The sequence below is a fragment of the Mesoplodon mirus genome (genome assembly GCF_964341445.2).
Source record: "Mesoplodon mirus genome assembly, chromosome: 5".
Classification (NCBI taxonomy): domain Eukaryota; kingdom Metazoa; phylum Chordata; class Mammalia; order Artiodactyla; family Ziphiidae; genus Mesoplodon; species Mesoplodon mirus.
This window is the reverse complement of record NC_138980.1, coordinates 156,898,248-156,970,336: the sequence shown is the minus strand read 5'-3', so window position 1 is coordinate 156,970,336 and position 72,089 is coordinate 156,898,248. Positions and strand designations below refer to the sequence as shown.

Here is a 72,089-nt window from a genome sequence, read left to right as displayed (position 1 = left end):
AGTGGTTAGGACTTAATAACTATTTGTTGTTTGAATGGACCACATGCCTAACTTTAATCCAGTCACTAGTAAGGAAAGTGGTATTGGCACTTTTCTGTAAAAGACAAAATAATGACAATTTTAAGCTTTTTGGGCCACACACAATCTCTGTAGCATATTTTTCTTCTTTCAACCCTATAAAAATGTAAAAAATATTCTTAGCTCATGGTCCTCCAAAAACAGGCCAGGGACTGGATGGCTTGCAGGCTGTGGTTTGCTGACCCCTAGCTTAGACTAATCATGTGGGGTAAAATGGAGTCAAGCACCATGATCAGTAGAATATGTACAGCACTCAGCAGGGTCCTCAACATGTAAAAAGCACTCAGTAAATATTTCCTGCCATTGTTTTTGATGATGCTATCATTTTCCTTATTCTTGTTATTCTAGGATAGCTGGACTCTAGAGACCTCTGCTCTGTGATAAACCTGCCATGGGGAGTTGAGTGCCTTTAACCTTGGACTAAAGCAGCATCTAGGGTAGGGACCATGTGAGTCACTGCACAGAAAGACATACTATATAAGAATAAGTAGAGATATAGAAAACAGTAAGTTAAGGGTCAAAAACCAAGATCCACAAAATCAGCAGAGAATGTGATAGGTGTTTTATGGTTGAGAAATGAGTTCTATTCCCAAACATTAGAAAATTCAAAGTTAAAAATGTAAAATAAGTTCCTTTACCATATGAGAGTCTTAAATAGACTAATAGGCAGCAATCTCACCAAGGCAAAATCCTATGCGTTATTTTCTGTATAATAGAACCTTTTTCCCCAGAGGTCATTGCTATGACATCTTTAAACGTTGCTTTTAAGGTTTATAGCTGATCTGTCATCTTCAGTGTTTCATATTATCTGATCTTCAACAGCAGCCCACTGAAGTGGGGAAGACTGTTATCATTATTATTGCTAATCATTATTGATATTAAAAACATTTAACAACCAATATGGTTTGGGACCAACCATACCTCCCTGAAATGGAGCAGATCCTTAATGCCCCCAGCTGAGTCCCACATTAACTCTTCTGTTGCTCAATCATGGGAATATGGGGGGGATCTGAAAGGAGGGGGACAAATGGAATGGCTAGTCATCAAATAATACAGAAGGATTTCAATATTTTAATAAGCAGTATGGCTGTACCAGTGTTTCTGAGGTGACTATCAGCCCTGCCTATTTTTGCCAAACAGGAAAAAAAAATTGCTTTTCCAGGACTCTAAATCAATAAATGGCAGAGCTTGGATTCAAAGTTAATCCTCAAAGATTTAAATCCTCTGCTGTTTTCTTTCTGCCATCCACTGTCTTTGCTTCTGCGTTCTTTTTCACATCCTATGGATTACCTAGTCACTAATTCAGACCAGGGAAAATAACACCAAATTTGGAGACAGTAGATTTATGTCCAAGTCCTACTTCTGCTATTTATTAATTGTGAGACCTTAGGGAATTCACCTGATCCTACAAGACTGTTTATTCACTGGGAAAATTATGGTAATCATGTCTGCATAGCAAGGCAGCTGAAGAAAAGCTTCATACAATATTAAGTGCTATTCAGGTGTTAGCCACTCACACAATGTGCAGATTGGCAGTTTTCATCTTAAAAATCAGAATGTTGAACTGGAATTCTTCTTCCAGATGAGGAAACTCAGACTTCTAAGAGATTAAATTACTTGCCCAAGGTCACACAGCTAGTGATGATAGAGCCAGGGCTAATTTCAAAGATCTTGAATTCCAGTTCAGGGCTTTCAGCTGGGCAGTCTCCAAACTCACATCACAGGCTGCCTACAAAGATGGAAATGTGAATGATCTTAACTTACAGTCTCAGCACTGTTGGCAGGCCTTTGTCATCAGCTTCTTCCCGGTCTGCTTCTGGCCCAATATACAACTTCTGTAGTTCAGGAGACACCTTGCCAACTGCTAAGTCACTCTAGCAGCTCTGGGCCTGGAAGAGTAGAAACTGGTGTTAATGACACTATTTCTGCTATAGATACAGCAAGCAGAAGACAGCATGGATAGGGACAGTACCTATCCTACTAGCGTCCGACTTTCAAGCCTCATCTACCATAGGCCAAAGGGGTCATGTTTGCTGGTGTAACAACTGAGAAGGAAGAGTTATTCTCAGCCTAGGAAGATGCAGCATGGATTACCTCAAAAAGACAACCCTCGCTGAAAGTCGAATGGATATTCCCCATTCCCAAAACTCTAGGTAAGTTGAGTAAAGCAATGCAGTTTTGTGATATAAACCTGATTTTGAAGTAGGTAATTTTTGAATTCATAAACCAAGTCGTCCACTTACTAACTCTGGTAGTTATTTGCATCACCCTCAAAATGTCTCACTCTGTCTTCCAGCACATGACAGGGCTACATTTTCCTAGTTTGCCTATATTTGGGTGGAGTCATGTGACTAATCCTGACCAATGCATTTTGAGAAAAAGGGCTGTATGTCACTCACAGGCCAACTTTTATTGCTGGTGTGACACTCTCTAGAGGTATCTTTTCCTCTGGCACAGCAATATTTGTGATGGTTGCTGCTCTGTGGCCTGGATCCCTAAGGACGACAAGTGGGGCCCTCCAGCTGACTCAGTATGAACACATGAGACAAGCAAAAAATAAACCTTTGTGTTTTAAGTCACTGAGATATAAAGATTGTTTATTATCACAGCATAATCTAGCCTACCCAAGTTGATATGCTAGCTATATGATTTTTAGTAAGTTACTTAGCATTTCTGAGCATGAATTTCTGGTGTTTAAAATAAGGATACACACCTTTTCAGGGCTGGGAGGATGACCAAAGGTTCATGTAAAGTACCTCACAGCTCCCAGCACATATCTGGTACTCAAGCAATGTTAGCTATTTCTATTATCAAAATAGTCAGGGAGAAAAGCCAGGTGGAATCAAGATATCCTTAAGCAAACACACAGTTCACAGACTCTACTCAGCCAGTCACCTAGACACAGAGCTTTGGCAGCCAGGTCAGCCAGCTAGAGGGAGGCCCTTGAATGCCTCCAGCCATTCATTCATTCTTTCATTTTATAAATATACAGCAAGTACCTGCAATGTGATAGTCACTGTTCTGTAAACAGAAAAAAAAAAAAAAAGCCCCAGGTCTCATGGACTTTGCCTATACCACCTAATGCATTTGAATGGCTGGTTATCAATCAGGTTACCTAACTGTATCCTCAGAAAGAATAAGAAACCTGGAATTTGACCCTATGCATTTTAGGGATTTTTTTAATTACTTGGAAATATTTTCACGGATATTAACAGATTTAATCCTCACTGCACTCTTACAAATAGGAGAAGAAATTATTACTATATATATATATTCACAAGTAGGGAAACTAAGGTTGGGAAAAGTTATTATTTTGTTTTTATTAGCATCCAGCTACTCAGTGGCACTGCCAGATCTAGAGTCTGCACTCTCAGATTCCTCATTCAGGGTCTTTTTTTTTTTTAATCCCAGATTGACAATAAAAACTTGAATCACTGCTTTGTCCAGGGATACCCCTGGATAACACCTATATTAAAGTGCTGTAGGTAAAATATAATAATGGAGTTGTTCTATGACTATAATAATAATAATAATAATAAACCACAAATAGTATACTAGTCCAATATCAAATTCTGCCTACTAATGGATCAAATTTCAGGAAGTTCCTACTTCACAACTCCATGTGTGGACAGAGACCTAAGCACACATCTAATGTAGGCATTATTGCCACACTGGTGCAGTATATAATAAGGAAAAACCAATGCAAATAGTATCTGGCTTCCCACATTTTTCATTTGAGTAAATGTCCTAGAAACCTAGACGACACCTAGTCCCTCACCAACAGCTCAGTATTTCACTCTAAACCCATGCCTTGAAAATCCAATATATCAAGGATCAGTTCAAATGTCACCTCTTTTATGAAATCTTCCTTGATTGCCCTATCAAAAATTATCTCCTATTAGCTTTGCTTGTATCTTAATCTGGTACCTACTATATCCTGAAGTCATATTCAGGATGGCAGTGAAACAGCCAGATTAAGCTGCTATTCCACATAGGGAAAGGATGGAAAATAAAATAAGAAATATAGATGGAGCGAATTATGGAAGCCACCGCATGCTAGACTAAAAAGCTAAATTTTCCTCTATAGGTAAGAATAGCTGCTGGGAAACTTATAGTATTTACAAAATAGAAATAAAATCATATTATCACTTGTGCTACTAAAGGAAGGAGAGAAAATGGATTAGAAATCAGGGTTTGGATAATGTGAAATGATAATCTGAAGAGTTATTTTTGTCTTGGAGATGTTCTTAGATGTACATTTGACTAGTTAGATTTGGTTCAAATACGATAAACAAGCTTCAGCTAAACACCTGAATCCTAACACTGGAGAAATTGTCTCTGCAGGGCCATAATCTGTGAAATCTTGCAGGGATTCTCCTAGACCACTACTTTCATGGAAAATAGCCTCCACCTTCTCAGCAGATCAGAGAACTCTGGCTTTGGAAAGTGAATCCGTATTTACACAAGATACCATTATAATCGCCAAGAGACCCTGTTTTTTCCTCAGTTGGTAAACACAGCATTCATGGCAACTAACTAACACTTTATACCTTTTCCTAATTGGTGTGTGAAATTCTGAGGCGCTTTTACTTCTGTGTAAGACACACATACTGCTCTACATGAGCTGAGCGATGAGTGGTCAGGAACAGCCTTTCAGCATCTCCTAAGTAAAATCATCAGGACTCCTCTCCACCAGCACTGACTCCAACTCACCAACTGGACTTGGATGGAACCGGTTCAAGTCCCATCTCACAGGAAGCCTGTCCTGACAGTAGCTGTTGTCCCAAACCAACTCGATGCCACTAATCTGGCCAAATCTTTGTGGACCTGAACTTTTTTGACGACAGTCTCCCTTTTGTTTTTTCTGCGCTTGTCCCCAGAATCACTTCCCGCTAAGCCCGGCAAAGGTCTCTCTAGCTCTCAGTCTTCCAGCGCCTCTCTATTGTACATCCACGATACTATACATATGTATAATGAGCGCTACTAATTATCCCTTCTTCACTGCTCTTGATTCTTCCCAACTACTCTTAGTTATTAAGAACTAAGAGTAAGAACTATTAAGAACTTAGTAAGAAAACACCAGCCTTAGCTAAACTGCATTTTGCACGTTCCCTGTAACAGTGCTCTTCAAACTTTTTGGATTACTTACTCCCCAAAAGATTGAAAGCTATCTACCCATTCACACGTTTTTAAGTTGTCCTCTAAAATTTTTCACCCAAAATTTAAATAATTGCAAAGGGTGATATTTCCAGTGTATTGTAAATAATAACATTTAAAAACAAAACTATTGCATCCCTTTATAAATTTGTCCAATGAATTCTAAATACTACAGTGATTTGATACCCATCCATTTGAAAATAGGTAAACGAACACTTCTTCAACATACGTTTACATTGTTGCTTTTTTTTTGTAATCAGAGAATGCCCCCGTAGAATTTATCTAAATGTACTTATCATTATGCTTTATTGATCACCCTATCATAGTTCTCTCTAACAAAAAGATGTATGTTATCTGCAATATGTATTTATGTTTTTAATTCCTTATATCCATAATTCTCTTATGTTTATAATTTCTTCTAGATTGAGTTAGCCATTAAAATTATTAGTAGTACACATCTGTTCCAAATAACATAAATATATTACAAAGTTTGTTAATAATTATTCAACATGAAAAGTAAAATTTTACTAGACACATATCTTTTAATAATATATAAACATAATATATTACATATAATATATTATACAGATATAATATATATTACATATTTTACAAAATACCTCATAGGAAATGTAGGGCTAAAGTTGCAATAGGAAGACCATCAGAACTAAGACAGTCTTTTACAAGATGAAGAAGACAGTACCAACCTCCTTGTTTTCTATAAAAGCTCTTCAGCCAAGCATTTGAAAACCTCTCAGACTGGGCCTAAGCTTTCCTTTCTAGATTTTTCTTTCACAATTTCCTTTACAAAATGCTCCCCTCTGCCAACACATATTTTTCTAATTTCTGCTTTTTGTTTTATATGAGGTACCCTCTCCCCAGGCAACACAGTATAGTAAGATTTGGAAATGGTGAGAGGTATGCCTTTCTCTCGTCAAGCAGTAGAAAGATGATTTTAAAAGGAAATTTTTTTTTTTGCTACAAAGATTTTTATAACTTTTTTATTTTGAATACACTGCAACTGTCAAATCTACCATTTAATACTTGATATAGCCATTTAAATATTGAGTTTAATCAAATGCATACTTATATGTACACATATATCTTTATATTATTGGCTATGCTAAAACAGAAAATAATGGAGAGCAATCTTATTCCATTATTCACAGTCTAATTTTACATCAAATTCAAAGAATAAATTTGCATGTATAAATTCCAACACACTGAATTACATACAGCCTATCCAGAAATAAAGCTCCAAGCACAATGAAAAAGTCACATCCTTCCTATAGGATAGAGAGGGCACAATGAAAAAAAAAATATTGCCCTTGTGTTTCTCCTAAATGACAGATGCTTTTATATGAAAACAAAACAAAATAAAATATTGTTTTACCAAACAATTAGAGCCTGATTACCTTTATTTCTTTATTTATTTTAATCTCAGATGGGGGCTCAAATCCTCTCAAAATAGTGTTTTGAGAAAATTGACAGCTTGAATATACAATACACATCTTTAAGCATTAAACTAATTTTCATAAGCTTTGAATTAGAATGCCTACAAGATGTTTCTGTCTTTTACACTGTAGTAGACAAAAATAAAACATGGGAAGTATCTATGGCATTGAGAAGTCCTCACTTAATCTCTACATTATGGAAAGAGGACTCTGTTATCAGCTTCCTTGGAAAAGCTCAGAATTCAGTTTCAGGTCTTCCAAATAAGATGTCTCAAAAATATTTAGTAAAATGGCTTTAATATATTTTATACAATAGGTCTTTTTCCTGTGGTGTGTTACATACAAATCCCCATTGACTATGTTTATATATGCACATATATATGTTTATGTGTGTGTGTGTGTGTGTGTGTTCCCCCTTTTCAACTACTTACCCATCTCTCCAGCCTATACCTGCTTCCTACTCCTTATATTGACTTTTATTTCCTCTTGGTAAAGTAAGACTATAAAAAAGGAAAATTTGAGAAAGGGAACTAAAATGACATCCACCCCAGACTGATAAATTTTAGAAAAAAGTAAATATGGAGTTTTAGGATCTAGAAACAAATTCCCTAAATCTCTCTAACCCCACTCAACCCCTTAAAGAGTTTCTGGTTTCTGTGCACACTAGGGGTACAAGAAATCCATTTTGCTGATAGCTGGTCTAAAGACTCGATATTTGGATTTCAAATGGCTCAACTGATGGGCATTTTCTGGATACAAAGTACAAATAAACAGGTAGAAAAGAGAAATAGCATTTATTGAGTCTAGACTATGTGTCAGCCACTGGGCTAGGTGATTTCAGGTACACTAACTGATTTCTTTTTTTTAAAAATATTTATTTATTTAGTTGGTTGTGTGGGGTCTTAGTTGCCACAGGCAGGCTCCTTAGTTGAGGCACGTGGACTCCTTAGTTGTGGCATGTGAACTGTTAGTTGTGGCATGCATGTGGGATCTAGTTCCCTGACCAGGGATTAAACCCAGGCCCCCTGCATTGAGAGTGCAGAGTTTATCCACTGTGCCACCAGGGAAGTCCCCACACTAACTGATTTCAGTTCTTACATTAACTCTGATAGAAAGATGGAGTGTGTATGAGCTTCCTCCACAACCTGGCATGCAAATATTATCACACTCTTTTATTTATTTAAAATCAAATCCGGTTCAGCCCCCACCTGAGATGGCTAAAAATCAGCCACCATTTGATTCCCTCTTGACTCTCCACAGCAATCCCCCACTTCCAAACAAAGCTCTGGGTGGTAGTGGCCTTGGGGGAGAGGGATGCCTAATCTAAAAAGAAACTTAATTCCCTTAGGGACCAGGGAACACAGAACACAAAGACCTGGATATAGAGAGTAAGGAGCATGGCAGGGAGAAGGAAAATTACCTTTCAAATTTCCCAACTTTCTATAACATTGAAACAAAGCAAGATAACAGGTACACCTCAGTAAAAATTTCCAGTGGCATAGTTACTCTTATCTATATTTTAGAAGTGAGAAAACTGAAATTCAAGGAGAGTAAACAAGTTGCCTAAGGCAAACAGACAGTGAGGAATGGCTTTTCAGTGGATATTTGTGGCTAGACCTATAAGTGGAACACTGAAGCCTTGGTGGGATTTGTTGCTCAAAGACAGGCTATAAATGAGATTCTTGTGTGTCAGGTGCTATCCACTTTTCTTGCTTCCTCCACTGACATCTGTGCTTTTGATTGGCAGTAAAGTCTCTTGATCCCACTGGGGTAATTCCAGTGGAAAACTTAACAGCTAACTGGCATATTTATTGGGCATCTTTCATGGCAGTCCCTTTTGCCAGCCTACTGAGGGAATCCTGGGAGATTCTGGTCTGCCGTGCTTCCACCAAACAGAGGATATGGAAAAGAGACAGTCCAAAATTTGACATACAGATGATGGAGCCAATAATTAATTGAGATATCTTTAAACCCCAAATCCAGACATTTCCTTTCTGATTCTATCAGTGTTCACACAGTACAAACAACACGAAATGAAAGATCATTTCGTGAAAGATAATTTACCTTTTTACCCTCCTCCTGAACTTAGGGTGCATCCCTCAGAGAATAGTCCAGGTTCAATGTTGAGTCAACACTTGGCTTGACTGTCTTCTAGTCAGCCCCTCACCACGACCAGAGGAAAATATTCTAATGCTGCAGAAGTCAGTCTTTCTAAGATTTAAGACCTTCAGTACATAGTTCTTGAGAGAAAAATCTCATCAGTGACTTCCTTTTTATTATTTCAATTTAAAATGTATTTTTAAACCATTTCTATTTGTTTGATGCCATCAGATATATAAAAATAAAATACTTGCAAGAGAGTTAGGGGTCTAAAATGTGTAAGAGGAGCAACTGAGTTTCTCAGCAGCAGAGACAGAGTTTTCACTCTGTAATCCTGGAGCCTGGCCTGATGATTGGTACTCTGAAAGTGCCTAATGAGTGTGAAATGAACTGAATCAGAGTAAATCTAAATAAGTCAAATATAAGGAGATGAGTGGAACCAAGAAATAAAAGATAGTCTGATGACCAAGTTAGAGAAGGCCTTAGGGATGGGGCAAGCCTGGTCTTGAGGGACAGGTAGGTGCTCAGTACAGAGAGGGTATTTTATATCAAGCAAAAAGCAGAAATTAGAAAAATGTGTGTTTTCAGAAGAGAAGAGAATTTTGTAAAGGAAATTGTGCAAGAAAAATCTAGAAAGAGAAGTTTAGGAAGTTTGGGGAAGTTTTCAAATCCCTGGCTAAAGAGTCAGGCCTTTCTTCTATATGCTGAAGAGTCTTTCTAGAAAGCAGAGATGTTGCTACTACCTCTGCACCTCGTAAAAGACTGTCATACCTCTGATAGCCTTCCCATTGTAACTTCAGCCCTACATTTACTACAAGGTATTTTGTAAAATATGTAATAAAAAACTTTGTCACTAAGGCTAGGAAGCAGATAGGCAGGTGTTTGTGTGTGCGTGTGTTTACTTAGGAGGGAAGTTTCAGAGGTATTGCAAAGAATCAGAGAATCCATATTCACAAACTGTACTATCTGTAAAATAACACCTCACAGATACAAGTATCACTATTTTCAAAATGTATATATATATATATATATATATATATATATATATAAATATTGTTGGTATTAAAAAATATAAATTAGTCTAAACATATGACAATTTAGAATAACTCTTCAGTTATTTCCTCAGTTTGATACAGCTAATATCATGTAAGGCTCTGTGAGTACTTTGTGATCAGAGAGAAGTCTTCAACCTCAGGAATCTTGAGAACCACTGTACTGAGGAAAATTCTTCAACGTGCGATCTCATGGGTCATCATAATCCCAGTATATGAATACACACATTGTAAAGCAGCAAACTCCCCTTCTCTGAAATTGTCAATGCAGGGATTATCTTTGCAAGAAGAGGTAACCAGACCTGTCAGCCCCAAATCTTCTAGTTCAGGATCCATCTTCTACTTAAGGAAAGCAGGTGAAGAATAATTGGGTAATTATTGGATAATTGTCGCACAAGTTAATAGGAGACAGAAAAGTGAGAGGGGAAATGAGCTCCACCACTGTGACAGGTTGACTGCACTAATGGCCCTGATTTTTCACCTGTCCAGGCCCTATAACTCTGGTCATGTGATCTGCTTTGCCAAATAGGATATTAGTAGATATGACATATGTAGAGATTTCAAGATCACTTATATGCTTCTGCTTGTTGCTCTTGCTTTCTGCCATGCCATGAGATGGACATGCCTAGGCTAGCATGCTGTAGGATGAGCAAAAAGTGAAACCAAAAAAAAATTCCCAGTCATTCCAGCAGAGGTCATCCTCTATCAGCCAATAACCAGCCAAACTCCAGACATGTGAGCAAGCCTAACCAAGATGACAGAGCCACATAGCCATCCCAGAGCTGGCCACAAGAGTGAGACCAGCTAAAATAAGCCAAGTCCAGATGACATTAGCTTTACCCCACAGACTCATGTGCAAAAACAAATGTTTACTATTGTATGTCAATGAGGTTTTGTGGTTGTTTATTATGCAGTATTACTGTGGCCACAGATTACTGAAACTACCACTTACCAGTTCTGTAACCATTAACTATAAAGTGAGGTGTAAAGGTACTGACTTCAAGGACTGGCACGAGCATTAATTGAGACAATATGATGAAGTTCTTAACACTGTGTTTGGCACCTAGCCTGTACTCCACAAGTGTTTAACAGTGTATGGAGAGCAAGAAAGTAAGAGTGGGAATGAGAGAGAGAGAGAGAAAGGGAGGCAGGGAGAGAGAATGAATTACTGCTACCCTCATCAATCTGACCTCAAGGGGCATTACTGTTTTTTGACTCAAATGGCATAGCATAGCCAAGATCAAGTTTAAGCATTCAAATAAAACTTTTGCTGCAGGTTCTCAGATCACCAAAGGAAAACAGAGTAATATGACACAAGATAATCTATCTTCCAGAATATCTCCAGCTGTGTCTTCCAAAATATCTTCTGCAGGAGTGTCTCTTGGTGTGTCCCCTCTGAGTCCAGATAAAAGTAAAAATCTTTCCTCAGTACTCGGTAAGGCCCTCAAGCCCATCTCAAAGTCCAGGCTCACAAAGAAGCAGACTTAAAAGAAGCAGGTGTTGTCCCCCTGTCTAAGAGCTGCCTCCAGAAAATTAGGAGAATCAATGTCCGGTCAGAAGAGTGATCCCTTCCACAGATGTTGTACTCAAAGACCCATCCCCCGTTAGAGGGGGACCCCATTATCTAGTCATGGTAGAGTAGCCTTAACAAAACAACCATGTTAGAACACAGTACAATAGTTCATACACCTGTACAAGATGTACAAACAGGCAGGGGGCACTGGGGAGATGAGTCCACAGATAAAAGAGAAAACAATGCTCATGGAGCCTTTGTTCATTACATCTTCTACCTGCAGTGCCAGGTCCCTTCTCTCCCTCCCATTTCCACTGTTCAAATTCCAGCTGGTACTTCAAGGCCATCTCATATGGTCTTGTCTCTGAAGTTTTCTCTGACTGTCATCCCAGTTTAAACTTCTGTAGGCATTTGTCCATAGAATAATCACATAGAAGAGGGGGGAAATATAATTTTGACAGTCAGAATCCCAGCTATGCCGCTGATTCTCAGTAGAACCTTGGGCAAGTTGCTTACTCCATCTGAGTCTCCGTTTCCTCTTCTAAAAATTGAGATGGGGGCTCCCCTGGTAGCACAGTGGCTAAGAATCCACCTGCCAACGCAGGGGACACAGGTTCGAGCCCTGGTCCGGGAAGCTCCCACATGCACGGAGCAACTAAGCCCATGCGCCACAACTACTGAGCCCACACTCTAGAGCCCGTGCTCCACACCAAACAGAAGCCACCACGATGAGAAGCCCATGCACCGCAACTAAGAGTAGCCCCTGCTCACCGCAACTAGAGAAAGCCCGTGCGCAGCAATGAAGACCCAACACAGCCAAAAGTAATAAATAAATAAATAAATTTATTTATTTAAAAAAAAATTGAGATGGTAATAGCACCTACCTTGAACAATGAGGAAGTTTTCTATTAAAGTACTTGGTACAGTCTGGCATATAGTAGATATTATTATTATCATTGAAATAATTATCTTGTAGTATGTGGAGTACTAGCATAATATCTGGCACACAGTAGTGAAATATTATTTTTTTATTATTGAAGCATTTTATAGCTTATATTTTCTACTTTTCCTCTAAGGATTCTTAATTCACACTAAGGACCTCTTCTGTAGTTAGTCACTCACCCATTTTATGAGTCTAAACTCTTGAAGGCACGTTATTCCAAAACATCTTATCTGTGGAGGGCAGAGAAATTTGAGGTATTCATAGTTTAGTGTTATTTGCTCTCTGGTCGGCAATTGCTAACCTCCCTCCTAATGAAAAAAATACCACCCTTAAATGCAAGTCCAGCTGTGCTGCTCTGCAGGGGTAACTGAATTCTTGGAGGGACACGTGGTCTCTTTTTCCCTTAGAAACCAGGAAGAATCTAAATTAATGTATCAAATCTCCAGCATTCCCTAGGCAGCCAGACACACAGACAGCCTAGAGAGAGGGACTGTCATTAAACGAGTTGTGACTAAGAAAACAAGAACTTCTTCCCACATTAATAAATATGGCAAATCCCAGCCTGGGTGCCTAGGTTCTGGGCAGAAATTGCTTTAGAATTTTTTTCCCAGTGAGTCATAATTGTCATGGTCCTAACACCTGTCACTGGGAAAAGAAAAAAATCAGTGTAGTCACCAGAGCAGTTGCCTCAGGAATACATTCTTTTAGTAATTTGGTTGGGGGAAGTTCAAAAATTCAAGTGATGGGTTAGTTTCAAATGTAGAGTGACCGGAGTTGCCCTAAGTGCTGAGCTCTGAATTTAAGGGCAAGGGGGGGAGGAAAGAGAAGTTATAGTATTATTAACAGCACAAAATCAAGTTATTGAAGATTCATTCAGTAATGAGTAAAATCGGCTCTGATACCAATCTTTCTAGTCCACATGAAAATATGAAAAAAAAATTATTAGATTCCCCAACCAAGCAGTTAGTAATGGGTTTGGCCTGATAAAAAGATAAAAATTAATGGCCTAAAGAACGATGGTCTGGGATTACACCCATCTTTTAAAATAAAGCCAGATGAAAAGATGACTAAGCAGGGGAAGGGTGTTTAGGTGGTAGGGTAGAGCTTACAGTTGATAGCACACTGCTGGCAATATTATTTTCTTGCTGTCCATGTTATTAAATTCCTTAAAGTTCCCGTAGGCCATCTAGATGAAACTAAAACCAAAAACCACTGTAGTCATCTTGTTCCTAGATCACCAACAATGAAATTCCTGTTGCTAATGGTCAATTTCCTTGAAATCATTTTAGCAAATCAAATTCTAATAAAGAACCTCCAGTTTTGATGTTGGCCAGCTTTCAAGCCCTACCCCTCCTACTGCCTCTTTTTGTCCCACACCAGAGCAAGCCATAACAGGGTACACACACTCTCTCCCTTGGCACCAACAGACTACTCAAACCACACAAATGTTGGCCAGAGATAACACTTATCCTGGCCCTATCCCCTAACCCTAATAAAAACCAAAGTTACTTATTTCTCTTTTCACTCAAACCATTCCACACACACCTGAGTACCAGACCTATCCTTTCCCAGGAAGAAAAGACATAAAAACATACAGATTTGAAAGGAAACATAAAACTATCTATATTTGAAGATGGCATGATTATAGAAAATCCTAAGGAATCTACATGAAAGGAACAGGAAGTAATATGTGAGTTTAGCAAACTGGCAGCATACAAGATCAGTATAAAAATCAATTGTATTTCTATCGACTACCAGCGATTGTAAATGGAATTTTTTAAAATTATCATTTACAGTAATATCAGAACCATAAAATCCTTAGGTATAAACATAACAAAATATATGTCATGACCTGCACATGGAAAACTATAAAGCATTGCTGAGAAAATTTAAAAGACATAAAGAAATTGAGAGATATACCATGCTCATGGATCTGAATATTCAATAACTCAATGTTAAGATGTCAGTTCTTGGGCCTCCCTGGTGGCGCAGTGGTTGAGAGTCCGCCTGCCGATGCAGGGGATACGGGTTCGTGCCCCGGTCTGGGAGGATCCCATATGCCGCGGAGCGGCTGGGCCCGTGAGCCATGGCCGCTGAGCCTGCGCATCCGGAGCCTGTGCTCCGCAACGGGAGAGGCCACAACAGTGAGAGGCCCGCGTACGGAAAAAAAAAAAAAAAAAAAAAAAAAAGATGTCAGTTCTTTCTAAATTAATTTATAGATTCAATGAAATCCCAATCAAAAATCCCAGTTGACAAGCTGATTCTCAAATGTATATAGACATACAAAGGAACTAAACTAGCCAAAATCATTTTGAAAAAAAGAGAACAAAGTTAATTTCATAACTTACCATAATGCTACAGTAAAAAAGAAAGAATGATACTGGCATACAGTTAAATATATAGATCAAAGGAACAGAATTTAAAATCTATAACAGAAAAATTTATTCTATAAATATAAAGTATATATATACATCCAATTGATTTTCAATTAATTGGATTGAAACAATGTTCCAAGGCAATTCAGTGAGGAAAAGGAAATCTTTCCAACAAATCATGCTGAAATAACTGATTATCAAAAAAGAAAAAAGAAACCTCTCAACTCTTACATTCTCCACTATGTAAAAATTAACTTGAAATGGATCACAGAACCAAATGTAGTTTTAGTAAGAGCTAAAACTATAAAATTTCCAGAAGAAATCATAAAAGAAAAATCTTAGTGACTTTGGTTAGGCAAAGTTTTCTTAAATTGGATACAAAAAGCACAAAATATTGAAAAATTGAAAAATTGAATCCCATCAAAATTTAAAACTTTTGCTCTTCCAAAGACACTGTTAAGAAAATGAAAAGGCAATCCACAGGCTATTATATGAAAATATTTGTAAAACATATATCCATTGAAGGACTTTTTATATTTTTAAAAACCCTTAAAATTCACTAAGAAGGAAACAACAACAACAAAAAGAGCAAATGTTTTGAACAGACACTTCACCAAAGGAGATATATGGATGGCAAAAGAGTCTCAACATCATTAGTCATCAAGGAAATGTAAATTAAAACCATAATCGTATACTACCACTCATAATCTAGAACTCTAGAATTTCTAAAATCAAAAAGACTGACAATGCCCAAGGGTTGGCAAGAATGTGGGACAACTGAAGTGCTCATAAATTTAGATTTCTTAAAGAGTTAAGCATACATTTACCATATGACCCAGAAATTAAAATTCTAAATATTTACTCAAGAAAAAATGAAAATGCATTCTTACACAAAGACTTGTGCTCATACGTTCATAAAAGCTTTCCTCATAATAGCCAAAAACTGGGAGAAAAAACAAATAATCATCATATGGGAAATGAAATAAACATATTGTGATATACTCATGCAATAGAATACTACTCCATAATAAAAAGAAACAGACTATGATAAACCCACAATATGGATGTGAATCTCAAACGCATCATAAGTAAGTAACAGTAATATGCATTTTTTTTTTTTTGTAATTCTAGAAAAGGCAGAACTATAGTGAAAGAAAGCAAGTCAGTGGTTAATGGGAGCCAAGAAACAGGGAGAGGGGATGGACTGCAAATGGACACAAGGGAACTTTTTGAGATGACAGAAATGTTCTACATCATTCTTACAATGATTGTTACACAGCTGTGCATATTTGTCGGATTTCACCAAGTTGTGCATTTTGTCCCATGAATTCTATTCTAAAGACCTGTTCTAAGGAGAAACCTTTGATATGTGGAAAGAGTTTGCCACAGTGGTATTTATTTCATTTTTTAAAATAATAGGGCTTCCCTGGTGGTTCAGTGGTTGAGAGTCCGCCTGCCGATGCAGGGGGCGCAGGTTCGTGCCCCGGTCCGGGAAGATCCCACATGCCGTGGAGCGGCTGGGCCCGTGAGCTGTGGCCGCTGAGCCTGCGCATCCGGAGCCTGTGCTCCGCAATGGGAGAGGCCACGGCAGTGAGAGGCCTGCGTACTGCAAAAATAAATAAATAAAATAATAATAATAATAATAGCAAAAACTTGGGAATAATGTCCAACTCTTAGGAATTTAATTAAATAAATCATGGTATATTTACAAGATGGATTGCTCTGAAGCTATTAAAAATGATGGTGTTGTTGAATATTTAATAACACAAAGATATATGGTTACTTTAAGGTAGATAACAAAGCAGTATATCCATAGTCCATTTTATTATCCATTTATGTGATTTTTACATGGGCATGTGAATATATATGAGCCTATACAGGTATTTAGATCTCTATATATTACTAAAAAGTTATGCAACATTATATTAACTGTTTGTTTTTTTCATTTTGTTTGTTTTTTAAGTGTCTGATAATGAACATATATTTCCTTTGAGGGAAGAGAAAAAACAAAAGTCACTATTTAAAAACATACATGTCTTGCCTTTAAAAGACTTACAGTCTAGATAGAGAAAGAGACATGTAAATAGCATAATACATGGTAGAATGAAATGAGCACCCATGGAAATAAGGGACAATTGGTTGGGTCAAGTATACTTTCTAAGCAAAGCTGGAACCGTTGTTCTCTCCAACATCCAGAAAATGACCATGAGGTTCTATCTGAAGTACTGAGCCCACTTTCTTCACTCATGATGATTTTCTCTCAGGGGATCCATGATTCCTGACTGCCACCCTATCCCCTAGCCCAGTGCATCAGACAAGAGTTTCAGTATTTGAACTTCAGTTGTAGACTGAGTGAAAGTTCCCTCCCACAACAAGCCAAGGATATACTTGGACACTTGCTGCAGTGTCCTTGAACTGCAGGTCAAGGACAGTTTCTAGAGGTCCTCTGGAAATTCCGTGATAAAAGATGACCTGCTTGGGGAAAAAAGCACTTCTGAAAGGCATCATATGCCCCAATGCCTGGCACACAGTAGGTACTTAGTAATATTTGCTAATTGTTTAGTGGATATATTGAGAATAAAAGCATGGGCTCAAGATTTTATCTTGAGGCTGGTTTTTGCCCTGGCTTAATCAGGGAGGGCTTCCTGAAAGAGCTGTAATTCTTTGGTTTGAAGCAATGTCTGCACACTGCCTCCACCCTTGTTATGCTCTTACATTTGGGGTAATTCCAAGACAGAAATGTTTCCTGCTGGCCACTAGGATGCTTTCCATCTCACCAGTTGGTATATTTGTAGACTAAACCTATTTCCAGTGTTTTCTACCAAACTTTCCTAGAGTGCTGAGCAGGGCTGATCAAGTCAAGCAATGAACAGTTTGATCCAAATTCTTCAACTCTTTCTCAATATTCTAGATTCACTAAAACCCAAAACAATCCTACCTGGCAGTTTTGTCTTTCATTTTTAAACCTCAGTGGGTTTTCAAAAAAACTGAATCCCTGTTGCAGACTGATTTACGTTCTAGTCCATCCAAACTCGACTTCACCAGAATTAGACTTTGCCTTCTAATTAGAATTAGCAATTCTAAGTAGAAGCCTCCAAAGCCTCGTGCTGAGGAAAGGATAGCAAGGCATCCCAATTTACATTCAGACAAACTAAAAGTGAAAAAATCAAGTGTGGATAGAGACTGTGTAGTATAATAAAATCCAGATCATGAACCTTAATTTGTGGTGTAGAAAAATGAATGCTTTGTTAGGAGTGAGAGGCTGAGTCCAAAACCTGCTTTTATGGCCTGATTGATTAAGGCAGGTCACTTAAACTTTCTGGGCCTCAGTTTCCCTCTTTCTTGTCTAGGGGAGATGGTTTCTTTAATTTGGGCCACTAAGTTCCCTTTAACTCTAGTATTCTGTGATTTTGTAATGTTCCCTTACAGATGCTTGGGGAAGACAGTCTTTGGCAAAGATGCTTTCGCCGTCCCTGCCTTGTTTCATTACTTGTCAGTGTGTGCAACAACAATAAATAACCCATTGGTTGCAAGAAAAGCATGTATTGGATCAAGCTGGTGTGTCAGCTCTCTGCCTTCTGGAGAGGAAAGAGGAGGCTTTGATGTTGTCAGAATGGGTTCCACATTTTGACCTAGGGACCCCTCAGTTCCAAGTGGGCCCCGTTGCCAAGCAGTATTATGCAAAACTTATTTACAATGAAAGAAGCATTTCGTACATCCTTCAAAACTGCCAGTTATTTTATTTAAAAAAAAAAAGAAAAGTATAATCCCAAAGATTAAATCCCTGATCTGGAAATGGAAAAAACAAAAACAAAAGACCCAGAAACCTGCTCTTCGTATACTGTTCCTGTTTAATAGCAGGCAAAGAACAGGCTCAGTGATGCAGCCAGTCTGTCTGTTAATATGGAGGTAAACAAGATTCTTGGTTTATAATGGAGAAAACAGACATGAAACACTGTGTAATCCTACGTGGCTCCCAAAGGATTGAGGCCTTTCTCTGCTCAACCCTGGTCTCCAGATCAAGGCTTTCTTTGGGCCGGGGCTTTGCGATGGCCTCTGAGATTGGTTACATACAAGATGCAGCACAATTCCTGTCACATGAGAATTGATACTTCTCTTCTCCTTCCCCAAATGTGCTGTTAAAGATATCCAAAGTCCTACCTTCCTCCACATTCACTCAGCTCCATTAAAGTAGAATAGCATTTTCTGGAATGTGTTCTATGGAACCCTAATCTTGATAAATAAATAAAGTGATACATGTAAATACTAATAAATTTGAGATGTGCTGCATAATCTCTCCTTCTCTTGAGGTTCACTTATAATACCAAAGGCTCTAAGAAGTTCCACACACAATAAATGGTAGTTTGTTACTGGCCAGGGAGAACAAAGACTATCGCACCAAAGGAGTACTTCACTTCTCCGTAAAGATTGTCCGTATTTCCTGATCCCAAACTTCCTTCCTGACTTATCTCTCCTGACTGTTCCCTCCACTGGAAATAATCTCTCCTCCTCTGAACTAGATCTTTATTTGCATTTGTCTCATAAACTTTTTTTTTTTTTTTTTTTTTTTGCGGTACGTGGGCCTCTCACTGCTGTGGCCTCTCCCATTGCAGAGCACAGGCTCCGGACGCGCAGGCTCAGCAGCCATGGCTCACGGGCCCAGCCACTCTGCGGCATGTGGGATCTTCCTGGACAGGGGCACGAACCCGCGTCCCCTGCAATGGCAGGCGGGCTCTCAACCACTGCGCCACCAGGGAAGCCCTCTCATAAACTTTTTAAATTACTTTTTATATTATGGATATGGTCTTAGCTGTTCTAATTGCCTGTACAGTACAAAAGAGCAGATTCCTTGTTCTTCGGTGTTTACCATAGAAGACCTTGTACATGAGAGGAATCTATACATGCTTGATTAAATGGATCCATCAGTCTAGGAGTTAGCATCTTCTAAATATTTACACTGTCATTGGCAAATAACAATGGAATGTATGTAAATTCTTAAATCATTAAAAAAAACAGTACTGTACTCAAAGCTAAAGTTGGGAAAATGAAAATATTAACACTAAAGGCAGAAGTGCCAAATGTCTCTCCTCTCTTCACTCACTAATTCAATTACAAAAAAAACTGGATATCATCACTCTTTCATCTTTAGGTCTGGAAATATGCTTCATATGCATGAAATTTATTTACCATAATTGAACATGACTTCAGGGGGAAATATAAATTTCAGGAAATTCCCTATAAAGGGATTATATTATTATTTGTGAACAGTATTATGTAGGTTCAATATACAGAGAACTATGGTACTAAAGGCTCTGATGCCAAACTTTGTTAGAATGGTGTTTGTTTTACTTTTATATTCTTGTTATTTAAAAAATACCAAATAAAAGATCCACATAGATGATCAATGTTGAAACAATTTTAGTTCCATAAAATATGCCTAATATTAAAACCAGATTGACAGAATTAGGTCAGTTTTTGAAGGATGAGAGAAATAAGTATTGAGCACTATGGAACAAATATGAATAAGATAAGATCTTTACCCTCATTAGGCCTACCATACAGTAGGGTTTCTCAACCTCAGCACTATTTATATTTTGGGCCAAAAAATTCTTTGTTGTAAGAAGCTGTTTTGTGCATTGTGGAATCTTTAATGGTAACCCTTAACCACATCTACTAATGCCAGTAGCACTTTCCTAATTTTGACAATCAAAAATGTCTATTCATTGTTACATATATCTCATAGGGGATAAAATTGCCCCAGTGGAGAAATATTGCCATGCAGGAAGAGATCCTTAAAATTGTACAGGGTTTCAGAGTCACCTTTTAACCACCAATTCCCATTTAACAATCCTATTGGATGTAGGAAATGTAGAAAACCTTGGGCTAATTGTAGACTGAGTCCAAAACACAATAGTAAGTGTTTGATATTAATTCCCCTATTCAAAGATGAATAGAATAAAAAGTAAAATATTTGTTCTTTCCGGGGGTTTGAATCAGCCATTAACTATTCATTTAATGAGTTCTTCTTTGCATACAGCACTTAGCTAGGCATGAGGAAGATAGAAGGGTCTGATATGGTTCTGCATGCAATTAAAATCTCCTTGAGCTGCAGGAGTAATAGAATTAAATTAAAAGCCATCTTAGAGATGATCTACCTACTCCCCTGTTTTTTATATGAGAAAAATAAGACCCAGAAAAGTCAGAAAGGCATTATGACCTAAGGACATCTACCTAGTAAATGAATTGGGCTAAAACATTAAGTGTCTTGACTTCCTGGCTTCAGGGAAGGGCCAATCGTATCTTTTCCATGGACTTGGTGTCAATCTGGGAATGACATGAGAGGAGACAGAGAGGCAAGACAGCATCTGATATGAGCCAGAAACTGAGTTCACACAGGGAAAAATAAAAATAAGATTTGGGATCATTTTCAAAATTATTCTGAGGCATCCCAGACTACCTTCTTTTCTGGGGATCATCCTCACATTTGTTCTTCAATCTTCAACTGTGAATACCCTACTGGCCCAGAGAGGGCCTTTGGGAGCAGCTTAACTAGAGATGGAAGGCATCCCCAAGTTTTAAGCACCCTTGGAGCTGCCCAGCCCTAAAAGGCATCATCTTTATGATTCAAATTATGAACTCAAAAAATTCTCACACACCAAAGCACTAGCAACAGAAACAATCATTGTGCTTCTAAAACCGCAACTTTCATCACCTCCTTCCCTTAAGTATTTGATCTTGAACACTGAAATGGACTTGATTCTTTTTGTCTTACACAAGCTAAATTTACCCCTTGTATCAAGGGATGAGTCTGGCATCAGTGAACAGATTATGTAAATCATAAGAAAAGTGAATCTGACTGTATGGTTTTATAAAGTTGAATTAATCCAATAACATAAATAAATAAATAAACAAACCTAAAGCATGAAAATTTCATCAAAACATGAAAAAGATCCATTGACAAGACTTCATCAGGAAAGAGCTGAGGGAAGTCAGCTCACTAATATTGTCAGCTTCTCAGGAAGATTACTGGGAGAAAAGAAAAAAAGAGAGAAGCCACACCTCACTCTTGTAGTCCATTAAGCCTAGAGGTGATCCTTCTAATGTGTGTGTGCACACATACATGTGGAAAGTGAGAGAGACAGAGAGAGAGAGATTCTGGGATAAAGGAGCAGCATGGATTTCAGAAGGAAAAAATGAAGAAGGTAGCTGGTCTAGCTCAGGTTAAAAAACAAAAATGCAGAGAGGCAAGCACAGCTCCAAATAACCAAGGTACATAAGGTAGTATCATCTTTCTCCCACTTTCTCAGGCAAAACAGGCCACTAAGGCATTGAGGTGATTTTGCCCACTCTTCAAGCCTTTTAAACATATTGGCTGAGTCCCAACTGTGTAATTCCTTTTCTCTCTTGTGACCAAATTTCACTTGTGTGAAAAATTTTGGAGAGGAGAAATCAGGACACACAAATCCAGAGAAGATATCATCGTGCCTGTTTCAGGTATTATTCCCAACCTTATGACTGAGTCCAGTGAAGAGGGGACTACAGGCAAAAGCTGTAGGAAATGTTTGTAAAGGGACTCCATGAGGTGTGGAGACCTGCTCAGTAAGACATTGATGTTCTGGGTGACAAAGTGTGGCACAGAGCTAGGAGGCAGGGCTTTCTCTACACCTTTGTGTGAAGCATCCCTCCAGTACTGTGACAACTTTGGGAAGCATAAGGAGACTGCACTCTTTGTGGGTCAACAGCTTCCTCAGAAAGAGTACCAACAGTTGGGACACTGTTGGGGCATGTCTCTCAAGGAGACTTTGTATTTATTGAACACCTCAATAAATGCTTATGAGCAGCCTCTGTGCCAATAATTCTTCTACATTCTGAGGATACTGCAAGAAGCAAGGGCAGAAGAAAACAATCAGAGAAATAGAACAGCCCATGAGAAATTATTGGAGCTCTTTTGGAATATCCCAGAGGCTCCCAGAGTTGACTAGGGTGAAGTGGAGACGGAGGGCTACAGTTGAAGGCTGAACTATGCAGATGGGGCACAATCCAGTTAAATTTTGGTTCATATTCTTACTGTGACCCCACTGGTATGTGCACACTAGTGTGTATGCACTGCGTATCCATGCATGGATAAGGGCTGGAAGGAAATATACCAAAATGGTAACAGTTGTTATTTATGGGCAGTAGGATTATGAATATTTTTATATAATTTCATATAATATTATCTTTTCCAAATGTTCTATGGTGGTTATATATATATTTATTATTATTATAAGCAGAAAAAGAATTTTTTTCTTTTGTAAAGGAGGAGGTGGTACTATCCTGTCATTAATTTAATTTGCTTTGGATAGCATGATTCTCTAAGGTAAATTTGGACCATGCTATAAATTTAAAAGACGTGTCTTTCATGATAAACTTATGAAAACAAGAATCGACAAATTTCTCTGCTTCTCTGTAAATTTTTTTTCGTATAAACTCTGGTTTAATCTGTGTCAGACGTTCCCTGGGATGGTGCTAGCTAATGAGACCTGCCATGCCCCCATGCAGGGGCCTTACAGCCATCCCCTGGGACTGTCCCCTCGGAGTCTTTCCTTCTGTGAACTCCTTCAGCCAGTAATAATAGTAATAACAGTAACAGTGATGGTTACTGAGCATTTCTGGGGTTGGGGCCTGTACCTACATCCATGAAAACCCTATGACAGTGGGGTTGGGGGGGACCATGCACTGCAGGGAAGCCGCTTTTAAATTCTCTGATGATGCTCTCAGGCGGACGGGTGTAGGGATGCTGGTTTTGGTTTTTAATTGTCCTTTCTTTTTAAAAAAAATTTTATTAGAGTTGATTTACAACACTGTGTTCATTTCAGGTGTACAGCAAAGTGAATCAGTCATACATATACCTGTATCCACTCTTTTTCCCCCCCATATAGGCCATTACAGAGTATTGAGTAGAGTTCCCTGTGCTATACAGCAGGTTCTGATTAGTTATCTATTTTATATAGAGTAGTATGTCTATGTCAATCCCAAATCTCTCCATTTATCCCTTCCCCTCATATCCTCTGGTTAAGATAAGTTTTTTCTACATCCATGACTCTACTTCTGTTTTGTAAATATGTTCATTTGTACACCTTTTTTTAGATTCCACAAATAAGCGATATCATATGATATTTGTCTTTCTGTGTCTGACTTACTTCACTCAATATGACAATCTCTAGATCCATCCACATTGCTGCAAATGGCATTATTTTATTCTTTTTTATGGCTGAGTAATATTGCATTGTATATATGTACCACATCTTCTTTATCCATTTGTCTGTTGATGGACATTTAGGTTGCTTCCACGGCCTGGCTATTGTAAATAGTGCTGCAATGAACACTGGGGTGCGTGTTCTTTTCAAATTATGGTTTTCTCAGGGTATATGCCCAGGAGTGGGACTTGTAACGAAATGTTTAATCTTACTTCATCTTTTACTCCTTCCAGAAAAGTAAATTTTACCAGAAATGAAAAAGAAGAGGGTAATTACCTTTCTCTGGGAACAATCATAAAAATAAGCTCTGTAATTCCTTGGAAGATATATTCTACATGAATAAGTAGATAATTAATTGAACTCTTCAGATAATTCAAGAATTTAAATGCCACATCTTTGCCCTGGTGTCTCTATAAAGAGATGAAACGGTTTACATGTGTGCCTTGTTTTATATTCTGTTACCATAAACATGGCAGTTCTAATTCATTTGTAAGTAGTTCCCCTCGAAACATCTGGTCTTCAAAAGTTTAATGTTACCTCTAATGTAACCATGTACCTTAATGTTTTATATACATAAATGTTTTATTCTCCTGGAGAACTTTAATTCAATCTAATACCTGATACAATTGATATTCCTTTGTTAGAAAAAAAAAGCAATGAGAAATTTTATCTAGTTTTTCCCCCTTCAGATCTAATTGCAATTTTTTAAAAAATGGCAGATTTTCTTAAAAACAATGCAATGAGATTTTATGTCAACACAAGAAACATGTCTGTGCCAGGATTAGAGAAATGAATATGAAATAGAGACACATAGCAAGCCTGGAAAGGCCAGGCTTGAGTGGGGCACAGAAATGAGGGTTCAGCATGGGGACCCCAAAATGTGGAGATTCCTGGAAGTGAGAGACTCTGGAAAGAGAGGTCATGGTGCTGATGTACATTGTTGTCCAAACGAATCACTAATTACTGCTTGGTGATGGTTTTAGTGGCAGCTATGCACCTGAAGCACTACTCCCAGAAAATAAACTATAAACGCTGATTTGGTCGAATCCAACCTTCAACAGAGTTCATCCAAGAAGACCTTCAGAGAATTGCCAAGGACGTTTACTGTCCACAAAACATGCATGACTCCAATACAAAGTCCAGGGCAAACTCGCCAAGCTTCAGAAGCCAGAATGTCTCCATCATAAAGAAAGGATGCTCCAGGTGACCTAGCCATGGAAACATACATACATGGATATGTATGTATACTTTGTTGTGGAAGCCCAGATCTTGGGGTCTGTTTGTGCCCTCCAGACCTAATTGGTTAAGAGTAACCTTTGAAGTGAGGAAGTTCACCTTCCTAGGTCAGGTTCATTGGGAATCTTTGATGTACTACAGACCTTCCTTTGAGCCCATGTTTCCTTTCAGAGGCCCTCTGATAAGATCTCCTGGGAAATCTAAAAGAAGAGCTGTGAAGGGCATCACAGATCACAGCCAATGTACAGAAAGTCTTGACAGTTGGTTCTTTCTACTACATTGAAAATATGGGAACTCTCCAGTCAATACTCTGCTGTTTTCTTATTCAGTCCCAGCCTGCCCTGAGAGCCAGGCAGAACCAGTTGGAAGACATGAGGTATTGGGGAGCTCTCTCCTCCCTGATGGAGATGAACCAACTTGGATTCTCTGTATACTTCTAAGTCTTGACAGATGAGCTGTTCTGCCTGAGTAACGGTCCAACAACCTTACTGTAAAAATGCATACACTTTCCACATTACAAATGCCAGACAGCTAAAAACACAAGCCCTTCAATGACTGTCAAATTGCACAAGAGGCTGTGGATGGCATTAATGTTGAATTACAATACAATTCACCATCTTTATGGTATTTGCCAAAGCTTTCTCATTGTTTCCATTTCTTTTCTTTTTTCTCTTGGGGGGAAAACAGAAATAACATGCTTCGGGGTTTTTTCACTTAAAATGAGGAACTCAGATCTAAGTAAACAGTACATCTTAACACTTCTTCTCTTGCTTTCAGGGGAGAAAAACAAGTGGAAAAATGACTAAACACATTTGGAGAGAAGAAGAATCCCTCCCTTGTAAGCTAAAATATGAATGAAACAAGTAGAGTCGTATATCTGAAAAAAAATTATTTTGACCCCTATTACCAAAGCTAAATTACAAGAACCATCTGGAAAATATGTTTGGTGGCAAAATATACTATGGCACTCACCAGTTGGAGTTATTAAGATTTGGGTCACATTTGGGTCACATTTCCCAGTAGCCTAGCAGTTCTGTTATGGAAGCTCTCTTAGGTAGGTAAGTCTGTCTTGAGGCTGAGGCAGGTGGATGTGATGCCAGCACTCAGCTCTGCCATTTACCAGCTACATGTGTCCTTGTGCAAGTGGATTAACCTCTCTAAGCTTTGGCTTCCTCATTCATAGGCTGATGACAATAAGAGTACCTTCCTTGGACTTCCCTTGTGGTGAAGTGGTTAAGAATCCGTCTGCCAATGCAGAGGACACGGGTTTGAGCCCTGGTCCAGGAAGACCCCACATGCCACAGAGCAACTAAGCCTGTGTGCCACAACTACTGAGCCCATGCTCTAGGGCCCGTGAGCCACAACTACTGAGTCCACATGCCACAACTACTGAAGCCCACGCGCCTAGAGCCCGTGCTCAACAAGAGAAGCCACTGCAATCAGAAGCCTGCACACTGAAACGAAGAGTAACCCCAGCTCGCGGCAACTAGAGAAAGCCTGCTCGCAGCAACGAAGACCGTACGCAGCCAAAAATAAATAAATAAATAAATAAATAAGAAAAAATAGTATCTTCCTCATTAGATGTACTAATGTATGTAAAGCAGTCAACACGGTGCCTGGCACATAATAAGTATGCAAGCATGCATTAAACCCAGAGTCAGCGAATTATGGCCTGCAGACCACCAGTTTTTGTAAAGTTTTACTGGAACACATTCACACTCATCATTTACGTATTGTCTATGACTGCTTTCTGTCTACAACAGCACTGAGTAGTTGCAACAGAGACCATGTGGTCTGTAAAGCTGAAAATATTTGCTACTTGGCCCTTTCCAGAAAGAGTTTCCAATTCCTGGATGAACAATAAAAAACAACTATTATGATAGTGATAGCTCAATTTTCTTTTTTCTTTTCTTTCTCTCTCTCTCTCTCTCTGTGTGTGTGTGTGTGTGTGTGTGTACAGAAAGGAACTGACTTTCAAAGAAGTAGAGCAACTTACTGAAAATCACCCAGCAAGGTGGTGACGGGGATTCTCTTATCCCCATTGCACCCCATATTCCTTCCTGCACTTACAGAACCTTAAATGAGGTCATTTCTTTCAGGAAGCATGTTTAGCTTGGGGTCCCATAACACATTTGCTATTTTTTTTAACTGATTGGCTTTCAATTCAAATTGAACTTACTGAAACCAAACATTATCATTTAGGGCTTTGAAGATGATTAAATGTTGTACATAGCTTTGTTCATCCCAAGAACCCTACCCCAAAATATTCTTTTTTTTTTCTACATCTTTATTGGAGTATAATTGCTTTACAATGGTGTGTTAGTTTCTGCTTTATAACAAAGTGAATCAGTTATACATATACATATGTTCCCATATCTCTTCCCTCTTGCATCTCCCTCCCTCCCACCCTTCCTATCCGACCCCTCTAGGTGGTCACAAAGCACCGAGCGGATCTCCCTGTGCTATGCGGCTGCTTCCCATTAGTTATCTATTTTACGTTTGGTAGTGTATATATGTCCATGCCACTCTCTCACTTTGTCACAGCTTACACTTCCCCCTCCCCATATCCTCAAGTCCATTCTCTAGTACGTCTGTGTCTTTATTCCTGTCTTACCCCTAGGTTCTTCATGACATTTTTTTCTTAAATTCCACATATATGTGTTAGCATATGGTATTTGTCTCTCTCTTTCTGACTTACTTCACTCTGTATGACAGACTCTAGGTCCATCCACCTCATTACAAATAGCTCAATTTCATTTCTTTTTATGGCTGAGTAATATTCCATTGTATATATGTGCCACATCTTCTTTATCCATTCATCCGATGATGGACACTTAGGTTGTTTCCATCTCCGGGCTATTGTAAATAGAGCTGCAATGAACATTTTGGTACATGACTCTTTGAATTATGGTTTTCTCAGGATATACGCCCAGTAGTGGGATTGCTGGGTCATATGGTAGTTCTATTTGTAGTTTTTTAAGGAAACTCCATACTGTTCTCCATAGTGGCTGTACCAATTCACATTCCCACCAGCAGTACAAGAGTGTTCCCTTTTCTCCACACCCTCTCCAGCATGTATTGTTTCTAGATTTTTGATGATGGCCATTCTGACTGGTGTGAGATGATATCTCATTGTAGTTTTGATTTGCATTTCTCTAATGATTAATGATGTTGAGCATTCTTTCATGTGTTTGTTGGCAGTCTGTATATCTTCTTTGGAGAAATGTTTGTTTAGGTCTTCTGCCCATTTTTGGATTGGGTTGTTTGTTTTTTTGTCATTGAGCTGCATGAGCTGCTTGTAAATTTTGGAGATTAATCCCTTGTCAGTTGCTTCATTTGCAAATATTTTCTCCCATTTTGAGGGTTGTCTTTTGGTCTTGTTTATGGTTTCCTTTGATAAAAATTTGGCTCAGACATCCCCCCACTCTGCTTATCTCCCTCTGGGCTCAGTTTGCTTTGAAGTCAGTGAATGCAGAAAACGTCCCCGGGGGAGTGTCCCCAACTGGAGGCTTGATCTCTGAAAGTAAGTTCAACAAAAGCCTCAGGGTCACTCCAATTATCATTGAGCCTGTAGGTTAAAAACTGAGGAGTGCAGACAAATTGGCAGTTACAAATTAGGTGTCCAGAAAGACAGTTCAACTGAAAAAAGCATTTTACTTGCACAACACCCGGGCTCACTTACTGATAAGCTCTAAAGAGACACTTTTACAAAGTGAATTTGATGTGTAGCTTTGTTCTCTTCACTTCTATCCCTAGAACACCCTTGCTATTAAAATAAAAAGTAGAATTTGAACTAAATCCTTAAAAAGGGAAAACATATGCAAGTAACTCAAGAGAGAAAAGGTTAATAAACAGGTTTAATAATCCTGCTTATTAAACCCCCTCCATGGGTTTATTACTGAAGTTGAAAAAAGACAGCATCAGAACACACATAAATGGTTTCCCCTGGCCCATTGTGTTGTCTGCCCTTCTACTATGTAACCCTTACAAAGCTACTTTGTTAAAAACAAGAAACTTTTACAAATAGAATTATTTTCTCACCCAGATGTTATGTCGGTTTATTTGCAGAGATACAACGTCTTTCTCTGATGCAAAGATGAACTTCCAAACTATACTAAAAGTCATATAGAATGAAAGAACTTAGTGAATTCAAAAATTATGCTTTAGAGGTTTGGAGTTGATTAAAAAAATAGCAACTAGATTTGAACCTTTGGAGGTTTTGATGTTAATTTTTTTAAAATTTTTATTGGAGTATAGTCGATTTACAATGTTGTATTAGTTTCAGGTATACAGCAAGGTGAACCAGTTATACATATACATATATCCACTATTTTTAGATTATTTTTCCATATAGGCCATTGCAGAGTATTGAGTAGCTGTTAATTATTTTGACTCTTTTAACATTTTATTCAATTTAAGGTAAATTTATTTTCTTCTTTCCTAAATGGCTCTGGGATTAAGAGCAAGTCTCAGACTTGAGGCAGAATTTTACAGCCAAGTTACAAAAGCCTGACAAACAAAGTTTATAATGGGAACACACAACAACATGACCAGCACTACTATGATGGAATCAAAATATGTGGGAAATAAATTTTTTTCCAGTAATATATAGGAGAATATGAAATTCCCACATTGAAATAAAGCATATTTGCTGGTTAGTTACTAGGAATAACCAGTATTTCTATGTTGAGGGAATACAGAAATTCAATCAGCACATGCCTGAAAAATGCAAACACAGGTAATGGCCAACTTGTCTTGCTTCCTCATTGAAACCAATGGAATTTGCCTACAACAAGCAACTTTTATTTTGTGAGTATAAATTCAACAAGCGATTTAAAAAGAGGGAGAAAAAGACTGAAGCCAGACTACATAAAATAGGAAAAACAGCAGAATACCCCAGTTGTCCAACCCAGGGCAGATATAAAATAAAACTGAAAATAGCTTAAGGAAGATGCTATACAGGTCCTGGTGTTCCTTCATGTTGCATTTGAGCAGGAAAAAAAAAATTGGGAGAATACAAGATCTGGTCCCTTAGCTTCACAAAGCTCCATCCCAGCTGGAGAGCCATAGTGTTACATGCATTCATGAACACAGATGGGTCACACCTCAGTACTGGTTCAGAATGTCCCCATTTTCCAATCCCTGTCAGAATCTCTCTGATCATTTCTTATCTTTCAGAAAGTAGAAGATCAGTCCTGTTATTTACCACCACAGAGAAGTTAACCCATGGCCCACCCTCCTTTCTGTTCTTCCGTCTTTTTAAATTCTGAGCTCTTCTGTTTTCTCAGCTCATCTCCCCACAGAGAGCTTTTCTTGGGAGGGCATGTGCATTCACTTTTCTTCATCTTAATAGCTTACAGTTATGTAGCACTTTCCACTTTCCACACTTTTTCAAACATCCCATAGCGCCCCTATGCAGTAGTATTATCATTCTCAATTTACTCAGGAAATGAAACCAGTATTAACAGACTCATTGTTTATATAAATGATCCATTCCCAGCCCCATCCCGAAGAAAGGATTTATTATAACTTCTCATTTATAAGCATTACATAAATGATTTTCTCATATAAACAAAACATTCCTTTTGGACACCAAAGTTCCATTTTAATCATTTTTTTAAACTTATTTATTTATTTTTGGCTGTGTTGGGTCTTTGTTTCTGTGCGAGGGCTTTCTCCAGTTGCAGTGAGCAGAGGCCACTTTTCATCGTGGTGTGCGGGCCTCTCACTGTCACGGCCTCTCCCGTTGTGGAGCACAGGCTCCAGATGCGCAGGCTCAGTAGTTGTGGCTCACGGGCTTAGTTGCTTCGCGGCATGTGGGATCTTCCCAGACCAGGGCTCGAACCCGTGTCCCCTGTATTGGCAGGCAGATTCTTAACCACTGCGCCACCAGGGAAGCCCCATTTTAATCATTTTGTAAGAAATCCTTCCCAAAAAACTTATATGTCATAAAGGATAGTCAATGCAATTTAACCTTTTCTTGAAGAGCCGAATATAAATGTAAATATCATTATTTTATAATTATCTAATATAGTTTTGTTTCTTTGAGTCTAGCAATTTTCCCCCTTATTCCTTTCAGGCTATCTGCTGTAACTTCCTATTTTAGTGGGACTGCCTCTTACAGGCCCATTTCTGTTTCAAATACCCTGAAGTCATCTAAACCAAGAATTGGACAACCATGTTTATTAAAAACTGCATGTATGATAAGGTTCAAGGAATGACATAGAAATTATTGTTAATAAGTTTGGTGCAGAGATCTTAAGAAAGCTATTGCACTTTTCAAAGAAAGCCCTTTTCAACTTTTCCATCCAGGACCATGTTAAGAAAGGAAAACCTGAGGTTGCCAAAGTCTAACCTTCAGATAAGCTAGGTGGTTGTGAACTTTGATTTCCATTTTCATTCACATCTACCCAGTTTCTTATATCCTCCTGTGAGTTATCTGCCAACAGGTCTCAAAGCAGAGTAGGAATCTATGAACAATATTACCTTTTTGCCCAGTGTTACTGGTACTACATTAAATCACAACAATTTGAACAATCTACTCCAGACCACCAAAATTACTTTGAATAATTTCAAGAAGAAAAAGAAAAAAAATCAAAGTTGATAACTGATGCAAAAACATCTTTTCCAAGGTTTACTTACTTTAATAAGAGGAAAGTCCACTGGAATAGCAGTCAAGAAATCTAGTTTTAATGCTAACTAGTTATGTGATCTTAGCTAAATCACTTGATTTATCTAGTTCAAATAGTCTATTTTTGTTTTTAATTAACTGACATGATTGAACAACATGAATTTTAAGGTCCCATTCAGCTTCCCATATAACCTGGCATTTAAAATAGGGTTTGATAAGCAAAATCTATGAAGTGTATGACATCTAGTGGCTTCTCAGTTCATGTACATCCTGACTATCCAACAATTCCAATGAAGTCACCACGGATTAGTACAATCTCATACATGCAAATATTTAGAATTTTAAAAGAGCAATCTAGAGGATAATCTAGTTCAACCTCCTCATTTTACACTCATGACAACAGAACAAATAGTGGTCATATCCTTGTTTAATTAAGGACCCAGAGCTAGAGGTTACCCACAGACTGTTTACTCTAAATCCAGTGTGTTTGTCTTCTTTATTTTTATGTTCCCCACAAATGCCAAAAACGGCAAGAAATAGTACCATAAAACACCAAGAAGGATTTTATTCCTTTATGCAAGATCATGTCAATGAAAAATTAATCAGTTGATCTAAGAAAGAAATGCAAAATTTTATTCAAGCCAAATTGAGGATTTTAACCTGGAACAGCCTCTCAGAAAGCTCCAAAAACTATTTTGGGTGTTAGAAGTCAAAGCACAGTTATAGGGCTTCCCTGGTGGTGCAGTGGTTAAGAATCTGCCTGCCAATGCAGGGGACACAGGTTCAAGCCCTGGTCTGGGAAGATCCCACATGCCATGGAGCAATGAAGCCCATGCGCCACAACTACTGAGGCTGCACTCTAGAGCCCGTGAGTCACAACTACTGAGCCCACATGCCACAACTACTGAGCCCACATGCCTCAACTACTGAGCCTGTGCTCTAGAGCCCGTGAGCCACAACTACTGAGCCTGTGTGATACAACTACTGAAGCCCGCATGCCTATAGCCCGTGCCCCTCAACAAGAGAAGCCACCGCAATGAGAAGCCCATGCACCGCAACAAAGAGTAGCTCCCACTCACCGCAACTAGAGAGAGTCTGCATGCAGCAACAAAGACCCAATGCAGCCAAAAATAAATAAATAAAATTTTAAAATTAAAAAAAAGAAGAATTACCAAAAAAAAAAAAAACGCACAGTTATATATGTTTTTGAGATGGGGCTATACATTAAATGATGTAGACAGTTTGCACAAGCCAAATCTGAAAATACAAAATGGTGGATCATTGTGACCCTTTACAAGATTGTAAGGAGACAGGTTAGGGGGTCCCCTGAGAAAGAGAACCATAAATGGCTTTCTTGACATAAGAGAATCCATTTTGGCCTAAGCCATTTTGTGACCTAAGCCTGGCCACAATGCTTGCCCTTAAACAGGTCAACGTAATTAATGATTTTAAGGGAGGGAATGCAGAAACTAGGGAGGAGCAGTCAAGAAACAATAGTGCAGCCTTGGGGCAGGGTCCTGGTTCCTCAAGGTATATACATAACATATCTTTGAGTTCTGCAGGAACTAAGGCCCCCTACCCAGGTGGAGGATAGAATGATGACTTCAATCAACCTGTGCCCCAATTCTAGGCTGAATTCTCCTCTGCTCAAGCCCCTCATGAATATACATGTACCCTTAGCTTAAAACTTCCCCAATTTTGCTGTTTGGGAGACACTGCTTTGGGAGTGATCCCCAGTGTTCTCCTTACTTCCTGCAAGTAATAAATCCTTCCCTCTCCTGATCTTTAGCTTTGTTGTGTCTACTGACTCAACACCCACCAAGAGGACAGCCCAGTTTTCAGGTAACAAGATCAAGAAGGAATATTATCTTTTAGGAGTTGTTGGTGCTAGGAGAAGGTTGCTCTTTATGGTTGAGCCAGTATTTCTGCCAAAAGGGAGGTTTGGTTGATGCATAATGCACCTACACAATGCTCAGCAGAGGGGAAAGAGGAGGCCAAAGGGCAGAGCAAAAATGTTATGTTTAAATGTCCAGTAATTCTGCCAAAAGGGAGGTTTGGTTGATGCATAATGCAGCTACACAATGCACAGTAGAGGCGAAAGGGGAGGCCAAAGGGCAGAGAAAAAATTTTATGTTTAAATGTTCCTTAACTTGCCTTAGAATATGAGTTTTTTGGGGTTTTTTGTTTGTTTGTTTGTTTGTTTGTTTTGTTTTTTGCAGTACGCCGGCCTCTCACTGTTGTGGCCTTTCCCGTTGCGGAGCACAGGCTCTGGACACGCAGGCTCAGCAGCCATGGCTCACGGGCCCAGCCACTCCGCGGCATGTGGGATCCTCCCGGACCGGGAAACGAACCCGTGTCCCCTGCATTGGCAGGCGGACCCCCAACCACTGCGCCACCAGGGAAGCCCAGCATATGAGTTTTTATTTCACCAATCATTATCTGTCATCATACCTGTTAGTGATTATCACACTGTTTTATAATGGTTGTTTACTTGTTTAAATTTCCTCATTAGTCACAAGTTTCATGAGACTAAGAACCCCAGGTCTCACTCATTTTTGTGGCCCCGGTACCTACAGTTATATTGAGACTATCACTGATGCTAAAATCTATATATTTACTATCTGTCTATCATCTATTTATCTACCTACTTATCAATCAAGGATTGGTAACATATTGTCAATATATCCTTTTTAAATGGAGTGAAGAGTGTGCAATTTTATAAAATAAAAATGTAACTGTGTATTACTTTGTGGCCAAAAAGAAGATAAGTTTATTGGACTGTTTTCCCCACCTTCCATTGGAAAACCACTTATCTTCATTCTGCATCACTTGGGTGGGTCTCCCTTAGCCCCAGAGGAGATTCAGCCCCACAAGTTCATGACCCAGGCTTGGCCAGTTTGTCTTCCCCATTTTTCTGGGTGTGTCTGTGAGGGTATTTCTGGATAAGAGTAACATCTGAATGAATGAGAAGACTAAAGCAGATTGCACCTCCCTAATGAAGTGGGCCTCATCTAATCCATTGAAGATCTGAATAGAATAAAAAAGCTAAGTAAGAGGAAACTCCTCCTGCCTGATTATTTGAGGTGGGACATTGTCTAGTGGAAACTCAATTTCCCACTGTTTAACAGGATTACGCATCCGGGCTAGCACAGTAATGTAGGAAGTTGGGTGGGGCTGGGGAAGTAAAGCTAGATCCCAAATAAGGGGGACCAGGTCACTCTGCTTCCAGCTTCACTCCACTACAATCCACTCTCTCTGGTACAGCCAGCGAAACATGCCTAAGACAAATCTGATAGATCTAATCCTTCTTATGTCTCTTCATTGGTCCTGAAAAAAAGTGTAAACTCTCTATACATTGGCCATCATCTCTAAATTCTGCTTCTCTGTCCAGGACCTTTTTTTTAACCACTACCCCATTTCTACGTGGCCCGTTATAGACACACAATTTTAAACATCTTTTGGTTTTGTTTTGTTGTTTGTCATGTGCTGAGATCGCTTTTCACTTGCAAGATTGTCACTCAGTGAAGAAAAATTAGAATTATGATCCTAGTTACACTATATATAAAAAAGAAAACAGGTAAAAGAAGCTATTTATTCTTGAAAACCTTTCTGGAACAACTAACCAATAAATATATGGTAAACACATGCTATGCATTAAACCCTTAGTAAAAGTGCATTGGCTAATACAGTGACACATAAAACAATGTTTCTGTCTTCAGTTAGCTGTATAAAGAATATGGAGACAATATTCCTAAATATTAAAATAAAAATTAAAAATGATAAAAGATGCAAACACTAAGATCAACATAACAACAGGAATGCCTTCATATGCTTTCATGTGATAGTTCATGATTGCCAGGAAATCACCCAGTGTTGAGGTAATGCAGTTTGGAAGAGTGGAAGAAACATACATTTTGGAGACAAATAGACCTGTGTCCACTCCTAGCCCTGATTTTACTAACTCTATAACTGTGACCAAACCACTTAACCTCCCTAAATCTGTTTCCAAAATGATGAGGTACCGTGCAGAATAATTATGGGGATTAAATAAGTTGCTCAAAAGTAGTAGAGATTTCCACCTGGAACACAGATGTTTAAATGTGAAGCACCTAGGCTGGAGCCCCTGGGATGTAAATGACCATCCTACAGCCAGAGGGCCCCTGAATGGTGAGGAACTGGAGAAGTGGTGCTCCTTGAGCTCTGTGTTGAGATAAAAGAAGCGATCACAGAGCAGGAAAGGACCCAGAAAACACAGGTGAAGGACGGAGAATATTAGAACACTGTAAAATTGATCACGTGTCTCCCTATTTGCCACTTCTGTCCTCTGTCATTCCCCCACCTACTCTCCACAAAGGCAAATGCAAATGCTTAAAATAAGAAACACTATGGACTTCATTTCAGCGACATACTCGAGAGAGTAGGTGAGAAGAATCCCATCTCACAATCTGTCTCGGAGGAAGAAAAGTCTCTGGAAAGAAAGTAGCTTCTGGCATCTTCAGAGAAAAGGGAAGTAAGCTGAGTCCTATGAGCCTGCACAGAAAAAGGGAGAGGTGAGAAATGCTGAAAATGTGGCCCTTAATTGCCATGAGGCACATTCAGGTTCCCAACATCTGATTAACTTCCAAAAGAAATATATACCCAACATATGCTCTAGATACAAATGGTAACTATGAGGTTTGCTAAGGCCTTATGCTGGGCATAGACAAATGGCAAGACTTAGATGGATCTGAAGGGCTAAGATCATGAGCAAGTGAGCAAAGGCCAGGATACAGAAAAGCACTGTCACCTCTCCTGGGGTACATCTATTTCACTGGAATTTATGAGGGCAGAGAAGAAACATAAACTGGAAAGTTACTAGGGCCTAAGTCGTGAAAGCTCTTTATTGCTAGGTTAAGCAACCTTTGCTCTAGGCAATGAAAAATCATTGTAAGGTTCTCAGCAAAGAAGAGATATGACAAAACTGAAGATTAATTCACGGGGATTTTTTAGGATAGTTCCTAATGAACCTAGAGTAAACCTGAGAGGGTAATTAGCCAGAACATTCATTTCCCCAAACATAATTAACTTTTATAGCCCTTTAGAGTTTGCAAAGGACTTTTTATACATCTAGTTTCATTTTATTCTCCCAACAAGTTCCAGAATCATGTGTTATTCTTATCTACATTTTATAGCTGAAGAACATGAAGATATCAGACAGGGTCTGTAGGATCTGCCTGAGAGAGTGGCTGCTTCAGTTTTTCCATGCTGGGGCATTCTGTCAAGTATTGTCAAAAGGAATAATATTTGCTTTTTATAGTCTTTTTCTGCCCATGTGCAGGGTATTAAAGCACAAAGGCAGCTAAGATACACATGGACTATAGAGCACTGCTCTATGGTAGTACTAGGACTAGCTGTAGTTTTAGAACTAGGTCTAGGTATCCAGAGCTAGATCAGCTGTCTCAAATTCCACTCCTCTTTGCACGACTTTTGAACTGTATTTAAGGATAAAAGCCTGGAGGGAGTGACTTTTTTGACTTTTGTGGTTTATCCAGCGATTTCACCAGCTATGTGGTCTTAAGAGACTCTTGAGAATTAAAAAAACAATTTTTTAATTAGTATGTGTTATTGACAAAAAGTCAAGGATATAGGCCTTTATTACAAAGACAATATGTTCTTTTGGGGGATTGCAGTAGAGAAACAATTCAATTAAATTATTGCAAGCCCGAAGGCGAAGAAGGTAATTAAAATATTAAAATGACCTGTGTCTGAAGTCTCAGTCTCAGGGAAGCAGGTGTTCTTAGGAGATCAAGAGGAAGGAGAGTTGCTTGAAAAATACACTTCAGTTTTAGTGTTAGAAATCAGCAGTGTTACATTGAAAGTAAAACAAGAGAAGACAAGCTGATTAAGCTGCAGAAAGAGAGAGATTCCCTTAAGAAAAAATTACTATGGTAGAGGCAAGAAGGGAAAAAGTGTGTCTTTAAGGAAAGGCTAGATAGATAGAAAATGGAGTAATCTCAAAAGGTAGGAGAGAACTAAGGTATTCTTCAAAAAAGCAGTAGAAAATGGGGAATGTGTTAGATGTTATTAGGTCAAAACAATGAGATCCACTGAAATAAAATCTAACAGGATGGGAAGCAAAGCCACTAAACAAACTGGAAAACTCAGAAGAATCCAGGATTCAAACACCACAGAGTGCCCTCTTCAAGGTGTAGATAGGCCTTCTATTTTGGAAGCACCTACTAAAGGTTGACACTGTCATTCAAAATGCCCATAGAACATTTGGACAGTTTTGAAAAGTAAACCAGAAACATTGGTGTAAAATACTCAAAGAGTTAGACAGTGAGTTTCAATTTGACCAAGTAATTATGCTTGTGCCCTGAGTAAACATATGGTTTTATATATATATATATATATATATATGCATACATATATGTATATATATAATAAATCTGCATCAGCATTATCTTCTGTGCTGTGGTCTATAATGATGCTATATGCTATGAATCTGCATGATGATTGGTATCATCTTCAACTGCATTCACAATTTTAACCATATTTTTCAGATACAAAATGATTTGCAGGATTAACTGCAAAGAAATCAGAAGGGAAAAAATTCATATCAGTAAGGACCATATGTCTGATAGCTCTAAGGATTTCAGACTAAAACATAAGCCAAGATTTATTTGTAAAGCATTATGTCACTCCAAATGTGACTGGTAAGTAATTTTATCATAATAATGAACACCTTATAAGTGGTGTCACATTTTCCAAAGTGCATTGCATGGAACAACTAGTTTTGTCAGATGTTGTTAGAAGTTAAGCACCCTTGCATCCCCTCCCCCAACAGAAACCTCCACAAAAACACCCTCTTAGTTCTTTTTAAGTGAAATAGCACCCAGATGCCTTTACAGTAACTGTAAGTACTGCTAGATGAATCACAGACACGTTTTGCCTTAGAGATAACCACTTGCAGCACCTGTCATGCTCAGCATCTCCTTCTAAAGGTGCCCACAGTCCATGAGGAAAACAGCTGAGCCCTGCAGCACGATGGCTAAACCACATGAACAGCCCCTCAGCCATTACAGGTAAGACCAGGGGAGGCACCCGACCTAAGGAACAACCAATCCATCCATAAGTTGGCCTGTGACTTATGATGATGTGGCTTGGTAATTAGACAACTACTCTGATTCTCCCTGGTAACTTGAACCAGGACATGTGGAATAAATTGGCCAGCTGGTAATAGGAGGAGAAGCCGAAGACAAGACTGACTGAATCTTGTTCTAGCAGAGTACTAGAGTTTAAAGGCACAACTTCCTTATACTACAGAGCACCTCGGATTCTGATCAAGCATCAAGCTGCAGTCTTCGCAGCCTCGCATGAGGCCCAATTGTCAATTTTCCTGCAATCCACCTGGCCTGGCTACACAGATGAGATTCTCCTTTCCCTTTATACTTCATGTTGTTTAAGAATAAATTTCCTATTTGTCAAAATCACCAAATGAGTTTCCTTCTTGCAACCAAAAGACCACACCTCCCCATTCTCACTGTAATCAGATTCATTCTTACCTGGTTATGTTCCAGCTGAATGTTTTCCTAAGATGTACTAACAGCAAAGGAGAACTTTCCATGCAATCTTCCATTGTTACATACCCTCTGTACCTCCTTTCTTTTTTAATGTTCTTACCTGAGTGAACAAGAGATTATAGATCATCTTGAATCTTCTCTAATTCATATTTCTAAAAAGTTGATTATGTGCAATCTTCTATTATTTTTAACATTTTTTGTAGCGTAGCTCTTAATTTTCTTCCACTTCTCAAAGCAGAGATATTGAGAATCACTGTCCTAGAAAGTATGTAGAGTAGTAGGCATAAGTTATAACACTGGATGTCAGTCAATATTTTTTTTGTTGGTAAATACAAAATAAAGTTGCAAAAGAGCATGTTGTGCTTTGCATCTGAGATCTGTTGGAAGCTCCCATCATCTTTGCTTAGCCCGTAATGTGCATGATGGAAGTACCCCTTCCTAACACCAGAGGGCACTGTGCCATCAGGATACTGCCAGCAACGGTTTTTTTTTTTTTTTTTTTTTTTTTTTTTTGCGGTACGCGGGCCTCTCACTGCTGTGGCCTCTCCCCTTGCGGAGCACAGGCTCCGGACGCGCAGGCTCAGAGGCCATGGCTCACGAGCCCAGCCGCTCCGCGGCATGTAGGATCTTCCCGGACCGGGGCACGAACCCGTGTCCCCTGCATCGGCAGGCGGACTCTCAACCACTGCGCCACCAGGGAAGCCCCAGCAACGGATTTTTTGCAGCTGCTTCTATCAATACATTCCTGCACCACATTCAACCTTTCAGAAAAGCCTTCTGCTTTCCCTTTTTGCCATTCTTAGGCCAGGTCTGGTTCTGAGGTTACATGAGAACAAGGGGTTAAGAGAGGCTGCTAAAGACCAAGTTTCACAGGGATAAGAACAATCTGTAATTTTTTAGCCATTATTATTCTGCCTCTAGCAAATTCAGTATCTTGATCTTTCTGGTCCTCATTATTCTCATTTAAAATTAAGATACAGTTCTGGCTTCCCTGGTGGCATAGTGGTTAAGAATCCGCCGGCCAATGCAGGGGACATGGGTTCAAGCCCTGGTCCTGGAACATCCCACATGCTGCGGAGCAACTAAGCCCGTGCACCACAACTACTGAGCCTATGCTCTAGATCCCACGTGCCACAACTACTGAAGCCTGCGCACCCAGAGCTAGTGCTCCACAACAAAAGAAGCCACCGCAATGAGAAGCCCATGCACTGCAACAAAGAGTAGCCCCTGCTCACTGTAACTAGAGAAAGCCCATGCACAGCAGCAAAGACCCAACACAGCCAAGAATAAATAAGTTGTTTTAAAAAAATTAAAAATAATTAAGATACAATTCTCGGGAAAACATGTCTAATGAGCATAATTAAACAGTTTTGCATTAGAAGGTAAGACTAGATCCTGTTGATTCTCATTGCAATTTAAATATGGCAAGTCAGATTGGTTTACTTAAGCCTATAAAATTGCATCTAACTACTGGAACTTCTTAAAGAGTATACTCACCAAGTACTACCAATAATCTACTCTTATTATAAAGCTTCTTCTAAATCTCATTAGTACAGGGGTTTGGGCTTCTTCCTTTCATAATCCAGATTAAGAGGTAGTTTTTCAAGCAAGGATTGTCTCAACACATTAATTCCCTCAACATGTACTGAACATCAACTGTGTGCCAGGCTTATACCTGCTAGATGCTGGCAAAGATACACAAGTTGTGCTTTCGTGAAGTTTTCAATCTGAGGCAATAAAACAATTTTTTAATTGTAAAACTGAACTGATAGGTGCTATAAAGAGAGCTCCAGGAAGCTATCAGAATATATAACAGGGAGACTTGCCCCATCTGGTAAGGGTGGTCAAGAATGGTTTCCCTAAGGAAACGATGCTTGAGATCTAACAACTAAGTATGTGCTAAATATGCAAAAAAGGACGTGGGGCAGGCAGAGACAATGGGGAGAATAATCTCAGAAGGTACAAAAAAATCTGTGGGAGAAGACCTGAGAAATAAGGTCACTACGGTTCAGTTCAGTGTACGGTGGGGAAGTGGGAAAGCAGGGCAGAGGCCCTCAAAGCCATGACTATCTTTATACTCAAGACCACTTAAAGAATTTTAAGCTGGAGGTTGCCATGACCATATGTGTATTTAAAAATACTATTCAGGTGCCATGTGAAAAATGAACGCAAAGTCAGGTTAGGAGGCTACTGATTATTGAGCTTCATGGAAGGATGACCCTGAAGGTGGCAAGCTGTCGAGGGCTGATGTTGAGAAAGTAAAATCCACAAAACTTGGTGATGGAGTATATAAATTATAAACGAGCTCATTGATTCTGATTCTGATTTCAAATCAGCAACTGTTTTAAATTGGCTGGTAAAACAAATGAAAATAGAGCCATTGGATTAAAAACACCGAGACCTCTGAGTGAGAGAATCCCTGGGGTCGGCGTGGTTATTTTCTTAAGCAAAAGTTTCGCTGCATTCTCATGGGCTCTGTGGAAATGCTCCCCGATAGACTGGCGGTGGCGTGTACTAAGCAATGTTCGAGGAAGGGCGCTCGCCCCTGGATCACCAAGGCTTGGGTCTTGGGAACCCTGGACTGCAATAAGGAGGGCTCGGTCGATTCACGGCCACAGATTTCGGGGCCCTGAGTAGTCCCCAGAACTCAGCAGTCACACCAGGTCGTGGCGCCAAAGCAGCACGGAACTTCGGCCTCTATTCCGGTGTTCAACCCACTGCCAGGGATGGTATTCAGGTTGCCGGAGACTTGCCGGAAGCTCAAGACTTAGCCCCTCTTCTTCGCTACGGTGGCCGAAAAGGCCCTGGAATTGTAAGCCAAGTCAGACCGAAGAAGGCGCACGCGCATTGCGGACTTCTGGGCTCTGGGGAAGGCCCAATACCTGACGGGCAGAGAGTGCAGGTTTAGCGTCCGTAGTTTCCTCTCCCGCCCCGCCGCACCCCGATTTTCTAGAAGGGTTGTCACCCAACAAGCTTGGTTTAAAGAAAGGAGGACCCGCCATTCCCCGTTGTCGATTAGCTGCCCGTCATCCATCAGGTTAGGAGGCGGAGTTTGGGCGCTTTCCTGTTGCATCAGCAGGTCCCTCCCGGACTACGTGGCGCAAGCGCAGTGTTCCTGGGCGTTCCAACCCACCTTTGCCTGGCGACTTCTGTCCTTTCCTCCTGACCGAAGTTTTGGGGTTTAGTTTTCTCTTAGTGGTTTTCCGGTGTCCGAGGAGAAGGCCAGTAGCCCTTCAGGGAAAATGGGAGACGAGAAGTCGGTGAGTGGGTTGAGTGGAGCCTGGAGGCCGGGCTGGGGCTCTCCTGGTACCCGTGTTGCCCAACCGGGGGAGGGAGGGGGTGGAGGAACCCGAGGGGGGCGATGGAGCTCCCGGACAAGTCAGGGCCCCCTTTGGAGAGGAATCTCAAATTGATAAAGCAGGGCGGGGCTTAAGATCGTCTCTGGGTCCATCCCCTTTTTGTAGATGAAGACACTGAGACCTTGAGTGTCTTGCTCAGAGCCATACAACTAATTAGAAGCCGCGACAGAATTAGAATCTAGGGCTTCGGACTCCTAGACTAGGGTCTCTGGCTCACTTTAGTCGGGAAGAATGTTGCAGAGCCTCATTTATTTTTAAAACGACGTACGGGTAAAAAGCCCCAGTTTAAGGAAGGGAAAACCAAGTTACCGAGATCTGCCCAAGTTTTGGATGGTTTATGGTAAATGGTGGAGACCGGATGACCCCAGCTGACAAACTCTAGAAAAGTTACACACTCCCCTGCGTGGTGGTGGAGGCATGCCTTATCCCATTCATAAATGCTCATTTCACCTCTGGACTTTCCCTTTAGTGTCATAATTTGCTTAGGAACATCTTCCCAATCCTCTTCTGTGTACCAACTTTTGGGTTGAAATTTTAGATTGCTTTTACGTTGACATATAATATGTAAACTCGCCCATTTTTGTTTTGTTTTCATTGGAAGTAAAGAACAGTTGCCCATCGTGATTTCACTTGTTATAGGAAAGGTGAAATGGGCCTCAAGGTTCCAGAGAGATCCATTTTAACGCCCTGGCTCTACTGTTTACTAGCGATGTACAAATGGGAAATTACTTACTCTTTTTGAGCCGTTCTCATTTGTAAAATGGAGAGGTATTTAGAAGACAAAAAAACGTGATGTTAATTCTCTTCTTCTTTACCTTTATTCCTGTTCATTTAGCAAATATCCATATGATCAAAACCAAAAACATTTAATCAGAGAAATAGAATTATTTCCCTCTCTTTCTGTTCTAAAGCTATACAGGCAGACTTGCAATTAATTTTTCCCCTCTTTTTAAAAAAAATTATTTATTTTTGGTTGCACTGGGTCTTCATTGCTGTGCGCAGGCTTTCTCTAGTGTGGCGAGCAGGGGCTACTCTTTGTTGTGGTGTGCGGGCTTCTCATTGCGGTGGCTTCTCTTGTTGTGGAGCACTGGCTCTAGGCGCGCGGGCTTCAGTAGTTGTGGCACATGGGCTCAGTAGTTGTGGCGCACGGGCTTAGCTGCTCCGCAGCATGTAGGATCTTCCTGGACCAGGGCTCAAACCTGTGTCTCCTGCATTGGCAGGTGGATTCTTAACCACCCTGCCACCAGGGAAGTCCCTTTTTACCCTTCTTTTCACCTGATATATTTGACTAGTTACATTAATCATATAGTATGGTGAAGGCATGCAGGTAATCTTATAATCATGTTGGTTAGTACTTTACTTGATTAGAATGGACTTAAGGTGTGTTCATTGTTCATCTATTGACTATAAATGAACCTTCAAAGTTCATTAATTCGTGAATTCCTGAGTGGGGGAAGTGTTAGCTCAACATGAAATTTGGAGTTATATTTTTAAAATTTGTTTTGTTTTTTAAATTATACAAGTCATAAGTTTTATGAAATTGAAAAGAATAATCAGAATGTCCACAAGGGATAAATGGATAAATAATGGAATGTTATTTGGCAATAAAAAGCAGTGAAATACTGATACATGTAACATGGATGATCTTGAAATCATTATACTAACTGAAAGAAGTCAGTCAGAAAAAACTAATATTGAATGATTCCGCTTATATGAAATGCCCAGAGTAGGCAAAACTGTAGAGACAGAAAGATTAGTGGTTGCCAAGTGCTGGGGAGAGGAGAGGACAGGGTGACTGTTAATGGATACATGGTTTCCTTTTGGGGTGATGAAATTGATCCTGGTGATAGTTGGGCAACTGTCTATGCACTAAAAACCATTGAATTATATGCTTTATGTGGGTGAATTTTATGGTACAGAAATATATCTTAATAAAACTTTTTAAAAAAATTCAAAGATCAAAAAATATATGAAACAAAAGTCCCCCCGACACACATCCCCAGTTCTACCCTCAAAACTCCTTCACTGCTGATGATCACATCCCCCCTTAGAGCTGACCACTTTCAACATCTGGGTGGGTATCTTTTTTTCCTGCCACTTGTAGGTTTTCTGAACCTAGAAAAATCATCTAACTTTTTAAAATTTAATCTTATCTATAAAATGGGAATAATAATGATAGTCATCTCACAGTGTTTCTATGAGAATCAGATGTGATTGTGGAGGAACTTTGTAAACTGTAAAACTTTATGTAGTAAAATTTGCATTAGGATGTTTCTATCTGAGCAGTTACAAAGAAGTAAGTAATTTATTCCTGAGAAGATACTCTTTGGAGTATCCCATAACGTGGTTCCGTGTTTCTCGACCTCAACACTCTGGACATCACGGACTGGCTAATTCTTTGTTGTGGGAATCTGTCCTGTGCGTTGTTGGATGGTTAGCAACCTCCCCAGCCTCTACCCACGCTCTGCCTGTTGTACATACCACACCACACCGCCCTCCCACCTTCCCCCCACTCCCCAGCTCCGGTTGTGACAACTGAAAAGGTTTCCAGACATTGCCAGGTGTCTGCTGGGGGCAGAATTGCTTCTGGTTGAGAACCACGGGTAAGACCAGTTCTTGCCATTGGTTGCCTTTTTGCACAGGACTTACTGTAAAACTTTCTATGACTTCCTGGAATTGAATTGAATTCTAATTGAAGTCCACATCTTTATGGTAACTTTTAGTGTTTTGCTTCTGTCTAAGCCCTCATCTGTCTTAACTGACAGTGTTTCCTAAAAGGTTTAGTAATTTTCTCTCTCTCTGTCTCTCTCTCTCTAACATTTCCAACAATAAGTTTCTGTGTACACCTAGAATGAAATTTCCTCCATTCTCAAAATCCAGCCTGTTGAAATCTTCTCCATCCTTTAAAGCCCTAACAGTTACTACTAGTGTCTTAGCTTATCTGACATCTGATCAGAGTACTACAGCTGTGTTCTTTTCTCCTCCAGGAGTTTCTCACGTATGTATACCTTACCTTCCCCAAAGAGATTAAGTTTGTACATGGTAGGGATTGGGTCTTATGTTTGCTTATTCTACAGGGTTTAAAAAAAAATACTGTGAGCACAGAGGCTCTGGGTAGTACTTGTGGAATGGATGGATATATATTGCATTAGATTTTTTTTTTCTGAAAATACTGCTGAATAAATTACATGCTTCTTGTAGCTATATATTTAGTATATGTCCATTTAAACCTGAAGTGAGAGTCATGTGAACAGGTAAAATGAATGAAATTTGAGGACTTGAATATTATCAAGTAACTCTTCTACTCTTTTACTTTTTTGTCTTTATTGTAAGTTGTTAACTTGTCTTTGACAGTGGTGAAATTTTCTAGTCTTTCAAAATCAGATTTCCGCTTAAAAAAAATAGATGCTAAAATAACATCCTCAAAACTTTTCTGGAGGCAGCATGGGTGGGTGTCAAATGAGATTAAAATGTAAAACCTGGGCTTCCCTGGTGGCGCAGTGGTTGAGAGTCCACCTGCCGATGCAGGGGACACGGGTTCGTGCCCCAGTCCGGGAAGATCCCACATGCCGCGGAGCGGCTGGGCCCGTGAGCCATGGCCGCTGAGCCTGCGCGTCCGGAGCCTGTGCTCCGCAACGGGAGAGGCCACAACACTGAGAGGCCCGCGGACCGCAAAAAAAAAAAAAAAAAGGTAAAGCCTTCATGTCTTTTTTGCTTATTTAGGTAGGTGCCAGTGAGGAGAAACGAAAGGAAGGAGGCAAGAAGAAGAACAAAGAAGGCTCTGGGGATGGAGGTCGAGCAGAGGTAAATGTTTTCAGGGCTATGTCATCGAAGATTGACAGAGGCAGGGAGCTGTCTCAGACTCATCCTATGCGAGATTCTAATGGTTTTTGTGGGGTTTATAAGATGGCACTAGATGGAAAAATCAGGGAGAAGAATTAGGAAATTCTGAGAGGGGGAGAAAGACTTGCAGTTACTTGTTATTGAAAAAGGAAAACAACTGAAGTATGATTATAAAATAATGTGTGGGATTAGATATGAAAACAACTGAAGTATGATTGTAAAATAATCTGTGGGATTAGATATTAGAACAAACGTTGGTGAAAAGAGGACTGTGGTAATTAGTTGCCAGGTTGAATGCTAGCTGTCTGACCATTTCATTCGATGAGACGTTAAGAGACTTGGTGTTTGGGCTTTTACTGACCACAACAGAAACCTTAAAGAAAGCCTTGTTCCTTCACCCCATTAGCACTGTTTCCACCTGGACCTGCCACTGGAGTTTGGTTTTAAGCCAGGACAAATCTCCTTGATGCCTCTCAAGTGTAGAGAAAAGGCTCTCAGTTCACCAGGCTCACACTAAAAGGAACTGGCATTTCAAGAGTCATCCAGAATTGACCTGGTTCCTGGGTCTTGCTTTAGGAGGCAGTTAAGCTTGTCTTCCTACTTAGTTTTTGAAGTTGAACTGCTGTGAACCGTGCTTGACTTTTTGCTTTTGTCATTGTAACCATTTTATTAGAGACTCTTTAGAAAACGACCAGAATGCAAGACAAAGGAATAGGCTTTTAAGAAGTATGCTATAGGGCTTCCCTGGTGGCGCAGTGGTTGAGAGTCCACCTGCTGATGCAGGGGACACGGGTTCGTGCCCCGGTCCGGGAAGATCCCACATGCCGCGGAGCGGCTGGGCCTGTGAGCCATGGCTGCTGAGCCTGCGCATCCGGAGCCTGTGCTCCGCAACGGGAGAGGCTGCAGCAGTGAGAGGCCCGTGTACTGCAAAAAAAAAAAAAAAGAAGTATGCTATATAGCACAGTAAACTGACTTTAAAGAGCTGTTTTTATAAATGTTGCATTGCTAAATTTATAGTGCTTCCACTTAATTTAGGGTAAGTTTGTAGATGATCAAGAATCACTAAGTGTTGGCGAGAGCCCTGCATGACCGCTTCTGTTGTGTTTTGTCCATTATATCCCACCGTAATTGTGGGGAATTGTTGATTGTGAATTTCAGAATTTGCAAGTAAGTAAGAAAATGCGTATGTTCCCTAATTTCCTTTTTGTACTTTCAATACAAGTAGTACATGCTGTTCTGTTACAGCTTGAGATTTAGCCTGGAAATAGGAAACAAAGGGTATAATTAGAGGACTTTTTTGAATAGAGAATTGTGCATGTGACATGTGGTTGATTATATATGTTTTAAATGATCTGTCTGGAACAAAAGTGTACAGTGAGATGTCGAAGACCTTTCTTCCTCCTCCATGCTCCCATCATTTGTGTACTTGTCTTGTTCCCCTTCTAAGGGCAGTGGGCAGGTCTTACTCTTCTCTTGCATCCACAGAGCCAGGCACAGAGAGTATCTGCTCCATGAATGTTGAATAAATTAAGTTTGACACTAAGTTCTTCTGATCAGGAAGTGCCAAATGGATGTGGAGATAAACTGTAGTAAGATACAGAGGGTCATGTGGGTGGATAGGACTGAAGTGATGTCTGAGTATGTGGGACCATGTAATGTGCTTTGGCCTGAGGGATTCAGAGCAGGGTTGTAGAATGATAGGCTTTGAGCTTTTAGTTAATTTATTGATGCTTCTTCATTGAGGATTATGGACCCCTGTGACAATTTAATGAAAATCCCCCAAAGAGCACCTAAATGACTAAAGAAAGGGAAGGACTGTGGTCGGAGGGAATTATAAAGATATTAAGGCTCTTCCATTTAAAAAATTGAAGGACAAGAAAAAATATGATTGAAATGAGAAGGAAATTTTGTGTAAGGGAAAAACAATAAAAGCAGTACTTCATATAAGGTAAACTTTGTTTTTATTATTTCTTCCACTTTTCTAAAAAGGAAAGCAAGTGTGTACTGATTATTTATTTCTTCATTTGTTGTCTTGCAGTTGAATCCTTGGCCTGAATATATTAACATACGTCTTGAGATGTATAATAAACTAAAAGCAGAACACGATTCCATTCTGGCAGAAAAAGCAGAAAAAGATAGCAAGCCAATTAAAGTCACCCTGCCTGACGGTAAACAGTTGGATGCAGAATCCTGGAAAACTACACCATATCAAATTGCTTGTGGAATTAGGTATAAGCTATACCTGTCTTGACCTTCTGTTGTTTGTAACTAAACTTTTTTTTTGTTTTATCTTGCCAAGTTTTATCCTCATGATATTTTTATGTTCCTGTTCAATGTTTTTATTGTTTAATTTACCTTATTTGGGATTTTTAAAAAATCAAAATAATGTACAGCTTTATAGTCAAGATTCAAAGTTAATATCTGAAAGAGTCAACTTTGGTCTTATTTTACAAAAGATTTTATATAATTAGTTCTTCTACTTTGATCATAAAATGTCACATAACCAAGTAGAGAGTACTTTACTTATTTTGACTAAAAAGTCTCAGTTTTAAAGTTAAAAATGAAGGTAGCTCATCTCAAAATGGGAAAGTTAAGAAACTAATATATGAAATATATTATGAAACTATATATGAAATATATGAAACTAACACATGAAAAAATGTACTGTTTTTATAAAGCTAATGTTAAAACTTTTGTCGGGCTGGGGAGAAGTTATTTCAGGTAACTGAGAATTAGATGCATACTTTGTAATAGAGTAAATGCTTTCCTAATCTAATATGATTGGGATGAATAGTTGGTAAGTTTATCAAAAAAATGATAAAGTTGGGAAGGCATAAATTGATACATGTATCTTCTACCAAGTGTTGGCAAACTGGTCCTAGCCTGTTTTTGTACAGCTCAAGAGCTAAGAATCGTTCTTATGTTTTTAAATGGTTTGAAAAAAATAAGACAACTAAGACTATGCAACAGAAACCATGTATGGCCTTCAGTCTAAAATATTTATATGGCTCTTTACAGAAAAAGTTTGCCAACCGCCATTTAAACATTTTAACTTAAAACATGTATGTATTCATTTATTCACTAATATGTATATAAGGCCAAAGTTTGGGGGGTGGAGTGCTAATTAAACTTTTACATTATCTTAACACACTTGGGAAGCCATCTGAGTGCAGAATCCTTCCAGATTTTTATGTAGTTGTTTCATCCACACCTGACTTGACAATATTTTTTTAGTGACTTCCCTTTATCAAGCCTTCCCAAACATTCAACTTGGTTTGAATGTAATTCAAACCAAGAAACTGTAATTCCCTCGTTGTATTACTTATATATTTCTATTTATTTATAATAATTACATATTGAGCTGAAACAAATGAAATCATATATGAATTGTCAAAAGTGGTTGATTATCATCAATTTCATATTGTTGAACCTAAGACATAAAATAACAAGTGCATAAACAAATTTGGGAACCATCACAGCTGATTCTTGGTAAGCCTACTATGCAACTGGTGGGAGTTAGGCCCACGAGCTATGTATTCGTATATGCCCTGGCCTTCTTACAAAAGGAATGGAATGTTGCTGTTAATTTGACAAGTACTTCTACCTAACATACTTCTGCCTTACTCCAAAGGAAGTAAGTAAGAAAGTTGTAATGTTAAACAAGTTTCCATGTGAGATCATAAGTAACTAGATAGACCTTTAAATATCAGTTCAGCCTTTCACTTGAGAGATAATTTCGCAGGTGAGGTTAAAAGATTCCTCCGTTGTTGCACAATGAGATTGTAGCTGTGTCAGTACTAAAATCCAGGCTCCTGTTAGTGCAAGAACTTTTTCTCTACATGCTACAATATTGTTCTTCAGATTATGTTGTAATTTATCAAGTGGCCAATTGCAAAACTAATTTTCTCTTTTTTTGAATTAAAACTTTTATTGCGGTGTAAGTGTCATAACATATTAGTTTGAAAATATTTGAGGTGGGAAACTGCTAGACTATTATAGACTGTCATTTCTCTAGCTGCACATTCACATCTATAATCTGACTAACCTTACTCAATTCTGCTTGAGCCACCTAGCTTCCTGGACCTCTCCTAACATATCTCTGCTTGCATCCATGCCCATTCTCAACATTTGAAGTGCCATCTCCTCTCCTTTTCTTCCTGTCCAGATCTTTTGATGCTTCATCCCCTCATTACTTTATTTTTTAAAGCCTGTCCAGACTACTCTGAACTGTGCTGCTTTCCCCTCCTCAGAACTCCTGCGACTTCTACACTTGGTGGGTCTAACATCTCATCACTTGAGGAGAGAGTTTTCTTTTGTACTGTGTACTGTACATTTAGATGACATTTTTATCCATATTATAAAATGTTTCATTAAATAGTATTTCACTTCACCTGTATATTTGTTATAACTAATATCATCTTAGGCATTTGCAGAATTATGAGATTAGCATTGCTTCTCAGAGGAAAGATCTGTTATAGATTTCAAGCAGGATAAAAGCAGAGAGGTTATTTAGAAGCACCTCCACCCCCCCTTTTTTTTCCTTTGGAATCTAAATAGCTTGGCTTTATGGAAAACTACTTTTGGAGAAATTTAAAGATAAACTACTGGAAATTGTTATTGTTTATCACAGTTGCCATGTCTGCTTAAACAAGAAGCATTAAATGAGGTCAAATAATAGTGTTCTGAATTTTCAGCATCTTCTAGTTATATTCTTAGGGACTTTTTTGAATTTTGTCACTTTTTCATTTTATTTCAGAAAGGTAAATGTACATCTATATATAATATACAGGCATACCTCAGAGATGTTGCCGGCTCAGTTCCAGACACCACAATAAAGCGAGTATCACAGTAAAGCAAGTCACACAAATTTTTTGGTTTCACAGTGTATATAAAAGTTGTTTACACTGTATTGCAGTCTATTAAGTGTGCAGTTGTTTGTTAAAAAAAAGTATGTCGTAATTTAAAAATACTTTATTACTAAAAAATGCTAACTATCATCTGAGCCTTCGGTGAGTCATCGTACTAACATCAAATATCACTGATCACAGATTGCTATAACAAGTACATATAATAATAATGAAAAAGTTGGAAATATTGTGAGAATTAACAAAATGTGACACAGAGACACAAAGTGAGCAAATGCTGTTGGAAAAATGATGCCAATAGGCTTGCTTGATGCAGGGTTGCCACACACACACACAAAAATGCAGTATCTCCACAGTGCAAAAAAAAGAGAGATATGCCTGTATATAATGTTTATTTTCCTGTTCTTGTTCTCAAATTAACTGTTGTGCTGCAGAAAATTCTTTTTTAGAGTCTTGTGTTTTTATACATGTGTGTATGTTTTTTAAAAAGTCAAGGCCTGGCTGACAACACTGTTATTGCTAAAGTGAATGAAGTCGTCTGGGACCTAGACCGTCCTCTGGAGGAAGATTGTACCTTGGAGCTTCTCAAGTTTGAGGACGAGGAAGCCCAAGCAGTAAGTTTTTATTCAGTTCACATTTTCCAGCTTATTACTAAAGCCAACGGGTGGCTAAAGTTGATTGATGTCTCATTGTCATATTTGAAATCTTCATTTTGTCTTTCATGTAGGAAACATAGTAAAAGTGCTTGTCTTATAAAATTAAGAAGTGCACTTATTCAACTTTATTTTTACTCTAGATACTTCAGTGGGGAAAAAGTGCTGGGAATTTTATTAAAAATTGATTAAGCAAGTAAAAATTGTTTTCTGCATTATTAGTCAACACTTAATCAAGATGCATATATTTAACAAATTCAAGCATGATTTAAAGTTCTCTTCTATTGGGCAATTGATTTCTGTATTTTTCTTGCCTTAAAATGCAGATCTGCTGAAAGCACTGTAAAAATCAATCTGCATTTGATGGCAAAGTTTTCTCCTTATTTCCCCATGATGGAATACCATCTAAGAAGTAAAATACGTTTTTTTAGTGACAGTGGTTTACTTATGTATGTGAATCAGTGGTTTTCAAATGTATTCTGGAGTCCTTAAGTTTTTTATGAGAATTTAATTTTACTTATTATTTATTTACTGAAGTATACTTGACTCACATTATTAGTTTCAGGTGTACAGTTTTTATGAGAATTAAAAAAATTTTTATTTTGGTACCTTACTAATTAATCTTAAAAACATTGCTTTGGGTATATTCTGTCTCATCTGAATTACCACCTTAAAACCAAGTACTACCTTTTGATTTCAAGGCCCGTATGTTGGTCCTTGGTTTTATAATTGTATTGTAGGGTCAAGTTGTACCATCTTAGTTTTGTTTGGGGCCAATAAGAGAAAAGCAGCTATAATTCTTAAGTGATGTTCCACAGCCAAGTAAAGGCCAGAGCATAGCCTTTACTAATTTTGGAGAAATTTAAAGATAAACTACTGGAAATTGTTATTGTTTATCACAGTTGCCATGTCTGCTTAAACAAGAAGCATTAAATGAGGTCAAATAATAGTGTTCTGAATTTTCAGCATCTTCTAGTTATATTCTTAGGGACTTTTTTGAATTTTGTCACTTTTTCATTTTACTTCAGAAAGATAAATGTACATCTATATATAATATACAGGCATACCTCAGAGATATTGCGGGCTCAGTTCCAGACCACCAACTCAGATATTTTGAGTCAGTTCCAGGGATTGACTCAAAAGATCCCATGGCCATGGCAGTTAATAAGACAATCACATTGTGAGTGCCTATTGTTTTCAGGAAACAGAATCCATCCCGTTTAATTAATGATGCTAAACTTGTATTTTAATTAGTTTGAAAACAACTAAACCAGATAAATAATTTCTAAGGTACAAATACAATTTAGTAATTAGAATCATTTTAAATTATTTTGGCTCTGAATAGAATCACACTGCAGTCTATAGATTTGTAAATTTAGGTTTTCACGTTTTGGGTTTATTTATAATAAACTTTATATATCTTTCAAAACAAACAAATTAATTTACAGCTTGTATGCCCAGACTCAAACCATCCCATTTTTCTTTGATTTTCAGGTATATTGGCACTCGAGTGCTCACATAATGGGTGAAGCCATGGAAAGAGTCTATGGTGGGTGTTTGTGTTACGGTCCACCAATAGAAAATGGATTCTATTACGACATGTACCTTGAAGAAGGGTAAGTTATGTAACTGGATAAAGAAAAATAAAATCTGAATTACTGTGGGTCCATACATTATTTTTAAAGAGTTCTCAGTTAAGGAGGAATGATATAAAACTTACTGCTTCATAGTCACCAAGTACTCCCACTAATAAAACTTAAAGTGTTGTAGTAACTCACGAAGTAGTAGAGAGTTCTCTTCTAGATCAGTGGAGGTGGAACCCTAAGCTATGCCGGGAAATAAAATGAAGCTTGGACCTCTCCTGTTCTTTAAACCCGGTTATAAAGTTAGAGGAGTGTTCACTAGTTGGAATGGTCTTCATGACGACGAAGGTCAAAGCCACTGAAATTATGAAAATAGTTTATAAAAAATGTCTAGTTTAAAATTCTTAATAAATGATGCAGGGGTCTAATTTTTTATATTAAAACCCTTGAAGTATTCTAAAGAAATGTTTCCCCAAGCTGCAGTGTGAGTGGAATGGAATGGAAAGAGATTAATTATATTTTCTCCTTCAGGGGTGTGTCCAGCAACGATTTCTCTTCTTTGGAGGCTTTATGTAAGAAAATCATTAAAGAAAAACAAGCTTTTGAAAGATTAGAAGTTAAGAAGGAAACTTTACTGGAAATGTTTAAGGTAAATTGAACTGTAACATGGCCTCCACTTTTATTTCACTCATTAATGTTAGGTAAAGTACATTGGGCTCTACGCAATGCTCTGTGGTGACCTAAATGGGAAGGAAATCCAAAAAAGAGAGAATATACGTATATGTATAGCTGATTCACTTTGCTGTATAGCAGAAACTAAGACAACATTGTAAAGCAACTACTCCAATAAAAATTAATTTAAAAAAATAAAGTACATTGGGGCTTAGTGTACTAAGTTCTTTAGAAAAATTTAACAATGTTTTTAAAACATGAAATACATACTTATATTCATACGGTGCTTAGATGTACTTTGAATTGTATTTTAGCTATAGTATTTAGAAGTAAAAATTAAAGGATGGTTATTTAAAAAATAATTTTTCCTATTTTCAGTACAACAAGTTCAAATGCAGGATATTGAATGAAAAAGTGAATACTCCAATTACCACAGTCTATAGGTGAGAATATCAGTTGTCATTAACTACCATTGGTGTATATGTCATTTTAAGTCTATGTTAAAATTCCTTTTAATTTATCTCTAGGTGTGGCCCCTTGATAGATCTCTGCCGGGGTCCTCATGTCAGACACACTGGCAAAATCAAGACTTTGAAAATACACAAAGTAAGCAATGTAACTTTGAAGGCACTATATAAACATATTTGTATACTAAAGATGTATGTTTAAACTTGCATTCGTTTCTCTTTTCAGCCATTTTTCTCTTGCATATTTAAGTGTGGATTTTTTTCTCGTACTGTCTACTGACTGTGGGCACTACATGTCACTAGCCTTTATTTTAACTGAAATTCTCTCAAGCACTGACTGAGTGACTCACCACTCATCACCAGAGCACACGGGGATGGAGATTTGAAAGGATTTACAAAATCACAGTCATGGGCCATCGTGGCTCTAAAAGCTCTGAGACTCACTGTAGGAGTGTGTGCTCTTGCCTTTTGTATGTCTAAGGTAGTAATTACCCAAGTTGTTCTTTTTTAACCAAACTAATCCTGCCAGTCAGATTTTTTTTTTTTTTTTGGCTAGTTGGTTGGTTTTCCATTTTTGCTGAATCATCTTGTGGGAGATGCCCCTGCAGTCAGTCTTGTTCGTGGAGTTGTGGTGTGAGTGGGTCTTGAGGGCAGGGCAATTTTAAGGTCATTAAGCAGCCAGCTTTGTGCTGTGGAATGAGTACAACCACCCTAGCGAGGCCTCAGCAACTGAGATGCTTACTACATGTGCACTTTCTGTGCCATTTTTCTTGTCATAAGGACTATATATGAATTTGACTCATGATGTGACTGAGAGAGAAAACATCAAACTCTTAAAATAAATGAGATATTAAAAAATTTGGGGACTTCCCTGGTGGCACAGTGGTTAAGAATCTGCCTGCCAATGAGGGGACACGGGTTTGAGCCCTGGTCCGGCAAGATCCCACATGCCGCGGAGCAACTAAGCCTGTGCTCCACAACTACTGAGCCTGTAGTCTACAGCCCCCATGCTCCACAACAAGAGAAGCCACCGCAATGAGAAGCCCATGCGGTGCAAGGAAGAGTAGCCCCCGCTCGCCACAACTAGAGAAAGCCTGCGTGCAGCAACGAAGACCCAATGCAGCCAAAATAAATAAACAAATTTATTTTTCAAAAAAATTTGAATATTATCTCATGGTTATTCCTTCTTTTCAGAATTCCTCCACCTACTGGGAAGGCAAGGCAGATATGGAGACTCTGCAGAGAATTTATGGCATTTCATTCCCAGATCCTAAAATGTTGAAAGAATGGGAGAAGTTCCAAGAGGAGGCTAAAAACCGAGATCATAGGAAAATTGGAAGGGTATGTTCAAAGAGAATAAAGATGTGTGTAGACTGCGTTTTCTTTATTTTCACTTGAATTGAAATTGTATTACATACCAGGAATTTACTTCTGCAGAGATGGTGTAGCTTTCAGTAATTATTGTACTGTCCTGTGAAAGCTGTAAATTACTTATTCATTGTCCACATTATCTTTCTAGAGTGTGTTCAGTACTGCACAGAAGTTCATTTTGACTACTCCTTTTATTGAGAACAAATGCTGATGACCTACATTTTTCTTTAAAAAAAGTATAGCAGCATAGCAGCATTTCATAGAGCTGGGAGATGCTTTAGAAATCCCCTGGTCTCACTGACTTATTTTAAAGATGTGGAGGGCTTCCCTGGTGGTGCAGTGGTTGAGAGTCCGCCTGCTGATGCAGGGGACACGGGTTCGTGCCCCGGTCTGGGAAGATCCCACATGCCGCAGAGTGGCTGGGCCCGTGAGCCATGGCCACTGGGCCTGTGCGTCCGGAGCCTGTGCTCCGCAACGGGAGAGGCCACGACAGTGAGAGGCCCGTGTACCACAAAAAAAAAAAAAAAAAAAAAAATTGTGGAAACTTAAGTCCCAGGAAGATTCATCTGCTTGTTGCCCAAGATGACACAGCAAGTCATTGATGGATTCTGTGGTGTCCTTTTCTTTATTCTTCTACCCCTGACTGTTTTCTAAGCTGGCAGTTAGGTTTGGTAAAAATACTCCCTTCTAGAAGAGTGTTTACTGTGTGCTGGGCGTCAGGTCACGGCTGTTAGGTTGTGAAGTTTGAGCAGGAGGCAGCATCCACTGTCCTGTGCTGCTGACTGCCTGAAGTAAGATCCAGCAGGAAGGAGGCCGGCAACAGTTGGTGGGGTCCCTCCCTGAGGACTTGGGCATTTGGTGGGCAAGAAGGTAGGAGGGTGTGCCTCTTTCACCATGACCCAAAGTTGCCAACTTCTTCTCCATCTTCTATTTCATTATCAGTGTCTTTTACTCAGTCTCCTTCCTGCTGTTCTTACTTAAAAAAAAAGAGAAAGAAGAAAAGGTGGGGAGGGAGGATCTTTGAGCTTTGAGGAATTAAGACTCTGAGAAGCCCCTGCTATGCATAGTAGAAGAGAACTAAGACCCTTGCTCCGTGTGACTCTTTGGTAAACTTGACTGGATTCAGGAATGTAACAGAGAATGTCAGAGAATGTACTTGTGCTAAGTGGTAAAGCACCTGCAACACCAGAAATGTCAACATGTTTTCCTTGATTTGGGCATGGCACCAATCAAAATATGAAGCATCATGGCCATATTCTGAACTCAAGAACCCTGAAATTTACATTGATATTATATACATATATAAACTTTCTTTTGCTTTTGTTTTACCCAGGACCAAGAACTATATTTCTTCCATGAACTCAGCCCTGGAAGTTGCTTTTTCCTGCCAAAGGGAGCATACATTTATAATACACTTATTGAATTCATCAGGGTAAACCATATTCATTACTTTCTTCTGTAGATTTAAGACATAAGTTGATTTTATTAAATAAGATCTGCCAAAGGGAAAGATAATCTTTTGTTTGAGAAGAAACATTTCAAATAATAAATGAAAATGGACGTATTAGGTCTCATAAAATGTTTAAAAAATTCTTTCCTTCTAATACATGATCTTGTCCACATACATGGGTGTGCACGCATGAGACAAGCTGGTGAGCTTGAAGTGGGGCCTGTAACCCTTTACACAGGAGCTCTGTGGCTTTCTGACCGTTCATTTGTATTTTCCTAGAAAAAGCAAGTTAATCTTTACATTGCTTTTTTTCTTTGTAAACTATGAAGTGTTTCAAGCATAAATTTATAGAGAATAATACCGCCAACATCTCTGTACTCACCACCTAATTTAACACATAACTGCATTGGGCTATATTTGCTTCAGATTTTTTAATTGAGGTAAAGTAATACGTATACAGTAAGGGGAAAAAAAACTCCCCTTTGAGACCCCTTTCTGGTCCATTTCCCTCCTTTCCTAGAAGAAACTACTGTTTAGAAGTTAGCGTGGATGGATCCTTTTTGTCCATGTTACTTTACATCTATCTCATAAATATGTACCCTAATTTATAGTGTTTGTTTGTGTGCTTCAAACTTACATACATGAAGTCTCATTGTATATCAGTCTGCACTGTGATTTTCACTTTAGATAGGTACAGATCCAGTTTGTTTCCCGTTGTTTCGTATTAGTCTGTCATATAACTACCACAGTGTTCATTTCTTTACTGGGGGGACACTGATGTAATTTCCCATTCTCCCATATTACCAACTGTGCTTCAGTAGCCGCCTTATGTGCATGTGCAGGAGCTTCCTCTTTGGTGTATACCTCCAGGTGGAGCTTCTAGATTATAAGATGTACATCTTGAACTTTACTAGATAGTATAAAATTGCTCTTGAAATTTTTACTTCCACCAGAAGTATGAGCATCTCTTCCTTACACAGGCATTGTATTTGTTTGCTAACAGAGTGAATATAGGAAACGAGGATTCCAGGAGGTGGTCACCCCAAACATCTACAATAGCCGACTCTGGATGACCTCGGGCCACTGGCAGCATTACAGTGAGAACATGTTCTCCTTTGAGGTGGAGAAGGAGCTGTTTGCTTTGAAACCCATGAACTGCCCGGGACACTGGTATTCTGCAATTTTGAGTTTCTATCAAAGATTTTCTTGCAATCAGTCCCAGATTGTTTTCCCTCCTTTGCAAGTATTTTGTGAAAAACAAATTATGTAATCAGAAGAGTATTTAAATGCACCATCATTGTGGTGTTGTAACATCTTCTGTGCCCAGCTAGATCCTCAGATCTACAGATAGTCAAGAATGGAACTGGGGTAGCAGAAGTGAATAGGCAGAATACAGAACAGGGCCAACTGAATGTGGGGCACAGCAGATTTTTTTTTTTTTTTTTTTTTAAAGAAACATGTAACAAAATCTACTGCTGATGAATTGACCTCCTTGGAAAATCTTCCTTGCCTTGAGGCCGCTCACTTTTCTATCCTTGGAAGTTGGGTGAAGAGCAGCGTGGCGGCAGACTAGGGAGCGCTGTGGCTGTAGGTAGCTGAGTCATCGCTCCTAGCACTGCTCCCAGTAGCAAGACCTCGAGGGCAGAGGGCCGAGACAGAGGAGTCTCCACTAGGGGACTAGCTTGTACGTCAGGGAACCAAGGTCAAGTTCATTCTTAGTTTTCCCAGATTCTTCAAAGTTTCTGAAGCACTTTCAGACTAAGAGGGAACTGAAGCACTTTTGAGAGCAACAAGAAAGTACAGACTTTAGTTTCTGCTGATATAAATGATTTGTATATAGATAAGATTTTCTTTAAAATATGAACCTTAAAGGCAGTCCTCAAATTAATAGAGATTGAGCACAAGACTTATGGGAATACATTTTTTATTTTCTCTTAGTTATAGATGGTTGTATTAAAATTTATTTGCTACTTTATTCATGCAAGTGCTTACACTGTTGTATGAAGCCCAGACTTTGAAAAGTGTTGTTTGTGTGAACAACTAGAACCAGTAGCTTTTTTACAGCCTTCCTTACAGTATTAGAGAAGCAGTTTTATTCTTGTGAAATTAAATATCAGTGGATTTTACTTTTCTGTTTTCTTTAGCCTTATGTTTGATCATCGGCCAAGATCCTGGCGAGAGTTGCCTCTGCGAATAGCTGATTTTGGGGTGCTTCATAGGAATGAACTGTCGGGAGCGCTCACAGGACTCACTCGGGTACGAAGGTTCCAGCAGGATGACGCTCACATATTCTGTGCCATAGAGCAGGTATGAGACTCTGGGGTGAAACACTTGGAAAAGAAGTGTCACAAAACTTGAGGAAAATTAATGACCACTGTGTCCCTGTTTTTTTTTTTTATTATTTATTTAAAGATTGAGGATGAAATAAAAGGTTGTTTGGATTTTCTGCGTACAGTATATAGCGTATTTGGGTTTTCTTTTAAACTGAACCTGTCTACTCGCCCGGAAAAATTCCTTGGAGAGATTGAAGTATGGAATCAAGCTGAGAAAGTAAGTGGTGATTTTCAGCATGCTTCAATATTATTTGACTGAAATTGGCTTGCGCCATAATGTGAGAAAGCAAAGCCTCTTTAAATGGATAAAAGCAAAAGAAAATTGGAAATGGTTTCTAGGCTTGTATAAGCTAGTTCTTTTTCTCTATGATTTTGTATTTTAGAAATGGTTGAATGTTCTTTCAGTCATCAAGCTGTAACCTTTAAAGGGGTTTGTGTATGAGTATGTCTAGGTGGACAAAATGGTAAAACAAAGAATAGTGACACATGAAAGTAGTTGTAGTATTTTTTAGTCTCAAATTAGGCTGGAAGAAGTTGCATTTGAACAAAAAGTTAAAATCATTTTGCTTTATCCTTAGCAACTTGAAAACAGTCTGAATGAGTTTGGTGAAAAGTGGGAATTAAATCCTGGAGATGGAGCTTTCTATGGTCCAAAGGTCAGTACCAAAGTCTATTTGAGAGTAATATGTTTTTCATTTTTGGGTGAAGAAGAGATTACTTTAAAATAAGTTAAAAAAAATTCAACCCTAATACAACCGAATCTTTGCTTCTTAGATTGACATACAGATTAAAGATGCCATTGGTCGGTACCACCAGTGCGCAACAATCCAGTTGGATTTTCAGTTGCCCATTAGATTTAATCTTACTTTTGTAAGGTGAGTTTCTAGTGTCTGCTCTGAATATTCTTCTTCAAGGACATAAAAAGGAATATATTTATATAATAAAGCAAAACAAATCTTTTCTTTCTAGCCATGATGGTGATGATAAAAAAAGGCCAGTGATTGTCCATAGAGCCATCTTGGGGTCATTGGAAAGAATGATTGCTATCCTCACTGAAAACTATGGGGGCAAATGGTAATTTTTGTCATTGTTTCCTTCTGTTTTGGTCTGGACCATGTAAATGTCACATGTAAATGTCAGAAACATCTGCTGTCCAATTTAGTTATATGATGGAAAGGAAGAATGATTCTAGTTGGTCACTTCTAATTAATGATAAATATTCACTAAAAAGTAAGGAATCACAATCTAAACCCAAACTTTTTAGCTCTACGAATGTTTGTTATGAGTAATTATTTTTATTTTAGCACTTGATTTGTTTGAATATTATACAAATGCTTTCTAACTAGGAATTATTATTCAGTAAGAAGCTTATTGTTTTGATTGCTTTTCAAGTAACTCTGGGCATTTATAAAACTTTGATGTTTTTGTCTGAGTAAACGAGTAGGCTTTTAGCAATACTTTGTTCAGTGTTGCTGATAATAATAAACAAGTATTTTAGACTCTTTAGAAGCCAAGGTTTTTTTTTTTTTTTTTGATTGTAAGTACAGACTCCAAACTGATCAACATTTTTGTGTCCTATTTCTAGAAGCTTATGTTTCTACTGGCAAGATATAAGCACATGACTTGCATTTTATTTTCTAAGCAGCTTTATCTGGGCCCACATTTTATAAAGGCAGTTGAAAATAGCACATGGTTATAAAACCCATGTTGTAGAGCCTGACAGACTACACTGCAGTCATCTCAGTTTCATTTGCAATTTGGTTAGTTCAGACATGGGGTGGGGTGGCGGTGTCATACTTTAAATGAAATAAGCTAATCTTTTAGTTATATTTCATGAAATCAGATCAAATGTGGGCAGTATTCTCTATGCACAGTCTAGAGAATAGGGGGATCCTCAGATAACTGCTCTACGAAACCTGAAGTAGGTGGGGGAAAGCCCACAGTTTGAGTAGAATTTAGTGCCTACTCCAGCCTTTTCCCTAATGTAACAAACAACTTGAACATAGAGGAGTGACCAAGAGAAACACTGGCCTGATGTCTGCAGCATGGGGAGGGGTTGGACACCTGAAATACCTAAAAGGTAGAATTGAGGATGGGGTCACCTTTTAATAAGTAGTGAAAACACACTCATTTTTACCAAGTACCATCACCAGTTATTATCGGTTCCAATTTGTTGAATCCTGCAAAATGGGTCTTGAATAAACTGAAGGTACAGTCTTTGTCCCCCAGTGAAGAAAAAGTAATAAAATAACCCTTGAACAAAATAACTTTTTGAGTAAAATAACTTGAATCACTAAGTGTTTCTTAACCTTTGTTAAGCCCTCTGGCAGCAGGCATATGGTGTTCTGTTACCTGATGTGTTGATTTGTGGGGTGTAGTCCCTGCCCTCTGTTTGCTTTGCTATATCTGCTTAGCGAGACAAATCTTAGTTACAGATTTTCCTGATTTAGGGTTAGTTTTCTGCTCCTGAATCTCCCTTTAGTTCTTTTCGGATATTGAAAAAAAGCCAAGTTTTTTAGAGTGGCCCTTGCATGTTTCAGGAAATGGTACTTAAGAGTGAACTAAGAAATGTACCATCCTTGTTGAGGAAAGTGCACAAATCCACATTAAATGTTTTTAATTTCTTCTAAAGGCCCTTCTGGCTGTCTCCTCGCCAGGTAATGGTAGTTCCAGTGGGACCAACATGTGATGAATATGCCCAAAAGGTAATCCTTAAGTATGACTTACTTTAAATTTAAGAGCTGTCCTTCAGCTTTTCAATCTCATAAACTACATGTATTCTTGGTAAAGCAAGCTGCTTGCGATATAGAGAAATGTTTCTATTTTCAGTCTATGGTAAGCCTCAGTAGATCATATTACCTCTTTAATGCTTTTTTATGTGGTTCCATGCTTAGCAGACTTAATTTAGAGAATGTTTTGTACATACTTGTATTTTTTAGTTTTTAACATTAGTAAATAGCAAATACCTCAGTATGACATGTAAATTCAAATGCATAGTGCAGTTTAAACGGCTCTTTGACTCAGTAATTTTGCTTTGTTTCAAATGCACATTTCTTTAATTTGAAACTTTTTTCCAGGTTAATGGCATGACAGAGAAATGTTTGCCTTACCTACCAAAAAGCTACCTTACTAACAAATGTACAAATATCCATTCATACTTCATACCTTAAAGACTAAAACAATCTGTTCTGTTATAGCAACAATTTCATACTAAGGAATTTCAAATTATCAAAAGCTTTTTTAAAAAAAGCATTGTTTCATAACTGGCAAAGTAATAAATTGGCTAGTTAAAACAGACAAAAATCTAAATATCAATGAATAACATTGTAACATCAAAACCACCATGTTTTCAGGTCATCAAAATAAATTGCACTTGGGTCTCAACTGTCTTTAAGAAATAAATGATCATTAAAACAGCTGATAGGCAAACCATTCAAGATATACTGTGTTCCTATTACTGCACATGATAGTTTTAGTTAGAAATGATCAGAATCAGCTATGCTCCATGTTTAATGGATTTTACTTTATTGTATTTGCATTAAGAAAGCTCACACAGTAGGAAAAAAGTCTGTATTAGTTAACTCACTTTTCAACTGGAGATAGTACTGACTTTCTCCTTTCCATCTGGGGGTGGAGTAGCGTTTAGAATTATGTGGGGTGGATTTTGGTTATATTGAGTGGAGGGGAGGGTGAGCACTGCTATTGATACTTAATGACTAGAGACCACAGTTGTTAAACAGCCTAAAATTACCAGGCTTCCTCCCCAATTACAGAATAGCTCAACTCACATGTGCAGAGGACTCATGTTAAAAAAAAAAAAAGAGAGACACTGGTGCTTATTCTTTAAAATAGGTTACAGTTGAGAGTGTAGTCTTATCCTGGCACTCTAATAAACTAAGCAAGAACCCTTCTGAAATTTGCATACTTATAAAATCCCAGGAGGTTCATTGGTTAATGATCACTAAGGCACAACAACCTGTTAGTGAAATAAAAATGGTTCATTCAGATCTTTTTGTCTTATTAGTGGTAATTGGTTGTTAGATAGATGGAAAATGTAAGCTAGTTTATTTAATTTAATTCACAATTTATCTCTCGAGCAGAGTATGTAGTTTTGTAGTTCTAAGTCACAATAATATATGCTTCAGTATATCTATTAACATTCCTTTTTAATGCTGGCATGATTATCCAAATTGTTTGTTAAATAAAATAATTTAAGATCAAAATATAATTCTGATTTTAGATCTGAAGAATCCTCTATCTCTATTTAAATAGGTACGGCAACAATTCCACGATGCTAAATTCATGGTGGACATTGATCTGGATCCGGGCTGTACATTAAACAAGAAGATCAGAAATGCACAGTTAGCACAGTATAACTTCATCCTAGGTAAGAAAGGAGACTCACCAAAGAAAACCTGCCAACCTTTAGAGAAACTTGAAATGCTGAGACTTAGGCTTAAGAGAACTGCGGTCATCAGTAGTTCTTTCCAGTCCTGATCTCAAACTGTATGTTTGTTTTGTTGATGTAACAAAGAAACACTTTGGTTTGAAAAAGAGTACTTGAAAGGTTTGTCTAAAAATCTCCCCTTCACCTCCTATTTTTTCATATGGTGAATTTTTATTAAATTGGCTGGATTAAGTGACTTGGTAAACACAGCAGTTCTAGTCATTGCAAAGTGGTGAGTTGGGGTTTTTTGTTTTGTTTTTTAATGACTAGATTTGGTCACTGGTACATTTTAATGAATCAGAAGCTACAGGGTGGATTTCTGTTCCAATATTCAATAGGAGTCCTTTCACCTAACAAAACTTTGTGGGTTTTGGTTTAGTTGTTGGTGAGAAAGAGAAAACCAGCAGCACTGTCAATATCCGTACCAGAGATAATAAGGTGCACGGAGAACGTACTATTTCTGAAACCATCGAGTGGCTCCAGCAGCTCAAGCAGTCCCGCAGCAAACAGGCAGAAGAAGAATTTTAAGGAAGAACTTTGCCCAGATTGGCTCAATGGAAAAGGATGAGCATGTTTCCATAACAGTAACTTTGTACCGTTGAAAACATCAGCTTCTACTGACCTTGGAATAGTTTGGCAGAGTCCGCAGAGATGACTGCAGGATCAACCTTTTTTGACCTAGACAGATTTTAGAAAATATGTATTTGAAGGAGGTAATTAAAAGTGACACAGTAAAGTGATTTTATTCATTAAATTTCTGAACACTGGAATAAAAACATGAGGAATGCTCTGATGTAATGTGGAAGAATGGTTTTGTAAATTTAATACAGCTAAAATAAAATTTTTTTCAAATTTGATTAATGGAAAAGAAAGATTAGAATTGGATTATGATATAGAAATAAAAACTTTTATTCACGTAAGTTTCAACTGCTCTGTCCCTCGTGTCCATACAAACCTACCTGGAACAAATTGCATGATTCAATATTTATCTTTCATCTTTTATAATACAAATGATGTAAGTTGGGTGGAGGGGTAAAATCTGTAGTGTACTGCTGTTCTCAAACTGGGGTATGAACCAGGTGCCTGCTTCTCAGTCACAGGGTGACATCGTGTAGGAATGTCACTTAACTATTTTGGGATACAAACCTTTTAAAACAAAACCAACCATGAAGCTAATTTAGAGTAGATTCGCACAAATTTTTAAGAAGGATGAGTCTTCACAGAAATGCATGCTTCACAGATGTAGAGAACAAACTAGTGGTTATCAGTGGGGAGAAGGAACAGGGGAGGGGCAATAATAGGGGTAGGGGATTAAGAGGTACAAACTATTAGGTATAAAATTGGCTACAAGGATATATTGTGCAACACAGGGAATATAGCCAGCATTCCATAATGAATATAAATGGAGTATAACCTTAAAAATTGTGAATCACTATATTATACACCTGTAACTTATATAATATTGTACATCAGCTACACTTCAATAAAAAAAAAGAAATGTGTGTTTATGGCAGACTGTTCTGGGCCATAGAATCCTTTATACAAATTCCCTGTTGTCTCATAAAGGATAATTTATGATTTTTTTTTAAACCATTGAATGGTGTTTGGGAGAACACCACAAAATAAGGAATTTCTTACGTGGATACATATCAATTCCTCTTTAGTTATTTTAAAAAGACAGCATCTTCTCAGTTCACCAGTAATTCCAGTAGTTTGCTAGGGTCACTTCAAAACAGAGCCCATTTGCATAAATTAATCTTCACTTTAATAAAGGAGATAAGATCTTTAATCATAGGGATTTTTTTTTCCTGAAACTTCATAATTAAGCCTTGCTTATGACTGTCTTATAACTTAGCCTTTGATAGGTTTGTAATTAACTTCTATGCTTATCCTTAGGAAATTAATTTTGAATTTGAACCAGAACTTTGCATTCTCAAGTCATGACACCAAAATTTCTGATTCATTTTAAAACAGTATTTGACTTTTATTTTTTTTTTAATTCACAGTATCTTAGTTTGGATTTTTCCTCAGTTTTAAAAAAATCATATTACAGCATTATTTTAAATGGCTTCTGTAATAACGTAGTCCAAAGACCAACTACGGTTTACATAGATTTTTTTAGTACCTGTTTTACACTTAGAGCAACAAATGGCTTGTATATTAATAATTTCCTTGAAATATTTGGAGGAGCTTCATAAATCTTACAAAACTTAAGATATAAAAGTATAATAAAGACAAAGGTAGGCAGGACTGGGAATCAAAAACTCCTCTTTGTAACTAACACCTTAGCTTAGTCCCCACTTCCAGTGGAAGCATAGGGGACCACTCTTATCCCATCAAGGCTCTTATGTCTGTAGTTTGCTTTGTTTTCTTTTCCTTCTCTTTTCTGGAGAGCAGAGACTTCTATCGTTGTACCCTCCTGATCTCTTCTGTCATATAATGAAGAATTGACTGAACCCAATTGCTGGGAATTCCCTGGCGGTCCAGTGGTTAAGATTCCATGCTTCCACTGCAAGGGGCACCAGTTTGATCCCTGGTCGGGGAACTAAGATCCCACATGCCCTGCGTTTCGGCCAAAAAGAAAAAAAAAAAGAAGTGACAGAACCCAATTGCTATGACTATCGAGAGTTATATGATCTGGTAATGAAATATACAGACAGGAACTATGTGAGAACAATGACACCTGCGAAGACAGATTTTGTCAAGTAAAATAGGTACCAAAAATAAAGTAGGTACCAAGATGTGTAAAACAGGCACCAAAACCACAATCAGGTTAAACCAGAATCTGTAGAGACATAACAAAGTCAGGAGTACTGAACAGGCAGGTAAAGATGGTTTAGGCAAGTGAAAGGGTGAAGGACCTGGGACGGTGAGCTGAGGTCACACCTGAGCCCCTGGTGACCTCGTGTGCCCAGTGCCTCCACTTGCTTCACTTCCTCACCTTTATACATCCCCAGACATCTGCGCTGTGACTGCTAGACTGTGCTTCTCAAATTGTACTGGACATGGGAATCAGCAGGAGATAGCGTGAAAATGTGCATTCACTCTGTAGGTCTGGGTCCTGGGATCCTGCATCTAACGAGCTCCAAGTTGATGCTGAGAAGCACAGTCTGAGGAGAAGGTAAATCAAATTGTAGTAAAAGGCCTATAAGGAAACCAGCCTATTGTACTTTGGACCCTCATTTAATTCCCATGCTCCCAGGCAACCACTCTAGCCATGCTGGTGTAGGCTTCTGTTCCTGTTTTTAAATACATTACTCTCTGATTCATCACTTTTAAAACCCTTCTTCCAACTTACTGTTTTAGAAGATGTGGATTTTAATTTACACCCGTTTATTTCCTCTCTCCATCCTAATATATCTCAACTTTTTGTTAAATCCATAGTAGGTGTTATTGTTACTATGTCCACAAATATTATGGTCTAATAAATCATATTCTGTGACTACATTTTCCTAGTACAACCTTTTTTTTGGACTTAATTTTTTCTTTTAAAATGTTTTCCTTTAGTATCTGACTTAAACAGCTCTTTGTTATACCTTTCATTACCGTTTTCCCAAAAGTCAATTTTCTCCCCAGCTTTATTGAGGTATTGACATATATGTAATAAGTTTAAGATGTACAATGTGATCATTTGATACACATAAATATTGCAAAATGATTTACTGCAGTAAAGTTAGTTAACATCTCCATCCCCTCTAATTACCATCCAAAAGTCAAATCTGACAGACAATTCACTAGTTCCATTTATCTTCCAAGGCAAGTCTCTTCTAGAATCTTCCAGTGTCCTGCTCATGGCAGCCCTCACCTGGGTCAGCTCCCACCTTCCTTCCATGTTTGATCCTCTTCCCTGGATTCCATGTCTTCCTTTCTCTTCGTTTACTACTTCATGTTGGTGGACAGGATTTTCCAGCTGCTTTTCAAAGAAGGATGCATGAGGTTAGGTATAGAATCCTTGGTTGAAAATAATTTTTTTTCTCAGACTTTGGAAGACATTGCTGTCACTTCCTTCTGCCTTCTAGTGTTTCTCTGAGGAATCTGTTCCAATTCCCAGTCCTTTGTGTGTTACCTGTCACTTTTTTCTATGAAAAGTTTAGATCTCTTTTCTTTAGGCTTATTGTTCTGAAATTTCATGGTGATGGTGAAGGTCTTCTGCCTTCCATCCTGGCGAGCAGCCTTTTCATTCTGGAGATGGTGCCCTGCAGTTCTGAGAAATGCTTTTTGTGTTGTCTTTGATGGTTTCCTCCCTTACCTCTCTTCCTAATGGGCCTTCTATTATTTAGGTGTTCTACTTTAGGAGAGATTTCCTTAACTTTCTCTTTCCATTATTTCATGTGTGTGTGTGTGTTTGTGTGTGTGTGTGTATACATGCACAGACTGGAGAACTGTACTGAATTGTGAGCTGGTGGGCAGTTTATTTTTCCTTCCGTTCTTAGTGGAATTTCTATCATTTAGGTGATTTACTTTCAAGAGTTCTCCTTAACTTTGTCTTCTCATTCATTCTATTGATTAAAAAAAAAAGGTTTCAACTGTCACTTTTTTAGGTTTCCAGCATTCTTCTTTGTTCTCAGCCTATTCCTTATATAATAACATACTGTAGGGGTTATAAGTTTCTTTAGAAAAGTTTCTTCCAATCTCCCTGCAAGGTAAGCCTATGGCTTTTTGGCGTTGCATGCAGGAAGGGTTTGGGAGGGGAAGTCTTATCATTCAGTATGCAGACTGTAACTTAACTCTCCCAATGTCCAGGCAGAACCTCATCCTTGTGTTCCTTGGACCCTGGTGTCCCAGAAGGCTACAATCTCTCTGATTCTCCAGAGAATAAACCAAACAGTCTTCTGGGAGGTGCAGCATGGAACAATCACCTGACTACGCAGGTAGGGTTGCAGACAGAGGTCTAACTACTCTTTATGAAGACTTTGAAATAATACCCTTATATTTAGTCCCCTTTCTTCCATTGTACCTAGTGCCTCTAATTCCTGAGACTTCCTGGGTTCTTCAGGGCAAATGATCTTGCTCTTTCTACCCTTTTCAGGCATTTAAATTTGACCTTCCCTTTCTCTGCTGCATCATACACCAGTGCCCTATTTACCTTCTGTTACCACAAAACTGGGTTCGCCTCTTGGTGGGTGTTGAGCCAGAAGACACAACCAAGACAAAGATCTGGAGAAGGAAGGATTAATTACTTGCAGGAAATAAGGAGAACACTGGGGACCTCTCCCAAAGCAGTATCTCCCCAACAGCAAAATTGGGGAAGTTTTAAGCTAAGGGTACCTGCATATTCATGAAGCGGTTTGAACAGAGGAGAATTCAGCATAGAATTGGGGCAAAGGTTGACAGATGCCAAGCTTTAGTTGAATGAAGTCACAAGGGTCAGAAAATGTCAACATCATCATCCCTTAGTCTCCAGTTGATCAGGCGGTTGGGTACTCAAGGGGGGTTTAAATTCTGCAAAAATGTGCTTCAGGCTAATCCTTACCATGGAAGCAGAACTGGGAGTCTTTGCAACTGATTTATTAATCTGTAGATACTATCCTTAAAGCAGACATTCCCCAAATTCAATTATTCCTAAAAAGATTACTTAAAAGCTCTTATCTCAGTTACCTCTATTTTATTTACTTAAAAGTTTTTGACAGCCAAAAAAAAGGAATTCCCTAATTCCCTGGCTGTCCAGTGGTTAGGATTCCATGATTTCACTGCCTACAGTGCAGGTTCAATCCCTGTTTGGGGAACTAAGATTCCACAAGCTGCGCAGTGTGGCCAAAAACAAGTTTTTGTCATGTTATTATTTTTCTTGCTAACAAAATTTGTAACAGGAATAATAAGGTCTTATTTGATTTCAGTAAACCTAGGTACAATAAAAATATTATACTTAATGTTGAGGACTCTGAATTAATCAAACCAACAAGCTTAAGCTAATGTTAATACCAGGTATTAATTCAATACTGAATATTTCCCAGATCACGTGAACCTGAAATTCATTCTGTCCAGCTTCCTTTATATTTCTTGAGTAAGTGCTTAATTTCCTTTAAACCAATTAAATAGACCTTTCACAAATTAATTTTGGCAACTCCATACATCTACAACACACACATAGATACGTACAAACACACAAACACAGAGACCATGAGTTCTCATTCCAAAATTTCAGCCATGAATCAGGCACGACAATGTAAAACCCATCACTTACAAAGGAGGTTGGATTCAAGTTGGGTTTCTGGTAGATGGAACAAATTAAGGTCACCTGTCTAGATGACTAAACCCTCTCTACTAATATTTATGGAAAAGACCCCCATAATATATTTGCATTTTAAAAAGCTGGCAGAAAGAAGGGTTCCTGGAGAAGTGCAGGTAGAACACTTGCATCTCAGAGGCATAGGAGGAAAAAGGCAAGTTCCTCCTTGGAAAACTTTGTTTCCTGAAGGCCAGAAAAAAGTCTTTTCCTCAGAACTTACAAGCCTCTTAAGATAAGTAGGGGCAGTTTGGGGAGTGGTAAAAGGACTGATGGGTTTTCAGATTATTTCTGGAGCCACACCTCTGGTCTCATAAAGACTAGATTTGTAAAACAAGGACAGTTCTTTTTTCCTCAGAGAACTGGGTGGTCACCTCAATGAGATCGAAGGACTGACACACCCGGTCCCTGTGTTGGAATGCTTTACTCTCCCTCTTTTTGCTTAGCAGAGAAGTTCTCCCCACCAAATTCCTATCAGTCTCCAAATATCAGCTATGGTCAGTTTAGTCAGACTGGTGGCCTTGCATTTTGGTAACCTATTTACAACCACTTTTGGGGGTCACACATCTCAAAAGTGCTGTGTGATCCCAGAAAAATTTCTGGGTTTAAGAAATTCTTCAACTATGGCCCTCAGTTTGGCCTTTGGTCTGAAGAGATTTGCCTACAGCCTCAGGTAGTCCCATTTCCAAAGGTAACTGTTTAGTAGTGTCTTCAGAGTGGAAAAGCAATCAGATAGAAGATCACTAGAATGAGTACTCAAAGAAGGATAGAGGGGAGTGGTGGTTAAAGTTTTAGGTACCTTTTATACCATTAATCTTTCATTAGCCTTCTACAATGTATCTTTCAATGAGGCTATTTTGGAATTTTGAAGCCCTTTGGGGCTTCTGCATACCAATTAAAATAGGTACAATAGTTTAAAATGAAGGCTCTCTAAAATTTTAAGTTTAGATATTTCTCCAATTCAAAGGATCCATGGAGTTAGCTCTATGAATATTTTTCCCTGCTAATAAAAGATGAAAATGAAACAGGAGGGAAGGGCAGGGGACAACCTTTAAAAGCATGACATAGTCATAGGATGTGACAAAAACTTAAAACCAACTAGGTCCAAGATAGCAGAAGATTCAACTTCCAGTAGAACTTGAGCCTCATTATATGCTCATTGTAATACATTAGCATATGCTAAATGACACATCCACTAGCACCATGACCATTCTAAGGCCAACCATAAAAGGTCAAAAAGTGGGCGGTGAACCAATTCCTGGAAATCTCTGCCCCTTCCCCCCCCCCCCCGAAATAGTTGGAATAATCCTCCCACTCATTAGCCAATGAAATTACCTAGCCCATAAAAACTAACCACACCATATTTCAGGGTTTCTCACCTTCTGAGATGGTCCACACTCTGTCTGTGGAGTGTGTTTCTCTCTAAAGAAATCCACTTCTTACCTATCACTTTGTCTCTCATTGAATTCTTTCTGAGATG

The 72,089-nt window shown here is 38.6% G+C and overlaps 1 protein-coding gene and 1 long non-coding RNA gene across 2 annotated transcripts; one reads left to right on the top strand and one right to left on the bottom strand.

Moving 5' to 3' along the window:
• Positions 1 to 35,392: 35,392 nt before the first annotated feature.
• Positions 35,393 to 42,059, bottom strand: LOC309804219. The gene is made up of 3 exons (XR_014294098.1): positions 41,742 to 42,059; positions 39,323 to 39,440; positions 35,393 to 36,308 (listed from the first exon to the last, which is right to left on the bottom strand). It is a non-coding gene; the product is annotated as an uncharacterized lncRNA (long non-coding RNA).
• A 393-nt stretch (positions 42,060 to 42,452) lies between these two features.
• Positions 42,453 to 65,303, top strand: TARS1 (threonyl-tRNA synthetase 1). Its single transcript, XM_082621435.1, has 19 exons — positions 42,453 to 42,600; positions 46,423 to 46,503; positions 48,581 to 48,771; positions 51,898 to 52,021; positions 53,555 to 53,676; positions 54,175 to 54,292; positions 54,694 to 54,758; positions 54,843 to 54,921; positions 55,977 to 56,123; positions 57,487 to 57,585; positions 58,607 to 58,773; positions 59,748 to 59,910; positions 60,016 to 60,153; positions 60,515 to 60,592; positions 60,711 to 60,811; positions 60,906 to 61,010; positions 62,569 to 62,641; positions 64,209 to 64,323; positions 64,763 to 65,303. Exons 1-19 carry the CDS (start codon positions 42,583 to 42,585, stop codon positions 64,909 to 64,911), a joined length of 2,133 nt encoding a protein of 710 aa, XP_082477561.1. The 5' UTR covers positions 42,453 to 42,582; the 3' UTR covers positions 64,912 to 65,303.
• Positions 65,304 to 72,089: the final 6,786 nt, after the last annotated feature.

Coding starts and splice junctions, on each gene's coding strand:
- TARS1 (XM_082621435.1), top strand. Junction 48,772..51,897: donor CAAATTGCTTGTGGAATTAG/GTATAAGCTATA, acceptor TTTTTTAAAAAG/TCAAGGCCTGGCTGACAACA. Junction 60,593..60,710: donor GAGCTTTCTATGGTCCAAAG/GTCAGTACCAAA, acceptor TTTGCTTCTTAG/ATTGACATACAGATTAAAGA.